The sequence below is a fragment of the Cryptomeria japonica genome, chromosome 1, assembly GCF_030272615.1.
Source record: "Cryptomeria japonica chromosome 1, Sugi_1.0, whole genome shotgun sequence".
NCBI lineage: Eukaryota > Viridiplantae > Streptophyta > Pinopsida > Cupressales > Cupressaceae > Cryptomeria > Cryptomeria japonica.
Genome location: NC_081405.1, coordinates 679,512,923 through 679,585,011, shown reverse-complemented (window position 1 = coordinate 679,585,011; position 72,089 = coordinate 679,512,923).

The window sequence follows — 72,089 nt, the reverse complement described above, 5'->3', positions numbered from 1 at the left end:
AATCAAGGACCCTTGCCAGATTGCCTAATCACATAGCCACAACAACAACAATTATAAAATATTTCAAGACTAAAATAATTGTAAGTCTTTATCAATTTGTAACATTCAAAAGTAAAATCAATTTTCATGAACATACATGCCGTTTGACCTTTGTTGTCTATAAAAATATTTTATCTCTCTTATCTGCCAACCCCCAATACTTTCAAATTGATCCCTTTTATACATTGACATGTGTTAGTTCACTTTTCCATGAGGGGTTTAACAAATTTCTAAAATGAACTAATGACATTTGGCTATGTTTCATTGTATAACAAATAACCTATTGTCTTGTTCATTTTTTCATAAAAAAATTAACTTGTTTTCATTGTTACCGGGAACTTAAAGATGAGCAAATAAACCATTGTTAGGGGTTCCTTTATCACTAGGAACTCCAACTTCCTCATATTAGAGTTCAAACCTTCATCTCTCTTCCTTTAAGTCTATCATTATAGCTTTGACGAGGTTCCAAAGGTCATTAGGAACTCAAGCCTTCTGTCCATTGTCATTGGAGGTAAGAATATCTTTCTTGTTGGGGTATCAGGGGTCATTAGGAACCCATACCTTTTCCCTCAATCAATGAGGTTATGAACTTCATTGAGAATCTATACTCTTTCTATTCTTGTCGGTAAGCATACTCCTAATTGTAAATTTTCTTGGAAAACTATCATCCTTTGAATTGAAAGTTTCTTTAAGTCTTCATTGACTCTTCATCAATGATCAATGTTTCAAAGAAACTTGGAACTCATCAAGAGTTATGACTATGCTACAAAATTACTTATGCTATGGCTTGAAAATTTTGGAGAAGAAATAACCAATTATTTTAGTGATTCCTTGTGGAAAGGGAACCCAATGTTAGGGGTTCTCATTCAAATAATAACTAAAATCTCTTCACCATACCAGATGTTCTTGGTATATTAAGAACACTAGTAAAGTGTGAAGTCATAGTTGAGGCTTGAACTAGGAGTAAGAAACATTGGGGATTCCTATTTTTTTTGAACTGATTAGGCTTTTGACAAAATAGTTATCAGAGCATAAGTAGCAAATATGAACTCTTCAAAATGTGCTAAAAGATGAAAAATTTGCTTGCCTTTACATTATTATTGGTGATTCTACTTCAATTTGGATCTTGAGCTTTTTGGTGAGAAGCCAAACCTATTGATGATTATTAGGGTTCCTAGACCCATTTGTTCCTTTGACTTGTTGTAGATAGGGGAAAACTTTAAATTCATCATAATAGTAAAATTTGCACCATTTTTTTTCCAAACTCAAACCATAATTCCCCTTCAAGCCCCTCTTCAAGATGAAATCCTTACTTTGTAAAAAAATCATGGATTGAGTTTATCAATTATTTCAATAAAAATCAAAATTTATTAGAGTGAAAACCTCAGTGTAGTTGTTGTTAGATCCCTCTGTGTTGTTAGGACATATTCCCTGATATTGAGAGAGTTACTAAGGAGACCCAAAGCATCAAATGAAAAAACTTGAGTCCCTAGAGTATCCGACCAAGGTTGGTTGAACATTAGGTCCACCGTCCTCATCGATATCACTACCAACCAACTAACACTTTATGAGTGTAAGCCTGTGGCTCTAGGGATTCTTGGAAGCTCCAATTAGTTCTCGATGAGGCCAAAACCTTCGATCATCTATAACCTGGCCTATTTTGTTAATATCACCAAATTTTAATAGTGGCCATCCGTTTAGCTCCTTAACTAGATGAAATCCATACTTCCCAAATTTCCATCAAAATTTCTCTTATAAAAGCTCACCAAAAACCAACAACAAGAGAAAGGCAAACAAGAACTGAAAATAGGAAATATTTTTGGGTGATGCATGATTTATTGTCAACTCAAATGCTATTGCATTATATATTTTGAGTAAGTGAAATGTTTCACAATTTTATAACTCATGAACATTTTGGCAAGTTCAAAAGTAGAATTCCATACTTAGCCAATTCTAGATAGCTTTTAACTAATATGTGTTGTCTGCAAATCTAACCTTCCAATGAACTAGGTATTCCATGCATTCTTTTCCTCTAGTTCTTTTTTCTATGTGAGAACTAATCACTTTCTCACTTTATTTTGATTTATTTTTAGGTAATTAATGTATCTATCCTAGCACATCCTGCAAATATGCACTTCTATCCCCTTGTGTGATTGTCTCCTCTTAACGATATTTATAAAGGTCAACAATATTTGTATAGATAAATAATATTTGTGAATATCAACAATATTTCATAAGAATTGGCTAAAAAATTCCTTAATATCCTATATGGTCTGGCTTCTTCCATTTGAGTTTATTATATATGCCTTATGAGAACCTCTCCTTCCCAAAATGTGTCACATCCGTGTCATCTACCTGAAATTCTAATGAGTACATATGCTACCCTATTTGATTGTCCACTTTTATTATTTAAATAAAATGAATTATCTATAAAAATTCAATAAATTTCATATTATTTTATTTAATTTACCTTGGTTGTTAATGTACTATAGAGCATGATGATATGTGTATAATACAAACTTCTTGGTAAATAGGCAGTGTCTTCACTTCTCGGGTAATACTTGTTCTATTGCATACAAATATTGATCATATACTGATACTTCCCTTTGGATTATGTTAACTTCCTACTGAAATAAGAAATAGGTCTCCCTTCTTGACCTATAAACTTTCCAATTAGACATCCACATGCATCACAATAAACTTGGAACACTTATTAAAATTAGGCAAATAAAATATTGGTTGTTTTGTCACCTTTTTCGTCAACAACTCAAATTTTTTTTCTATTGTATTTATCCATTCAAATTCTTTTCTACTACCTTTCATTGTCTCTACGAATGAAACACAAGCTCGACAAAAAAATCTAATGAGCCTATAGAAGCTCAAGAATCCATGAAAAAATATGGCTTCCAACTTACTCTTAGGTGAAGGGAAACCCACAATTTATTTGACCTTATTTGGGCCCATCTTCAACCCTTCTTTAAAAATATCAAAACCAAAACAATTTAACTCCATGAAACTAAATTTCTTCAATTTAACCATTAAATATTCTTCTTTAAAACTTTGCAATACTACCCCAATATACAACAAATGCTCTTCCTTTGTGTTACTAAAAATCAAAATATCATATAAATATATAGTTACAAACTTTCTAAGGAAAGTTTTTAGTACCTCATTCATCAACCACATGAAATTACTCAAGGTATTTGTTAACCCAAATGGAAACACCAACCACTCATAGAAATCATCCTTCATTTTAATTGTATACTTTTTGATTCATTTCCTTCTTAGATTATATTCTGATGGTACCCACTTTTCATGTCTATTTTGGTGAAGTCTATTCAACTCAAATAGTCTATCGTATCATCTATCCAAGGAAATTGAAATATCTTTATAGTTATCTTATCAAAGCCCTATAATTAGTAAACATTCGCCATTCTCCATCCCTATTTGGTGCGAGTACTGTTGGTACAACACATATAATCAAAATATATTTGTTCAACCCCTTATACAACAACTCTTGCACTTGTATTTTTATCTCCTAATTCTCCATTGCAATCATGATATAGGATGCTTTATTTGGAAAACTAGCCTTAGTTCAAATTTGGATACAATGACCAATTCTTCTCATTGGTGGCAATCCATCAAGCAAATCATTCATCAATTTTTTTTAAAACTCATCCAAAATCTCTTGTATTTACATTGGCCCTTCTTCTTTCTTCTCTACTAACCTAACCTCTACATGCTTAGGAATGAAATCATAATAGGCTTTCTCCATCTTCAAATCCTTCAATAATTTTTTCCCAATTACTAAACAAATTTTGGGACTCTTCTCTAGCTCCTCATCCCTATCCTTCATAGGATTCAAAGTGTACTCCTTTTCATTCTTCTTTATTGTATAACAATTTATTTTTTCATCATGAATGACTTGTCTATCATATTTCCAAGTTTTGATGTAGTTTGTAGTCATGCAATAAAATTTTCCACAAACAATCCTATCACGCTTGAAAGACTTCAAATTCTTGAAAAAATTGTAATACTAAATCTTTGATTTTTAGGTTTTGAGACACTAGGCTCACTAAAGGTTCTTGACGTGTTTACTATTTTCACAAATGGAATTACACTTTTACAATATTTACTTTTAGACCTTGAGTTGGAAAGTATTCACAAAATACTCTACTAGATTCATAGGTTATGACTCTCTTATTTAATTAGATCAACAATTGTTCAAATGAATTTATAAAATATTTGATCAATTCCTCTAAAACTATTTATAAAATATTTGATCAATTCCTCTAAAACAAATTTGGTAGATCTATAAAAAAAATATGAAGTTGGTAATAATTGGACTTAACTTTAGTGAATTATTCAAAGGCTACCCTAAAATATTCACAATTTCTCCGAATTCTTCAAAGACTTTATGTTGACTCAAATATAATAGGAGATATTGATAGCAGGAGGAGCATAATGGGATATAGGTGCAACAACAATTAGTTGGATTTCACGAAATTGCAAAAGGTTGTTGCATTTTCCATAACAAAAGAAAACTATTTTGCTGCTACCAAGGCTAGTAAGGAGATGATTTGGTAAATCTTTATGGAGGACTTGGTCAAGCAATAGGAGAATAGTAGGTTTTATAGTGATAGTCAGAGTGCCATTCATCTTACAAAGAACTCAATCCTTCACTCTAAAATGAAACATATATAGTTCAGGTACCATTTCATACACTCAGTATTATAGGATGGGCAATTAAAGCTAGAGAAGATACACACTAGCAAGAATCTTGCAGATATGTTTACCAAGTTAGTGACTTAAGAGAAAATAATTTCATGATCAATTTTTTTTGGCCTTCAAGCATGATAATAGTGGAAATGAGAAACAAGCCAAGTCTAGGTGCATCAATCTAGTGGGAGCTATAGGTTTAGCGAGAGTTTTGGGGGTAGTGCCCCCCAAGCAAAAATTGCCCATTATTTAATAAAGGTGTCAACTATTATTTTGGCATGCAAACTAAATTTTGTAAACTGCCAAAAATCTTGATACATAAATGGTTGTGTAATGTGAAATATCATTATATTGTAATTTTCTCTTTGCTGGATAATAGAAAAGAAGTGGATGATTGTTTCTCTAGTGCATGTAGCCCACATTGGGTGAACCACATTAAATCTTTGTGTTATTTCTTGCCTCTTATAGTGACATTATATTTAATATTGTTAATTGCTCTTTGGGGGAAACACCCCTAGCGGAGGCTGTTGGGGTTTAAGGGGCAATTCCCTTGAAGCAAAAAAATGTGCTTTATTTAATAAATTAGTCAACTATTATTTTGGCATGTAGACCAAATTTTGTAAACTGCCAAAATGTTTGATAAATAAGTGGCTATGTAATGTGAAATATCATCATATTGTAATTTTCTCTTCATTGGACAATAGAAAAGAAACAGATGACTATTTCCTAGTGGATGCAACCCACATTAGGTGAATCTTTGTGTTATTGTGGTTTATTGTTTTTTGTCTCTCTTATTCCTTTAATATTATTTATTGCTCTAGTCTTCTTTTGGTGGATACATGATTTAGGATGTTCACATCATATGACTTCATAAAAAAATATGTTCTCTTCATTTGGGTCTTGTTCATCACCACACATCTTGATAACTAACAACAAATCTATGAAAGTTCATAGGAATGGATCTATTGACATGGATGACAGGTTGTTCAATAATGTTCTATCTATTCCTTCATTGTCAACCAATATCTTTTGTATCTATCAAATCACACATGGTGGATCAAGAAAGAATGTTTATTTCACACCAAATTCTATCGTCATTTAGGATTTCTAAAGTAGAGATTTTGTTGCAATTGGGAAGGTTGATCACAAATCTCGAGTCCACACCTTCTCATACTTCACTCCTATTGTTGATTCAATTGGTGTACACACTATGACATCTAGTATGAACAAATTTGAGGAGATTCAATATGGTCATTTGAATCTTGGAGTGCTTTCATTTTTTCAGGTTCTATAGACACATGCTGATATTACATCTCACATTTCCTTTGAAGACACTTGTGTTGCTAGAGTTTGGGCTCCTTATGATTCAATGTAAGAAGATACTTTATCCTCTAGACATGACTTTATGGGATGATCACTTCACAAACATTAAAGGTTTGTTTGTGTAGTCCTACATTCTTGATTTAGGAGACCCAATTGACCACATTCATCTTCTCTTTGATGGAGATGATCCTTCTTTAGTTGTTGTGAGGGAACACTCTGACAGTCTTTTTCATTCTTTATATCATCATTTTGTTAAGTTTGAAATGATTGCAGATACTTTTGTACAACATTTGGAGTAGGTCTCTTTGCCTTTAGAGGAGGTATCCTTGTATTTGAACAATGTTATACATCATTTTCTTGGAGCTTTTAGATTTTCATCTTCAGTAGTGTGGCCTAGAACACTTGATTGTAGTGTGGAAACTTTCAACATCGACATGGAGACACTTTAGCATACTTTAGAGACATCACACTTCACCTATCTTCCCTCATATAAGGAATGAGAAGATATCTTACATACGGTCTTGGTTTTGTTTCTTCCTTAGGGGGGAACATTGTTCAATAACATTGGATCATCTTCAACATTCAATATCAAGAATCTACCATCATCACTGGAGAATCTAGATTGGGGGGGGGGGGGTTGCATGGTCTCTCTCCTACTCTCTCATGTGGGTATTTTTCCTAATATGGGGTTTGGTCCATCTCATTGTTCATCAAGAGAATCTTGTATTCATCTCTTTTGGGGTAGAGTTTTGTCCGGCTAGGTTTTATCCTTTTCTCTATTTGTGAGAGATTGAATTGCATTTGTACATGGTTACCTAACATGGCTTATTAGTTAGTACCCATCTTGCATCTTGCATTGTTTGTATTTGTGTACATTCTCCCTAAGTTGCACTAAGGGGGTGTTGGTCTAAAAGGGTTATTGTACCTAGTGTATTAGACACCTAGGTCTTAATTATATATGTTACTTAAGTTCACTTAGGGAACACACATGAAACTTCTCAATTTTAGTGGTAGTTATCACATTATCAGATCACACATGGTGGAGTAGGAAAGAGTGTTGGGTTCATACCAAATTGTGTCATCATTCAAGATTTCCAAAGTAGAGATATTGTTGCAATTGGGGAGCTTGATCAAATCTCAAATCTACACCTTCTTATGTTTTTTTTTCATTATTGATTTAGTTGATGTAAACATTTTGAAATCTAGTATGGACACATTTCGTGGAGATTTAGTATGGTCATTTGAATCTTGGAGTGCTTTCATTTTCTAAGGTTCTAGAGATGGATGTTGATATTACATATCTTGTTGCCTTTGAAGACACTTGTGTTGCTACAATGTGGGCTCCTTGTGATTCAATGCAAAAAGGTACACTTTGTCCTCTAGACATGGCTTCATGGGATGATCACTTGAAAAACATTAAAGGTTTGCTTAAGGAGTCCCACATTTCAGATTTACGAGACACCATTGATAACATTCATCTTCTCTTCGATGGAGATGATCCTTCATTAGTTGTTGTGTGGGAATACTTTGACCATCTTGTTCATTCTTTACATGACCATTATGTCAAGTTTGACATGATTGTGGATGCTTATGCTCCAAGAAACTGATGTAGAACATTGTCTAAATACAAAGATACCTCCTCTCTTTAACACACCTCAGAGGCATCACACTTCATCTATCTTTCCTCATATTTATTTTAGGAATGAGAAGATATCTTACATGCCATTCTGGTTTTCTCCATTTTGGGGAGGAGTTTTGTCCGAGTGGGTTTTCTCCTTTTCTCTATTCATGAGGGATCACATTGTATTTGTACATGGGTACCTAGCATAGCGTACTAATCAAGACCCATCTTGCATATTGCATTGTTTGCATGTGTTTACATTCTCCCTAAGTTGCAATTAAGGGGGTGCTGGTGTAGAAGGGGTATTGTACCTAGTGTAGTTTGACACCGAGGTCTTAATTATGCATGTTACTTAAGTTTACTTAGGGAACAGATAGGAAAGTTCCCACTTTTAGTGGTAGTTATCACATTATCACTTTTCCACCTTAAGTAGATGATAACTTAGCACTTAATGTGTCAAGTCATAAGATTAAGACATGTCATAATCTTATGCCATCCTGCGTTCACCTTGGCCAATACTACCAAGGGGTCCCCTTTCTAACATAATTCATTCCGTTATCATCGTATAATTTGCATCCTTGATAGAATAATATTATTCTCTCATTGTTGATTTCTTTTGTTGTTTCATGGAGTGCCTTGATCTTGGGTGGCTATAATCTTCAACCAATATGTCACAATATTGGGTATTCTATACCCAACTCTAACATTAGGAAACTTATCAAGCATTAACACAAGAAAAAAAGATCAACATAGAGAAAATAAGAAAAATATGCAAAATTTCTATTTCTAGTTCAAATAGTATGGACATGACTCTATTTTTTCTAGTGTTGTAGAAACAACTAGATCTAAGAGGGCATGAACTATTCCTATAACAACTTATTATGTGACCATTGAGGTGAAAGTGGATAAATTATAATCTCTTACAAGAAATTTTTTGAGAATTTACAAATGGACTAAAAATTTATGAATCAATTTTTGAGTCAAGTCATAAATATTTTTAATCAAGTTAGATCAAATGGAAAAAAAATTCTAAATAGAAGATTTGTAGAAAATATTTTTTTAAGCGTACTTAGTAAATTTGATGTTATTATTGTTAATTTAAGAGTTCAAAGATTTTAAACAACTATCTATATATGAGTTAGTGAGATCTCTCTTATTCCATGAATCTAGAATGAATAGGAACAATAATTCCTCTTTAGAGAATGCATTTAAATCATAAAATTTATGTAACAAACATAGAAGAAGAGGAAGGCTGAGCTCTAAAAGTAGAGACAAAAATAATCAAATAGATGGGAAGAGTGATTTAGATGAAGGTGGAAAGACAAATTAAAATTTAAATACACAATTCATGAAGGCACAATAAATTTCTCTGACCACTACGATTAAATAATTAAAACATGTATTAAATTAGATATATGAAAAAACCTCTATATATTAAAAGAAAATTTAAAAGATTTCTTTACAAATTGAAGTTTTGTGTTGCCTTTATCCACCATTTCCCTGAATTTTATTTTTTTAATTTTTTAAATTTTTTTTATGGCTTTCAATTCTATGCATTCTTCTAAAGTAGGTTCAAAGGTGAATAAGACCTCAATGGTTGTCCATTTGATCAACTTTCTTAAAGTTGAACATGATGTTGATCTTCATGATGTTGATCTTTATGAACTATTAAAATAAATGATTGATGGCAAATAGAGCAAGGAAAGTATTTTTATTTTTTTATATTTTTTTACATGAAAACACCAATTCTTATGGTATTGGAAATGATGACTCCCAATTGTTAATGAAAATTGTGATTCATACAAAGACTAATTACTTTTTCTTTAATGAATTACTTAATCTATGCATGGATTCAATTGAATTTATAGCACCGTACTTGCTAGTTTTGCCATTTTGAAAGCCCTTGTGACATATATGTAATGGATATACACCATCAAATATAAAAGTATGACACTCTCAAATATTAATGGCACAAATTCGTTGGTTTTCTATCATAATGGCAATACAAATGGTTTGCCATTTTCATAGAAATAGTTTTGTGGTTCAGATGAATTTGTTTTGTCACCTATTTTTTCTTTTCATTCACTTCGCATGTGTTTTCTAGGTTTTTTTCTCCATTGAATTATTGCAAATGTATATCTTTTTGGGCTATATTAAAAGAAGAATTGTTTTTAAGGAATGTATTTAGCAAGGTAGTAACAAGAAGGTTTTAGGAAAGATTAGTTCATTTAGACAAGAGAATTGTTTTGATAGCTACATATATGAAAGTAATAAATAAATACTATTTTGTGAATTTGTTAATTTATATTATTATAAATGAAAAAAAAAATGGTAATAATAATATAAGGGGTATTGTGAGTGTGGGATTATACTCACGATTATAGGATCATTAGAATAGGTGGTGGATTAATAGCTTTGGTTAGTTGAACGTTAGTGATAGGCAATGCATACTACAATAAATAAGTATAGGAGGTCTTTAGAAAGGGCATGATTTTTTATGGTAGTTTGAGTGTTGTTTATCATATGAATAAATTCCATGAAGAAGGAGAGGATAGATAAGAGGAGGATTCAAAAACCCTGAGAAAAGGGAAAGCGGGAGTAGAGGGTGAACAATGGGAAGGAAAAGTAGAATGAAGAAAAATAAGAATTTATGCATCAAAGAAAAGTGTGGATCTATTGAGTTCAAAGATAGATCATTGAGTCAACTTCTTTTTCATAACCTTCACTTTGAAGTAGTCATCACCATTGCAAGATTTAGACATAGAGAGGGTGTGAAATTAGATTAGAGGTTTTGTAGATCTACACACTTTCAATAGTGATTTCATAAAATTATTTCGCTTATTGGTTTTTTTGTGAAAAAATATTTGACATCCTGATTTAATAATATCAAATTATATATATTTTAGATATATCAAAAATTAAAAAGAAAAAAAAAAGAAAAAACAATTCAATGAAAATTTCATTATAAATTATGAAAGTGAAAAAAAATGTACAATAAAACTTTAAAATATTATTTGAATATAAACCAAAAATATTAAACAATATTTAATTACTATCTAAAATATAAATATTAATAATTTTTTTAATATATATAAACTTAAAAAATATAATCTATTTATTTATCTCAACAAATTGAAGAAAATAACAAGTTAAATTAATTAATGCTAGTAAGATTATGATTGAAAGTAAAGAGATGTTTGTGTTGATTTATTTTTATAATAAATATTTGAAGAAAAATTGATTAAATAATAATAAGAGTTTAGGATTTTAGAATCTAGAGTGAAATGATAAAAACTAAATTAAATAATATATTTTAAGTGGAGACATATATTGTTGAAGATGTTAGGAATTGATTTGTAAATGTGAAAAAAAAAGATATTACTAGATGAATGTTTCAAAATTTGCACAATTGAATTGTATTTCATTCTAGTTTAAATTTTTGCATATAGGGATGATCTCAATTTCTACAGAATTGAATCTTTATGCAAAATGAACTTAGTTCTTGAAAATTAATAGGAAAAAAATGACAATGGATGCAAATGTTCCTCGACTTCTTATACATGTGCTTGAAGTAGGGTAGTTTTGATAGATATCCTCGCCTCCAGTCAAATCCCTACTAGGCAAGGTGATTTAACAATGATGAACAAATATCAAAGATAACAAGAGATAATATAGTATGTTTAAGATGATTTATAATGCTACTATGATGCTTTCATTTAAATATTTTTTCATGATTATGTGCAAATGAATTAGGGATTATCTTTAAATACAAATTTATAGTACACAAATCTACACAAACATGTGGTAAATTTTAATTTTTTTGCTCGGTAATAATTTATGTTTTATTGATATTCAAAAATAAAGTTCACTTAATAAGTCTAAACAAGTATGCGAGACCAAAAAAGACAAAACAACCAACCCGATAGCAACCCTACCAAAAAAGTTGATTCAAAACTACCACCCAATTACAACAAAATTTGGCTAAACTATGTCTAAAATAAGATGCCAATCTAAGAAGGACACGCCACCCCCAAAAAATGGAAAGCACCAATTTACTGGACTTTTTGCCGATGGTTGCGCCTCACCACCCTGACATCTCTATTCTCCAACGCCCTCATCAGTCTAGGTCGCAACACTCGACTTTGCCCATGCTCAGCCTCTGTCTCCATGTGATGACAACCTCCAACTCTTTCATCTCTGCGTACAACTTTAGAGAATCCCATCCACTTCTAGCCTCATGCTTGCGATGAAACTTACACATTCCCTTATCCCATCAAAGAAAGGGGAATAAACCAACATTGCCACCATTCGCTTCGGCCTCTATTTCCTCATGAGCATCGAACCCCACACCTAGTTCAGCTCATTCCGAAAATGAGTCCATTCCTATTAGAAAATCTTCATGGACGATTGTCTGCATCGCCTTCTTCATTGTGGTCATGTCTTCGCCCAGTTCCAAACCCCAAGCCATGATGAGGGCGAAAACATCCATTTTGGTTTTAAACCTGAATTTAAGTTGACTAAAAGCCCCCCCAACCACAATAGCCGCACATTGGGAAGAGATATTCATCTGAGAAATTGAACATCTTTTGCAGCTGAACTATGGTAATTTCACCAAAGAAAGCAAAAAATCATCTCCTGCTTCGAAGAGTGAAGTTGGCCTCCATGCGTGCTTCACTTCCCTCTTCACCACCTCTCAAAATAAAGTCTACAACCTTCTCAGAGCTCTACTACAACAACAATTATCATCTCAATGAATCCTTAATAAAGAAAGAAGGATGAAATAAATGCCATCTCATAGCACGTTTGTAAACATCATTAACAAAGCACTTCGCTAAACTCAAACCCCACCTTTCTCTCCCATTATTTTGACACCGCACACTTCGTCCGCTATGAGATTAAAGATAGCCATCCACTTTCTCCTCAAAGCATTTCAAAAATCCTCCCATCTAAACTCACCCACTTCAATAAATGTGAGCGCCCACTTGGATAGAATATCAACCTCAACATTGGCAGTGCGTTTGACATGGCTTAATAGGAAATCCTCAAAATACTTCAACTCTTCGAGGATGTTGTGGATCCAGCCTTGTAAGTGCCATGCATCAATTCCTTTCTTAATTAAGGCTAGGATGATAATTAGAGAATCTCCCTCTAAGTGCACTTTTCTAGTGCCTAACATCCTACACATCCTAACAACTAGCAGAGTTGTTGTCACTTCAGCCAAATTATTTGATCCGTCCATCAGTCTCTGAGCACCTATAGCCAAAGTTTCACCCTTCCAATCCCTTACAGTAACCTTTGCCCATGAAGGTCCCAGGTTGCCTCTAGAGGCCCCATCAAAATTCACTTTCCACCATCCCTCCAAAAGTCTCTCCCATTTTACAGTCGAATCATGTAATGCCCCACTAGGAACCCCAAAGGAAAACAACACAACTAGGCAACTAAAGGGTGAAACATTTTTTTTTTAAAAGATTAAGTGCATTAATTATAACAACTACACGTGTAATAACACAACAAAAGTCCAACACATGATTTCCTAAGGGTTACCAACGAAGATTAATTCACAGATTATATTAACACCATGGTTAATCCAACTATCCATTTAATTAGATAAATTAAATGCTTAAGTTAAACCTACACATACATCTAAATTCCATAATGAAAGAATCAAAGTATTCCAATGCATTTATTTATCCATAAACCATTTATACATAAGATCAAAGCAACTGAATTAACATACATTCCACTGACATAATATTACAATATTCATAAATACATGGCTTCCAAAAATGCCACAGAATCCAAAAGTTACAATATCAAGGTTACATAAAAGTCTGCTATAATGACCACAAGGTCTCAACTGAACAATGATCACGAACAAGAGTTGGTACATGAACCACAAACCAAGAAACACCAGCGAAGCCTTTCCTCGCCTGAAGATACAATCTAGAACATTCGATGGGAAGTGGCACTACCACCCGACCATGTGATCCCAAAATGGAACCACCCCACCGTGCTAGGAGATAGTAGAAAACCCTGAAGCAAGCAAAATAAGACAAGTACGAAAGAACTACATGACTCTGCAAACATCCATGTGACTCAACTCACAAACACTAGTGACTCTAAGGAGAGAGTGTCATCGCATGGCTTACGGTGGTTACCCTGGTAGGCCTCCATAGGTCCCGGCCCCCATCTTGGGTTATCCTGGTAACCTCTCTCAAACCTTTGGCTCCATCTAAGCCTCATGCGAACCCTACCAATCCTTTCGTGAAGACAAGGTGGTAAGTTTGCCATTCCAGACCTTCTCACCACATCCTAAGCCTATACAAGCACTCAACCATGTGCGAGGCACATTATCTTAATTAATATTATAAACTACCACCCCCTAATCAATTATTAGGTTATCACTTCTTAACTGACTTTCGACGGGTTATCCTACCATCCACTTCGGGCACGTCCCCTGCTCGAAAGCCACTCTCTCTCATAGGACACTAATAGGAAAGGTTTCTCTACAAGAACTCTATGGTGAAATAGACAACCATAACTAATCAAGACAAACCATAGGTGAAGGATACATAATCACTAACCCAAGATTGACCATTTGGAACAAAACACACAATGGCTCACATCAACGAGGTTATACAACAACACATCACCAAGGAGATATAACAACATATGACATAACGACAACTCAACCAAAATTGCAACAAAATTAACCTTGATTGCAAACACCATTTACACAAGATCCTAATACAGACAATCTTTTCTTTAAACAACCAAAAACATAAATAACTTGCAATTAAAGATTTTCCAGAAAATAAGAAAATACAACTATATTAATACAAGGAAATAAATGTTGTCATTTGTCCAATAAGGTTAAATAAAATGACATAAAAATTAATCTCCTAATGTATTTCCAAGCATAAATACAAAATCTAAAATTATAAGCTTTTCTGGAAATAACCAAACTCTGAAATATATATATATATATATATATATATATATATATATATATATATATATATATATATATATATATATATATATATGTAGACACCTAAAATTGTCCAGTCTAATTAAATAAATATTTTATTTATTTAATTATCTAAGCCTAATTCTTCTATTAATTAAATAAATTTTTTATTTATTTAATTAATTCATTTATCCTCTTCTAGCCTTATTTCTCATTTAAATAAATACATTTATTTATTTAAATTATCCCTTTCCTAAATTAAATAAATATTTTTTATTTAATTGTTCCACTTCTTCTATTATTTAAATAAATCTTTATTTATTTATTTAATTCATTATCTTTTTCCACCCATGACACATGTCATTCATCTCTTATTTTCTACACTACCTACCTCTTTCATTATTTTGGTATTTCTTATACCTACCCTCTAATCCTAGCCGACCTCTCTTTTTACACCTCTCAATCTTAACCCTCCATTTCATATTGTGTCTTCTATTTAAGGAGATGCTTTCTTCATTGTCAAACCCTAATCACTGATGCTAATAATCTTTCATGCAACTTGCTACACTACGATCCTACTTGCAACCACATTCCGTTCTTTATTGAGCTCTTGTGCATACAAAAATCTGAGAGCAAATATATCAAGCAAGATCAATGGAGATAGGAAGAATGGAGATCAAAACCCTATTGGACATGTGATGGTATAATCTTTGTGATTTTTGAGTTATTTTGCATTGTCTTAGGTTATCTTCATATGTTATGGTGGATCTTTGTTCATTGTTAGGCTAGGGTTTTGTAGTTGAATTCATTTAGCCTTTCAATATTGTTATTATTGTTATCCATTTTCACCATATACATTTTGGCACGCCCGGTGGGACTCTTGTCCCTTTGCATTTAACATTTTTGTTGCAGATTTTGCATTTTTGAAGTTGCAGATCGGACGATTTCGACGACATTTTAGGTTTTTTCCGCGTTTGCGAGTGTTCGGATCGCGTTTTTGTGTTTCAGAAGCGTCTGTGATATCGTGAATCGCGCCTGTGTTTTTGCCAGATTTTTATTTTTTGCAGGTTTCTGGAATCGCGTCTGAGAATTTTAATCGCGTCTGTGACTGATATTATCGCGTCTGTGTTCGGAAGTCGCTTCTGTGACCTTTGATCGCGTCTGTGAACTACAAAACCGCGTCTGTGTAGCTCAGACACGTCTGTGTCTGGTATAAAGGCGTTTGTGCTTTCTGTTTTGCAAATTTTTCAAGTTTCTTTGATTCGGGTTTTCGGATTTTGTACTTAGGGTTTCAGATCTGGTTTATTTTCGGCTAACCTTTGCAGATCTAGCTAACCTGGTTTGTGCAGCTTGCTTTGGAAGCAAATACGTTTTTGTTGAAGGCCCCTTTTCACAAAGTCTTTTTGGGTTTTCTAAAAATTTACCTAACTTGTGTGCTTGCAGGAAGGGGTTATCATTTGAAACAATCCAAACTACTAACAATTTTGTTGCAGGGCCTTAGCTAGGGTTTTGTAATTTTTATTGTGTGCCTTGTTTTCATAGCTTAGCAAACACTTCAATTGGTGCACTAAAATTGAATCATTGTCTTTTGTGTCTTGAGCAATAGGCTCTTTTTGTTTAATCTTTAGAGGGCCTATCTTCCCGTGTGGTCATTAGGACTACTAGTGAGAAGAGAACGACCCAAGTTGTAGCGAGGAAAACCCACCTCATCCAAACCACTATAATCAAATGTATTCATGGTGAAAACTATGGATAACGTGTGCTGATTAGTTCATACCGACACTATGTCTCCCCATAAACCCGTTTGATCAAATTTATTTGATCATTTGTAGGGCGTAACCCCTACCGGCTGGGAGCCTTCTGTATTTACAGAGCTGAAAGTGCCGCATGTATGGCCACACGAGCGGATGCCCTTACTAGCACCATTTTGTTTTAGAGGCCCAAATCCTTCTAGTTGTTGGGGCAGGAGGTCGGACCTCTGGTAGCGGCCCACACACATACGGTTCTTAGTAGAGATACAAAGTTCGCCATGGGGAGTTTTCATGGGGACTGATGCTTGGCTGACCCGAGAAGTGAGTGCCGAGGGTGGAGCCAGTGAGGTCAAGCATCTAAGTATCCGCTCTGAATAGCGTAGCCTCGGGGGTAAAACCCCATGTGGGATCAACAACTATTGTCTTGGCCAGCCATAAGAATTGTGCTTGACTTATGATAAACATTCAAACACTCAAAAACAAAACAGCCAAACATTGTGTCTTTTGTGTCTTCAAGTGTATGCAAAAACTTTTTACATCAAACAACACACTTTCTTGGAGTCATTTTGGAGTCTAAACACTAGCAAACATTGAGTCATCAACACTATGTCCTCTTGTCACGAAAAACAGTCGAACAATCAGATTTGGTCACAACAAAACAACTTCACAGATAGGAAAGATTGCACTAAGGTTACAAAAACGCGTCTGTGTCTGTTCAAACTGCGTCTGTGTCGGATAAACGCGTCTGTGAAGTACATAATAGCATCTGTGTTTTTATCAGCGTCTGTGTCGAACAGAGACACGTCTGTGTCTGGGAATCGCGTCTGTGAAGTATACAGGCGCGTCTGTGTCCACAATTGCAAAAAACTGTTACAGTCCCAGCAAACATCAACAGGAAAATCTCAGAATCACGTCTGCGTTAAACAGAGTAGCGTCTGTGTCTTAAAACCGCGTCTGTGAAGTATACAGAGGCGTCTGTGTCAGGATTTGAAAATTTTAACAGTCAAACAAACAAAGAAAATCAGTTTCGGCATACTTGAGCTTCCTAGGTTGTCTCTTCAGGTTTCATCTAGCATTCAGCCTGTCCTAAGGTCTCACACAGTCCATCATTGCTTCATACCTCATTTTACATTCATACTTGTCTAAAACTTGAGTCAAAAGGTCACTTGCTTGTCCTCATCATACTTTGTCAACACACTACATACAACAACACTTTGCTAAGTGGTCCCTCATCAAGGTTTCTTACCTTTGGGTCTCATTTGGTCTTACTTAGAGTCAAGGTCAGCTTACCTCATCAAGAGAAACTATCCTCTCTTTGGAAGTCACACCTACTCTACTACTTACATACTTGGTCTTACACTTTGGACATTGCAAGTACACCTCAAGATTCATTTACACTCCATACAACTCTTGGTCTTCCATACTCTTTTCATATTTTCCATCTAGTCTCTCACATCTTGGTCTAACACCTAGTTCATGGTTGAAACCCGCCTTCAAAAATCTAGGAGAATAGCTAAAGAAGCTCAAGAATCCGCAAACATGAGTTCTTATGAGTATGACAATGATCTATTCTACAATCCTGAGCACACTACATTACCAGACATGAATGTTTATAGAAACAATCCAAATGTGGAAAGCGCAAATGCTATAAACAACAATACTACACACAATGACAATGTTGACAATTCTTCAATACTATCAGCAGACATACAAGAATCTATAATGGATCCTCAATTCAATAGATTGGTTGAAGAGATAATGAGGAGAGATTGTCAATACTTTCTAAACATGATGGCACAAAGTGGAGCCAAAATACCGCATGATTTTGACTTATCTCAACTTATGGAAAGTAGACCTTCACAACAAACTCAACATAACATGGATCAAAGGAGACCAAATAGTGGAGGACCAAATAATATGATGCCGGAGTCACCATCAGTTTTGCTTCAAAAACCAGCAATCCCACATACACAAGCTCAAACATATGATACTTACATTCAAAGACCATCATGGAGGCCTTATGCTCAAACACATGCTCAAGATATGGGTCAATTAAGACAAGTGGATACACAAGGACATCCTCAAAATTTTGACACAAGGAGACCTCATGCCAAAATTGGGGGCAACACAATGGAAAATGAAAGGCCTATTGAATATGGTTTATATACACAAAACAGATATGGGGTCCCTCAGCAAGAAATTATGCCAAGTGCTCCATACATGCCGCAACAATATAGACCTCCATATGGACATGTCTACGATCAGTATCATCCATATATGCAACAAGTTTCTCCTCAAATGGGTGTTTCAAACATGGGATATGCTACAAGAAATCCATCTCCTCCCAAAAATAATTTAGAGCAACAAATTAGAGATCTACAAAAGAAAGTGGAAGACATGGGCACATCAAAACCCACATATACTATGAGAGATATATGCCCTTATCCCTTCGATAAGAGCATTCCAATGCCTCCGTTTCCTCCGCACTTTGTAACACTAAAATTTGACAAATATAGAGGGAGAGGAGACCCCAAGGCACATATAAGACAATTCTTCACAGCTTGCATTGAGGTAGCCGCAGAAGAAACATACTTAATGAGGTTGTTCCCACAGAGCTTAGGAGATCAAGCGATGGAATGGTTTTCTCAATTACCTCCTAGTATTAAGTCATGGGGTGACTTGGCAGAGGCATTCATTCAACATTTCTCTTACAACATTGAAACAGATGTCTCAGTTACTACCTTGTGCAATACGAAACAAAAGGAAGGAGAATCTTTTGCGTCATTTTTACAGAGATGGAGAAACTTAGCTAGCAGATGCTCTTGCGAAATTCCGCAAAAACAAATGGTGGAGATGTTCACACAAAATGTTAATAAAGCTATTGGCTATGATCTCAGAAAAGCTTGTTTGTCTACATTCAAGGATGTCATTGAAAAGGGCCTAGCAACAGAAAAGGTCTTAATTGAACAAGGAGTTATCAAGCTATTCAAAGAAAACAAAGAGGACTTCAAAGGAAAGGACAAACCAAAATTTTGGAACAAGAACAAGAACACGGTTAATGATGGTGTTGTTGATGCCAATACAGTGAGACCAAAGTTCATCTTTTCTGGATCAAGTTCTACCAACAATCAAGTGAACAATCAAACGGCTGCTAAACCACGAAGGAAGTACACTCCATTGGGAGAACCACTTGAATCAGTATTCAAAAAGCTTGTAGCAAACAAAGTGATTACAGTCCTAGATTTTCCTCCATATGAACCAAAGGTCAAACCGAATTGGTGGAATGATGATGAATTTTGCGAATTTCATAAGAGAAAGGGTCATAAGACAAGTAATTGCCATCGATTGAAAAACATTGTACAAGATCTCATTGACAGAGGAGATATTGAGATTGAGGGACATTCATCTAACCAAGAGCATGAGGTGTTTAAGGAACCATTCCCAAAACATGACAAGGGAAAAGGCAAAGTCACAGATGATCAAGCCAATTACACTAGAGCATCTTACAATTATGATTCCACTATTAATCACATCTCAATGGACAATCATATTTCTACCATTACTATCAAAAATAAAAATCCTGAGAATTCTTCTCAAAGACCCAAAATTGTCCTAAAAGGTGTGGGATCTTCGTCCGCATCTACCTCTGAATGTCATGTTACAACCCATTGAGGTAAGATCACATTGCCTGGTGCCTCTACTAAGAATACCAATCTTTCATCTACCAAGCCTGAGTACGACCTTGTAGAGCAATTAGGGAAAACACCCGCACTCATCTCTATTCTTGAGCTCTTACGTATATCTCCTGCACATAAAGCTGTCCTTGACAAAACCTTGAGAGATACTGCTGTCCCTACTGATCTAAACGTGGACCAGTTTCAAGCCATGGTGGGATATTTATCCGTTCCACACTCCCTCACATTCACAGAAGCCGATGACGCCTCCATAAGTCAGCCTCATAATGCACCTCTACATATTGAAGCCTTCATACATAAACACCGAATAAAACGAGTCCTGATAGATGGAGGAGCAGGTCTTAATATTTGTACATTGAGCACCATCAGACAATTGGGATATTCTGACAAAGCTGTAAATTCTACAAACCAAATCACTATTAAGGCTTATGATGATGAAGAGCGCTCGTCCAAGGGTACAGTCACCTTACCACTAAGAATAGGGCCAGTCACAAAGGATGTGGTTTGTCAAGTCCTGGATCTAGACCTCACGTATAACATATTGCTAGGACGTCCGTGGATTCATGACATGAGGGCAGTCCCATCAACATACCACCAATGCATTAAGTTTCCTCATAATGGAGTCGAGGTAACGGTCAATGGTGATCCAAATCCATTCATATATTGCAATAACTTGAGATCACATACTGAGACTATCATTCCCAGCAATCGTGAGGCTACTCCTTCTTCAGCATATATTGATCCTGAGTCATTAAAGCCCTCAACATCCAAACAAGGTGAACTTAGAGCCAAGTTTCAAGACAAAGGCATGGGAGAATACACTTTGAATCAAACAATGTTCTTACGTCAAGTCATGAACTCCCCCAAGGAATATGGGAGGCCACATCCTAATAAGCAAATCTCCATCATGCTACTCAAATGGGATCCTACCGTCTTTCAAAAATGGGGCGAACTAGAGGAAGAAAATTTATATAAAATGCTATATAAGGACGCTGAAGAGGATACACATGATCAAATTATAATACCCTGTGAGAACTATGGCAAAGGTTTCAAAATTCTGCAAAGATTTGGGTATGATGGAAAAAGCCCTCTCGGACTACGCAAAGAAGGTGTCATGGAGCCTTTACAACCTGAGCTAACTACAAGAAGGGAACGCTCCAAGGGGCTTGGTTTTCTAAATCCCAAGATTCACAATAAAAGAACAAAATAGATATGGTGAGTCAAAGTGGCTGAAGTTCAACAAGAAGATGACTATTCTACAGATTCCAACGAATGGGAATGGGGTTCAGACAAATCCTCCAGCAACTATGAGCTCAACGAGACATTTAGAGAGCCAGAGAAACCTACAGAGGAGGAGGAGTTTTACAAGAAATTCAGAGTTGGTCAAGAACCGACCCATAAGGATCCCGCACAAGCTTCGTTTCAAGGCCCTAGGTCAAGATCACATAGGATGAGGACACCTGTCCCTGAGGGTGCTACTAGTGATGATAATTTGGACTCACTCACGATCGAAACTGATGAAGAGAGTGCCATTGACGACCTCGATGACTATCTTGACATACCTGAATATAACCACATCTTCACTATTAGCCTTGCGAACTTTGAAAACACTAAAGACCTTCCCCTCGTTCACCCCCAACTCATTGACTGGGATCAGGATGGACCAGCACAGCTTGATACATTTCAAAATGACGAAGCTATTGTCGATTATCTTGGCATTCGCGATGATCTTCCTCTTGGAGACCATAAAGCAGGATACGCCATAGAGCTTAATAACATGGCATACTTTGGTGAGGGTGTCGGGCCTTCTAGTCGCAAAAATGTGAAAATAAAAACAAAACAGGGGTCTTATGGCGAAAACCACACTGTGGCGCTATCTGACTCTAAAAAAGTAAAAAGAAAGGACGTATCTGAGGGTGAAAACCTCTCTGAGGCGCCCGAAGATGGAAGGCTTGACATTCTCCCAGCATCATACGAGGAAAAATCATCCATGTTGGTAGAGGAGACTATAAAGACAAACATTGGTACAACAGAGGTTCCACATAACATATTTTTGGCTCAATCATTGACAGAGGCCGAGAAAGCAAGGTTCATAAGCTTCTTTAAGGAACGACAAATCAACTTCGCATGGTCTTATGCTGATATGCCTGGACTAGACCCCGATTTAGTAATGCATCATTTAACAGTCAAACCGGGGGCAAAACCAGTAAAACAGAAATTGAGAAAAATGCATCCACAAGTGGCATTATTAGTCAAGGCAGAGCTGGAGAAATTACTGGATGTCGGATTCATACGCCCAATTGATTATCCTGAATGGATTTCCAACTTAGTACCTGTTAGCAAACCAGATCGCAGCATCCGAATATGTACAGACTTCAGGGATATCAACAAGGCTTGTCCGAAGGACGATTTCCCATTACCAAACATTGATTTAATTGTTGATCTCACAGCAGGCCATGAGATGTTATCTCTAATGGACGGATTCTCTGGATATAATCAGATCAGGATTGCACCTGAAGATCAACATAAAACATCATTTACTTGTCCATGGGGAACCTTCTGCTGGAATTTCATGCCCTTTGGGCTGAAAAACGTAGGTGCCACGTATCAACGAGCTATGACTACTATCTTCCATGATCTCATGCATGTAACGGTGGAAGATTATGTTGACGACCTTTTGGTTAAATCAATAGACAGAAATACACACTTGGACATACTTTCAGTTGCTTTTGATAGGCTGGAAAAATACAAGGTAAGATTAAACCCAAAGAAATGTGTCTTTGGAGTAACCTCCGGGAAGCTCTTAGGATTCATTGTGTCTAAAAGAGGAATAGAAGCTGATCCAGCAAAGGTCAAGGCTATCTTGGACATGCCGCCACCCAAGAATATCAGTCAACTTCGGTCTTTACAAGGGAGACTCCAGTCCATACGAAGATTCATAGCACAACTTGCAGATAAGTGTAACCCTTTCCAGCACCTGCTACACAAAAACATCAAGTTCAAATGGGATGAGAACTGTCAACAGGCTTTTCAGGCGCTCAAAGACTATCTTTTGAACCCGCCAGTTTTGATGCCACCAATTCAAGATCAACCATTGCTACTTTACATATCAGCTACTCCAACAGCACTGGGGGCACTCCTAGCACAGCAAATACCTGACGGCAAGGAAAAAGCAGTTTACTATATCAGTCGCACATTGGTGGGATATGAGCTGAACTACACACCAATTGAGCGTGCATGTCTCGCTGTGGTCTTTGCTTCACAAAAATTACGACATTATATGCTCACTCACAAGACTAAGTTGATTGCCAGAATTGATCCACTAAAGTATCTTCTCAACAAAGCTACACTTACTGGGCGGCTGGCCAAGTGGGTAATGATTTTGAGTGAATTCGACATTGAATACGTGGACAGAAAAGCCATAAAAGGACAAGCCATCGCAGATCAACTGGCAGATGCTCCCATGATAGATGATGTTCCTCTACAGTCAGAATTTCCAGATGAGTCCATTCTAACAATATCACCTGCAAAGCCATGGCAACTATACTTTGACAGCTCATACACACAGCATGGGACAGGAGCGGGTATACTCTTTATAACTCCCCAAGGCGATTCTATACCAAAGTCATACCGCTTATCATTTCCTTGCACCAACAATATAGCGGAATATGAGGCATTAACAACTGGGCTAAGAATTGCAGTTCAGTGGAAGATCCAAGAACTTCGTGTTTTTGGGGATTCTCAACTGGTCATCCGTCAAGCAACTGATGATTATCAAACAAAAGATGAAAAGCTAATGCCTTATAAACAACTGGTAGATGATCTGAAACAACACTTTGCAAAGATAGAGTTTGAGCAGATACCAAGAGAATAGAATCGCGCTGCTGATGCCATGGCTACAATTGCTTCGCTCATTGATCTACCGCAAAATGAGACTCGCTATGAGTTCCTGGTTGACAACCTGCTGATTCCGTCATATGAGATCACTCCTATGGAAATGATATGTGTTGTTGGTCCTGAATCCCAGTTATATGGTTCCATATTCACATACCTCTGCGACAATATCTTACCTCCCGATCTATCGAACAACCAACGCCATACTTTCATTCGCCAATCCTCCCGATACGTTATCCTAGCTGATATCCTATACCGACGAGGTCTAGATGGCACCCTCCTTAGATGTTTAGAGAGTGACGAAGCTCAAATTGCATTACGAGAAGTGCACGAAGGGATATGTGGTCCACATACTAGTGGTCCTACCTTGGCCAAGAAACTCATCAGGACTGGATACTACTGGCCTACTATGGAAAAAGATGCATATCAGTTTGTCAAGAAGTGTAAGCAGTGTCAAATTCATGGAGACCTTATACATGCACCAGCACAAGAACTACAACCACTTGCATCTCCTTGGCCCTTTTGTCAGTGGGGACTCGATCTCATAGGCAAGATTCACCCTCCTTCTTCCAATGGACATAAATTCATTATCACAGCCACAGAGTATTTCACAAAGTGGATTGAAGCCATGCCTCTCACACAAGTTACTGGGAAACAAATCGCTACTTTCATCCTGAACTACATCATTTGCCGATACGGGATTCCTACTTCCATTATCACCGATAACGGGCGTCCTTTCAAGAACCAGGATGTTCGTGAACTCTGTGAGCGCTTCCATATCTCTCACCGTTTCTCCACACCATACTACCCCCAAGGTAATGGCCAAGCTGAGGCGTCTAACAAAACAATTCTCAAAATCCTTAAAAAGACAGTCGACGACGCTGGTCGTAACTGGCATGTCCAACTCAATCCCGCACTTTGGGCCTATCGTACCAGTGTCCGCACACCTACAGGAGCTACACCCTACTCACTTGTCTACGGTGCTGAAGCCATCTTGCCTATTGAGGTCGAGCTACCTTCTTTACGGGTCTCCTTGAGAAACATAATCAACGATGAAGACTACAGGGTCTCTCGCTTACAAGAACTAGAACTGCTGGAGGAACGACGACACACTGCTTTTAATCATCTCAAGGCTTACCAACAACGAATGAGTCACAGTTACAATCACAAGGTCAAACCTCGCACATTTGAGGTAGGTGACTTAGTCCTCAGAGAGAACCCCAAAAATCAGCAAGATAGAGATAAGAAGGGCAAATTTGAACCCAACTGGCTTGGTCCTTACATCATCACAGCAGTATATGGATCTGGGGCATATCAGCTCTCAACTATAGAAGGTGAACCCTTAGAGGATCCTATCAACAGCATGCACCTTCGCAGGTTCTACACATAAGCTCTTTTGGAATATCCTAATTCAAAAATACAAAAAAAATCAAAAATTTCAAAAATACAAAAAAAATTATAAAACAAAAAAATCAAAAAAATTGAAAAAAGCCAAAAAAAAAAAAAGAAAAAAAAGTAAAGAGAAATAATTTCGTCCAACGGTGAAAACCACTTCGGTGGCGCCCTGGGCAAGTACCATGGTGAAAATTGGGTCACCAGCGCCATGCGTAGGGACTTTGCTCCTCCCTCCTTCAGGATTCACTTTCATCCTTTCACTTTGCACACACTCACAACTTATTCGCTCATAATAAACTTACCCATTCCCATCATGGCTTGTTATTGATCTACCTAAGATTGGTTAGCCATCCATAAATCTCCCTTTTCACTCCCTTTCCATCCATAATAAATCAGATCCTATCTGTGACTACGGCCAATTCCTACGTCTAGTGATGGGTGTGGAACTGAGAACATCACATGTTTTGAGGAGTACAGTTTCTTCCAGCTTCCTTCAAGTCTATTCGAGCACAATCCGCAATAAAGCAACATCTGCATCACAGATCCGCAATAAAGTTTCATCTTCTCCACAATAAAGTATCAGTTTCATGGATTCAGTCAGTTTCAGATGAGACACATCAGCAACAATGGGCTTCAACAAATCAAATCCTTCAACAGACTCAGACAACATATGGTTCAGTGCCATCTATCCTTTTTGTGAAAGTAAACATTGTGACCACAATCAAAATAAGACTTATACCGGTGACAAGAGACACTAAACTTGAGGACTACAGTGGATGTTGGTGTCGAGTCTTGGTTTTCTTTTGATTTTATCTTTTTGGTGACATGTCTTTTAGCTTTTCCAGGATGTCTCTGACTAGAGATTCTATCTCCAGGATGTCTTTGACTAGAAAGGCGAGGATGGGGTATCGTCACCTATTTGTATTTGCTGTCTGTGGATTGTCTTTTTAGTAATGCTATGACTTGTCCAAGGATATGAGGACACTGTGAGTCTAGTGTGAACGGGGGCATTCCTTGTTTGTGACTGTCTTATCTCCATGCAAACGGGTACAATGACTTTCTGGGTCGAACATATGCCTCGATTGTCATAACCTATTTTGCCATAATAAAGCTCAATGATGATAACGCACAAGAAGCGCTTTCACATTCATATTTTCTGTCTTTCATCCCCCTTTCTTGATTGACTTCCATCGTCCTTCTCGAGTCCGCGTAGCCCGCTATCACATGACTGAGTATAATGACACACCAAAAACATTTGCATTTCATATAGCTACACCTACATCACCACATATAAGCATTTCACACATACATATAGATATCACAATTGCATCACATCCTGCATACAACACATGTTAGCACATTTCACATTTTCATTATGTAAATAATCATTTGCATTATCATATTCATTTGCATTACATACATTCACATTTGCATCATGCATCTCATATAAAACATAAAAGAACAAAGATATATTGCATTGCATCATATAAGCATCCATATCATAAAACATGTATCACATAAGAACATCTCATCACATAAGGTACACATGCATATAGCTGCCGCAAAAATGGTGACTCATCTCATATATAATCAAAAGTGTCATGATACAATGATGTCAAAAGAATTATATGGCTACAAAAGAATCACCCGTAGGTGTCTACAATACAACAATGATACATATACTGATACAATGGGAGCCCACTATAGCTATGAGGAACTCCCCCCCTCGGAGCCGCCTCACCTCGACGGAGTCTGAGCTATAGATGGCCCCGCCCCAGGATCCCCCTGTCTCTCTGGTGGTGGTGGAGGCCCCATGACCCCACCGCTGGATGCCTGTCTCCTGCGACTCCCTCCCGTAGCCGTCGCTGTGCGCGACGATCTATGGAAGCTCCTAGCCCGCTGATCTGCTGGCACAGCTGCATAGTATAGATCCCTCCAGTAGGCGATCTCCTCTCCGGCTCGCAAAACATATGCGTAGCCTGCCCTTGCATCCTCTGCTGCCCGCCTACCTGCCCTTAGAGCTGTCTCGGCCTCTGTGTATCTCTGGATGGCCTGATCCCTCTCCCGCTCTGTGTCTCGGACCCTGATCCTGAGGTGGTCCCTCTCCCGCACCAAATCCTCAATCTCATCTGCCTGGCCCTGGCAGATCTCCCGCAGCCTCAACACCTCATCCTCCTCAGAGTCTCCGCTCTCCGCCTCCGCCTGTGGCTCCTCCCCTACAGGTGCCTGTCCCTCAACCTCTGCCTGCACCTGTCCCTGTGCCTGTATAGGTACCTGTGGCTGCACCTGTCTCTGTCCCTCTGCCTGTACCTGTCTCGGTCCCTGTCTAGGACCCTGTGCTGCTGGCACCTATAGGGGCAGTCCACCCCGTCCTCTCACCACCGGAGCTGCTCTCTCCTGTCCTCCCTCCCTCCGAGGTGCCACCCGCCTCTCTCCCACCACTCCCCTCCGCCTCCGCCGGCCCCTACCTCCATCCCCTCCTCCATCATCATCATCTCCTCCACCCTCTCCATCCAGTGGCTCTGCCGGATCTGTCAATCTGGGAAATGGATGCTCTGCCCAATACGCAGAGTACTCTGCGTCCATCCCTGCATCATCTACCTCTGGCCACATGTCCCATGGCATCGGCATCATCTCCGCTAGCTGCGTCACCACCTGATCATATGATAGCAGTGGGCCAAACTGCACCTGATCTCTGACCGTACGGGCATACATGCCCGAGCCCCGTGGCATCCGCTGGATCCGCCCAAACTGCCTGCACACCCTATCAACAAGCTGCCTCTCCAGAATATAGGGCGTCCGCCCAATCAGATACCTACTCTTGAACACATAGGGTAGCTCCAACGCGTCGTCCTCCCACTCCTCGCACCCCAGGTACGGCCTCCAGATGACCATGTCTATATCATCAATGACTCGCCTCCAATGCTCCAATCTCCCAATCCGAGGCTGGGATGTGATCATGTCATACAGGTGCACGAAACTCCGTCCCTGTCCTCTGCCTCTGAAATGAATGGGCCGTGTGATGGGAAGGTGCTCATAGGCCCACACCTGCAAGAGAGTCATGCCGCAGCCCAAACCCACTGATCCGTGGTACACAAACTGATGCAGCTCATAATACAAATGTGCCAGGACACATGGCCCCCATGCATACCTAGTGTGCTCTGCCATCAGCGTCTCCAAGGCCCCTCCCCAGCCCACTGCCAATCCTCGTGTGGCCCTGTCTGGACACAAATACCCACTGATGACTCCCCCAATAACTGCGGGCAATGCTAAACCTGTGGCAGTCATGGTATCCCAGGCTACATGACCTGCTCGCATCTCCAAACCGGGATCCTGAAAAACCCGTCTCAATGCCTCCCTGTCACCGTCACGGTCATAGGGAATCAGCTCTCCATCAATAGGGACATGTAGTATCCTGTACACATCCTCCAATGTCACTGTCATCTCACCCATCGGCAGGTGAAACGTGCACGTCTCCGAGTGCCATCTCTCGGCCAACGCAGTCAGCAACCCCATGTTTGCCCGAAACTCGGGCACATAGAGCATATGTGTGAGACCCATCTCCTCAATGGAAATCATGTCCTGAATCGACAACTCTGGTCGCAGTCTCTGAGTCGACGGGAATCTCTCCCGTGACTCTAACATCGGCAAATACTCCTGCAATCACACAATCAATCTTGTCAGTTATCGTGGCATTCACTGTTTATCACAAAATGCTACTTGCTACCTAAATGCATCTGGTTATCTATCCTAGTGACACTCACTGTTCATCACAAAGTGTTGCTATCTATCCTAGTAGTGCTCCCTGTTCATCACAAAGTACTACGTGTATGACATTCCCTGTTCATCACAAAGTGTCACTCACATTCACACTCCCTGTTCATCATAAAGTGCTGCCTATCCTGGTGCTCCCTGTTCATCACAAAGTGCCTTGATCTATCCTAGTCTTCCTAGAGGACCTGCTTGAGTGTATCCTCTCAGCAGCTTATCCAATCGACAGCGTATGTTCATCACAGAACTGCCGATATGACCTAAAAGAATAAAACCATGCATTTAAACACACAAACGCACTTTTACAACACAAACGCGCTTTTAACTCCTAAACGCGCTTATAGACTGCATAAACGCGCTTCTGAAACACAGACGCGTTTTCTGAACACAAACGTGCCTATGCCAGACACAAACGCGACCAGGGAACACAGACGTCCCTACATTACATAAACACTTTTATAAAGCACAGACGCTACTACATTTCACAAACGCGTCCGCATTCAACACAAACGCGGTTCCAGGCACAGACGCGCCTGGACCCGACACAGACGCGCCTGGCGCTGACACAGACGCGGTTGCGCGTTTTTGCACTTTTTAAATATCCTATTCCTAGCGCATTTATTGCTCCTAAACATGCATTTATGACAAAACTCAAAATGCGTGAAAGTACGAGGAGGTTTTCGGGTACTTACCGGCTCTCCTGCATCGGCTGGTCGCTGGAATCGGCGGACACGGTCGAATCTATGAATGAATGCCATCGCTGCTGACTGCTGCTGCTCTTTTCTCGCTCTGCACTGTGATCTTCTAAGGGTGTGGATGACAATGAGGATGTCTTTTGCCCGTGGTCTATCTTATAGCCTACCCTAGCCCTGGCCTTCATTTCCCGAGTCAGTCTTTCTCATCCCGTGACTTTGTCACTTTATCCTACCATTCCATTCTAGCCTTTCTTTCTTATCGAGAGATTGTCTGCACTCTTTCCAGACTTTTTCATCCAATCTCTCGAGGGGGCATCTTATTCCCATACTGGGGCAACTCTGTATCAGTTCATCTTATCTTCTTTGAAACAATGCGACAAGCCGCATTGTCTCAAAGAGGGGCAAAATGTAGACACCTAAAATTGTCCAGTCTAATTAAATAAATATTTTATTTATTTAATTATCTAAGCCTAATTCTTCTATTAATTAAATAAATTTTTATTTATTTAATTAATTCATTTATCCTCTTCTAGCCTTATTTCTCATTTAAATAAATACATTTATTTATTTAAATTATCCCTTTCCTAAATTAAATAAATATTTTTTATTTAATTGTTCCACTTCTTCTATTATTTAAATAAATCTTTATTTATTTATTTAATTCATTATCTTTTTCCACCCATGACACATGTCATTCATCTCTTATTTTCTACACTACCTACCTCTTTTATTATTTTGGTATTTCTTATACCTACCCTCTAATCCTAGCCGACCTCTCTTTTTACACCTCTCAATCTTAACCCTCCATTTCATATTGTGTCTTCTATTTAAGGAGATGCTTTCTTCATTGTCAAACCCTAATCACTGATGCTAATAATCTTTCATGCAACTTGCTACACTACGATCCTACTTGCAACCACATTCCGTTCTTTATTGAGCTCTTGTGCATACAAAAATCTGAGAGCAAATATATCAAGCAAGATCAATGGAGATAGGAAGAATGGAGATCAAAACCCTATTGGACATGTGATGGTATAATCTTTGTGATTTTTGAGTTATTTTGCATTGTCTTAGGTTATCTTCATATGTTATGGTGGATCTTTGTTCATTGTTAGGCTAGGGTTTTGTAGTTGAATTCATTTAGCCTTTCAATATTGTTATTATTGTTATCCATTTTCACCATATACAATATATATATATATATATATATATATATATATATATATATATATATATATATATATATATATATATATATATATATATAATATACCTATAATCATATTATAAAATATATATATAAACATATGAATTAATTTTCATAGTATTAAAATAATATTAAATAACATAATGCCCATAATGCCCATAATAATAAATTAAATTAAAAATCAAATTTAATAAACCTGCACAGAAATCCAAAATACCATATTTCGGATTGCACGAAATAACTAGGAAGTAGCGAAATCAATTTAAAAACCCCAGCTCCCTGCATGGTAACACGTGCTACCTTATGGTAGCAGATGCTACCACCGGTAGCATACTATCGTCAGTAGTACTGCTACCGTACGGTAGCCGTACTATCGTCGATAGTGGCTACCGATTATTATTATTTTTTTTTTAATTTTTATTTTTAAAATACAATAACCTAAAAAAACTAGTAAATTGATTTTCTACCAAAATTTATTTCCAATCCAATTTATTTACAAGGAAATTAATTAATACATAATTTCTCCAAAATAATATAATAAAATAATTTCTTTTAACTTTTAATAACACAATAAATTTAATTAATGATTAAATTTATTTCTATAATAACTAATAATATCACAGAGATACACAAATATTATAAAGGGCTGCCAAAGCCAAATATCGAAACAAAAATCAAACAAGAGGAAATATTTTCTCTCGTAAATCCCATTCCTCCCAAATCTTGCAATTTTCATGCACAATAAAAATCTTGGCAAAATTTGGCATAATAACTTTTTCCAATTTTCTCAAAATTTAATCTACAAACACCTAGGAAATAACTTCTTTCCATACACTAGAAATTAACTTTAGGAATGGACTTTAGCCAAGAACAAGAAATAATCAGACAAGACTTTAGATTTGACAAACACCTTAACACACACATCATTCAGAAAGATAGAAGAAATATAAATATTTTCTTTAAAACAAACAATCAAAAGATGCCACCCAACCTAGTATAGCTTTCCTGGAAGAAATTTGTAGAAGAGAACCAATCCTTCAACAAGCTTCCAAATAAATTTCTCTTCACCTAAATCCCTGACCTATTTCCTGTGTCCCCCAAAAATAAAGACCTATTCCCCTTTTTAAACTAAAATTCTAGATTGCATATATTTTTTCCAAAAAAACCCTAATATTTAATTTTAGTAATAAAAGCAATTTTATTTTATTTTCTAATTTTCTAACAAAAGATAAGTTAACATGCAATAATCAAAAAGCATTTTTCTTTCTTTTCTTTCCTCATGCAAATTAATTAATTTTCTAAATAAAGAAATTAAAGCAATACTTTAATTCTAATTAATTATTTTATTCATTCATTTATTTATTTATTTATTTAATATTCTAGGAAACAATAAATGAAATTAATCTAATTTATTTTTCACTAAAATTTAAATAAAAATATATTTCTAATATCATGCAGCTTGCAACTTAATTTAATAATTTCTTTTAATTAATTAAATTTATAATCTCAATGCATAAAATACATAATTCCCAAGAATAGCATGCTATGAGATAAATCCATAAATTTAATTAATTAATTAAATCTACTAAAACACACAAACTAAACAAACCCCAAGCAAAGACTCAAAAAAAGTCAAATGACAATACACGAAGGCCGAACAAACTGACAGGACGACCAACTAACGACACTCACAAGAGTGTAACTGGGTAAAATAGGGTCAACTACTACCTCCTCCACTTCCATCGAAAAATATAAGGCACACTCAGACCTGTGAAGCCAGGTGGAGACGATACCCTGTACCTACCTGGTACGTGTACTTGCAAAATCCCGCATCACCAAACCACACATGCATATATACAATATAGAAAACACGACATACACATCGATGAAGGAGAATCATGACGTTCCCTGTCTCACCAGAGTGAGTGAAGGAAAATCGTCTGCTTGCATCCAATACATTCACAGACACACAACATATAATTCCACATTGCATAGATAAAGTTAAGTGTTAGTACATAGCAATAATCCATAAAATGTCATAAATCACAAGTATTGAAATACTGCAAATAAATTATGCATCTCATATCCAGATAAAGCGTGAAATAATGTCATATAAGTCTGAATAACACATCATGGTAATGTATCCACTGAAAGTAAACAATAATAAAATATGAGTCTAATAAGTTCAAACGAGTAGGGGTACTACATTCTCCCCCCAAAACCAGGCTTACTCCTAGAAGCCTAAAACAAATAAGAATACAACTCTCTCATCTTCACTGCATCCTCCCAATTCGTCGAGGTCTCATCATTTGGGTCCCATAGGACCCTTACCTGGTCGATGGTGCAACACTTGAGGATCAAATCTCGACGCTGAAGAATGCGCACGGGCTCCATGGAAAGTTGCCCATCCTCGACCTGCAAGGAGTTCCAATCAAGAACATGTGTCACATCAAGATGATAAGGTCGAAGAACTGAAACATGAAAGACATCATGGATGCGGGATAGACTCGATGGCAAGGCAAGACGGTAGGCAATAGGTCCTATCCTCTCAAGGATCTCAAAAGGCCCAGCAAACTGAGGCACTAACTTAGAACCCTTTCCATAACGGATCAGACTCTTCCGCGGACGCACTCTCAAGAACACACGGTTGCGAACAGAAAACTGACGATCTATCTTATGAGTATCTGCATACTTCTTCTGCCTATCCTGTGCAGCTACCAAATGCTCACGAATCCACTCAACCTGCTGCTCCATCTCTCAAAGAATATCCGGTCCTATAAGCACCCTGTCCTCTAGCTGATCCCAACGCAAAGGAGTAGGGCAAGGATGGTCATATAATTCCTGAAAGGGGGACATGCCTATGGAGCTATGATATCCATTGTTATAAGAAAACTCCAGTAGATAGATATAATCCTCCCAGCATGACTGCTGGTCCATCAAATACATGCGAAGAATGTCCTTTAACACCTGATTCACCCGCTCGGTTTGACCATCTGTCTCTCGGTGAAAAGCTGAAATAAAGTTCAACTGAGTCCCCAAAGCATGCTGAAGTGAGGTCCACAATGTTGAGGTAAAGATAGGATCTCTATCAGAGATGATCCGCCTCAAAATCCCATGTAATATCACTACATCTTCTAAGAAGACTCGTGCCACCACTGCTGCCATATAGGAAGCTCGAATAGGAACAAAGTAAGCAACCTTAGTCAATCTGTCAACAATGACCATGATGGTATCATGATGACGTGAAGAGACAGGCAACCCAACAATGAAATCCATGGAAACGATATCCCATTCCCAATTTGGTACCAAATTAGGCTGTAAAAGCTCTGCCGGGTGCTGATGCTCTGCCTTCACCCGCTGATACTCTAAACACTTCGACACAAAATCAAAAATGTCGCATTTCATACTAGCCCAATGATAAATCTGTCTAAGATCTGCATGCATCTTCTTGACACTTGGATGTGCTAAATAAGGTGCACGATGGGCCTCAGTCATGATCAAAATACGAAGACCCTCCAAAGGAGGTACATAAATCCATCCAAGGTGATGAAGAAGTCCATCTGCCTCAAGGTTATATCTAGAAAATCTACCCTCTAAAGGCCTTCCGGACTCTATCATAGCCCTAACATCCTGATACCAAGTATCTTGAGGAAGAACTCCAAGAATTATCTCTCTCAAGTCTACTCCAAGGGACAATGCTGAAACTTCATGCTGCCTACGACTCAAAGCATCTGCCACCACGTTCTCTTTCCCCTAAATATAATGAACCTCAAAATCATACTCGCAGAAGAATTTCATCCATCTCCACTGTTGAGAATTCAAGTTCGACTGCGTGAATATATACTGCAGATTGCTGTGATCACTATGCAGCTCAAACCGACGCCCTAATAGGAAATGCCACCATCTAACCAAAGCATGAACTACAGCTACCAACTCTAAATCATGAACTGGATAGTTCAACTCGTGGTTCTTGAGTTTGCGAGACTCATAAGCAACCACACGTCCATCCTGAATAAGCACTGCACCTATACCTTCCAAAGAGGTATCTGTGCATACCATAAAATCTCTAAATGGATCAGGAATTGCCAAAATCGGAGCACTGACAAGGAGTTCTTTCAAGGTTTGAAAAGCTGCCTCACACTGTTCTGACCAAACAAACTTCTTCCCTTTTCTCTGAAGAGAAGTAATCGGGTGTCCTATCTAGGAAAAGCCTTCAACAAAGCGACGGTAATATCCAGCCAAACCCATAAAGCTCCAAACTTCTGAGACATTGGTTGACACTGGCCAATCAACAATGGCTTGGATCTTTGAAGTATCCACGGATATACCTTCTCTTGAAACCACATGACCATGATAGTTCACCTCAGACTGGAAGAAGTCACACTTTGCCAAATTGGCATAAAGCTGATTCTCCCTCAAGCACTGCAATACCTGACGTAAGTGACCCTCATGCTCTTCCATAGATCTAGAATAAATCAGAATGTCATACAAGAATACAATGATGAAACGATCAAGGTAGGTGTGAAAAACCCCATTCATGAGGCTCATGAAAACTGAAGGCGCATTCGTCAACCCAAATGGCACCATTGTGAACTTGTGGTGACCATAACAAGTATGAAATGTTGTTTTATGAATGTTTGCATCCTGAATGCGCAACTAATGGTATCCAGATTTCAGGTCAATCTTAGAGAACACCTTGGCTCCCTTAACCTGATAAAAAAGATCATCTATACGAGACAATGGATATCTATTCCCGATGGTTACCTTATTCAGCTATCGGTAATCAATGCATAACTGAAGAGAACCATCTTTCTTCTTAACGAAGATAATAGGTACACCCCAAGGGGAAACACTAGGATGAAAGAATCCCTTGGCCAACAATTCCTCTATCTGCAGCTTCAACTCACTCAACTCCTGAGTAGTCATCCGATATGGAGCTCTCAAAATAAGTTTTGCACCAGGAACTGAATCAATGCGAAAGTCTATGTCTTGCTTCAGAGGCATACCAGGAATATCTAATGGAAACACATCAGCATACTCTCAAAGAATAGGGTGACTATCAAGAGTGATTTCTCGACTCTCTGACTCATCCAAATCCTCAAGAGTAACTGCAAAAAGATGACACCCTCTACGCATGCACCACTTAAGTTGCATAGCGGAAATCATACGTAGGGATATTGGTCTCTGAAATCCAACAATCTCCACTTCCTTTCCAAGGTCATCTAAACACTCCACTGTCTTCTTGCGACAATCTACGCGAGCACTGTGAGATGAAAGCCAATCCATTCCCAACACAACTCCATAAGAACCCAAAGGAATGACTCGAAGGTCAATTGAGGTAACTATGATTCCTAGGTCCAACTCACAACTGGGAATAAAGATATCTACAGAGACACAGACACCTATAGCCAACTCTATTGGCCACCTCCCCTAGCTTTCCTAGCCATGACCTAGCACTGTAAAAGAGAAAATGGTTCAGATCTATGACAAGGATAAGACAAGAGAAACACAAACATTAAGACCTAAGCAAGATGGTCAACTGAAAGGCTCACTACAAACCCAGAGTACCCAGTGTTTGAAACATGGGATCTGATTCCAAATGTAATGCCCCGCCAGGAACCCTAAAGGAAAACAACACAACTAGGCAACTAAAGGGTGAAACATTTTTAAAAAAAAAGATTAAGTGCATTAATTATAACAATTGCACATGTAATAACACAACAGAAGTCCAACACATGATTTCCTAAGGGTTACCAATGAAGATTAATTCGTAGATTATATTAACACCATGGTTAATCCAATTGTCCATTTAATTAGATAAATTAAATGCTTAAGTTTAAACCTACACATACATCTAAATTCCATAATGAAAGAATCAAAGTATTCCAATGCATTTATTTATCCATAAATTATTTATACATAAGATCAAAGCAACTGAATTAACATACATTCCACTGACATAATATTATAATATTCATAAATACATGGCTTCCAAAAATGCCATGGAATCCAAAAGTTACAATATCAAGGTTACATAAAATTTTGATACAATGACCACAAGGTCTCAACTGAACAATGATCACGAACAAAAGCTGGTACATGAACCACGAACTAAGAAACACCGGCGAAGCCTTTCCTCGCCTGAAGATACAATCCAGAACATCCGATGGGAAGTGGCACTACCACCCGACCATGTGATCCCAAAATGGAACCACCCCACCGTGCTAAGAGATAGTAGAAAACCCTCAAGCAAGCAAAATAAGACAAGTACGAAAGAACTACATGACTCCGCAAACATCCATGTGACTCAACTCACAAACACTAGTGACTCTAAGGAGAGAGTGTCATTGCATGGCTTATGGTGGTTACCCTGGTAGGCCTCCATAGGTCCCGACCCCCATCTTGGGTTATCCTGGTAACCTCTCTTGAACCTCCGGCTCCATCTAAGCCTCATGCGAACCCTACCAATCCTTTCATGAAGACAAGGTGGTAAGTTTTCCATTCCAGGCCTTCTCACCACATCCTGAGCCTATACAAGCACTCAACCATGTGCGAGGCACATTATCTTAATTAATATTATAAACTACCCACCCCCTAATCAATTATTAGGTTATCACTTCTTAACTGACTTTTGACGGGTTATCCTGCCATCCACTTCGGGCGCGACCTTCGCTTGAAAGCCACTCTCTCTCATAGGACACTAACAAAAAAGGTCTCTCTACAAGAACTCTATGGTGAAATAGACAACCATAACTAATTCTGACAAACACTAGGTGAAGGATACACAATCACTAACCCAAGATTGACCATTTGGAACAAAACACACAATGACTCACATCAACGAGGTTATACAACAATACCTGACCAAGGAGATATAACAACGTATGACATAATGACAACTCAACGAGAATTGCAATGAAATTAAGCTTGACTGCAAACACCACTTACACAAGATCTTAATATAGACAATCTTTTCTTTAAACAACCAAAAGCATAAATAACTTGCAATTAAAGATTTTCCAGAAAATAAGAAAATACAACTATATTAATACAAGGAAATCAATGTTGTCCTTTGTCCAATAAGGTTAAATAAAATCACATAAAAATTAATCTCCTAATGTATTTCCAAGCATAAATATAGAATCTAGAATAATAAGCTTTTCTGGAAATAACCAAACTCTGAAATAATTATATATATATATATATATATATATATATATACACATCATATATATTATATACCTATAATCATATTACAAAATATATATAAACATATGAATTAATTTCCATGGTATTAAAATAATATTAAATAACATAATGCCCATAATAAAAAAAACCTATGTATGAATACACACACACACACACACACACATACATATATCATATATATAATAAATTAATTTAAAAATCAAATTTAATAAACCTACATAGAAATCCAAAATACCATATTTTGGACTACACGAAATAACTAGGAAGTAGTGAAATCAATTTAAAAACCCCAGCTCCCTGCACGGTAATGTTGGCATATGTGCAGAGTATGTTGACATGATGATATTTTGTTGTCATTGATGTCAATATGCTGGAGAGAATCGACAATATGCTAAAGAGTGAACCTGTAATATGTTGAAGAGTGAACTGGTTTATTGAAGTTAAGCAACTGGCAAAGTGAACCGGTATAATGTTGTGAACCGGTATATGTGCAAAAGGTGAAGCGGTACATTTGTCCAAATAAATCAGTATATGGAATGTTTTCTATCAAGGTTTAATATGGTATTGTATACAGTGAAAATGGATAACAACAATGATGAAAGACTAAATGAATTCAACCACAAAACCCTAGCCTAACAACAACAAAGATCCACCATAACATATGAAGATTACCTAAGACAATGCAAATCAAATGAAATCACAAAGATTATACCATCACATGTCCAATAGGGTTTGGATCTCCATTCTTCCTATCTCCATTGATCTTGCTTGATATATTTGCTCTCAGATTTTATGTGCACAAGAGCTCAACAAAGAACGAAAATGTGGTTGCAAGTGGGATCACATATGAAAGTGCAAAGTGTAGTGAAGTTGAGCGCGTAATTGAGTTAGCCAGGATGCATAGATTGATTAGGGTCTGAAAATAAAGGAAGCATCTCCTTATATAGAAGACACTATATGAAATGGAGGGATAAGATTGAGAGGTGTAAAAAGAGAGGTGTAAAAAGAGGTCGGCTATGATCAGAGGGTAGGTAAAAGAAATAATAAAATAATGAAAGGGTAGGTAGTGTATGAATTAAGAGATGAATGACACGTGTCATAGGTAGAAAAGGTTAATGAATTAATTAAATAAATAAAGATTTATTTAATTAATAGAGGAAGTGGGATCAATTAAATAAATAAAATATTTATTTAATTCAGGAAAAGGGGAATTTAAATAAATAAATGTATTTATTTAAATGAGAAATAAGGCTAGAAGAGGATAAATGAATTAATTAAATAAATAAAGTTTTATTTAATTAATAGAAGAATTAGGCTTAGATAATTAAATAAATAAAATATTTATTTAATTAGACATGACAATTTTAGGTGTTTACAGGTATGACTACCTGTTGGTAGTTCCAGCCTCAGGGTTTTCGGTTGAAGTGTTTCGAGCCTGTGTGATTCAACTGATGGCATTGTGTGATGAGTTAGCATTGTAATGGAGATCAGATCATGTTGCCACGTCAGCCTTGTGCGCGTGAAGGATCTTGCATGAAGGGGATTGATCCTATCTACCTCGAGAATGTGTGAAGTCCCTGCAAACGGTGAAGAATGTGTGATGGGTTATCGCCTCCAAGAAGCAGTGAAGAACAAACGATGGAGAATGTCTTGAGATTTGTTCAAGACCGTTGTATTCAAATGCAAAGTGTTCAATGGTCAGGATTGAACCAACTGAATTGCTCAACCTAAATGTTTAGGGTTTAGGGTTTATGCTACCGACCTATCTGTTTCCTATAAGGTCGATGTTGTGTTTTATGTTGAGGTTGTTGGCAAATGTTGTGTGTGTATCTAAGTGCAGAGACACATGATTCTTGCCAGACCAAATAAGAGAATTGATACCTGCAAATTGTGTGTGTAGAAGGAAGGAACTAAAACGGATTTGCATTGGCATTGAGTGCTATTACCAGATCATTGTAATACCTGTTGATCTCTAATCACTTCAACAGTTGGAAAATCCCTTAACAGGGTAGCTTTAAACAAATTGCTGTAAATCCTTTAACAGTGTGACTCAAAGCCATTGAGTTCATAAAATCCTCTAACAAGGTAACCTTTAACAGGGTTTAACCCTTAACTGGGTATTCTAGCCATCCCCTAACCGGGTGATCCCTAACAGGATTGGTTCCTAACAGAACCTGTTGTAACAGTCTTTAACTGGACTAGGCTCCTAATAGAGCGGACTTCTAAAGAGTTCAAAAATAGCTTGTGGGTATTCATCCCCATCGTGGTTTTTTCCAGTTGGGTTTCCACGTGAAAATTATGTGTGTCATGCATGATGCCTCTTTCATGTGATGTTTTGTTATTTCCTATTTAGTGGTGAATCATCTTGATCTAGCAAATTATTGTATCTCAGAATGATAGAATATTTGTTTATGCATAAGGATAAAGTGGAAATGAGGAAGTAGGTTGTATGGAAAGCTAAGTGTTGCCGGTTTATGTCTTTCATGGTCTCATTATGTTTAATCGGTAGTAATCTGGTTTAGACCGGTATTAGTGATTGTTTGTCAAGTGCACTGTTTGCAGTCAAACCGGTTCAGGAAAAGTTTTTGTGTCTGTACTGATTCACCCCCCCCCCCCCCCTCTTAGTACCGGTTTGGTACTCACTGTTCATCATTAAGCTATCAGGTAACACGTGCTACCTCAGGTAGTAGATGCTACCACCGGTAGCATACTACCGTCGATAGAACTGCTACCGTATGGTAGCCGTACTATTGTCGGTAGTGGCTACCGATTATTATTATTTAAAAAAAATAATAATTTAATATATTTTTTTTAATATTTATTTTTAAAATACAATAACCTAAAAAAACTAGTAAATTGATTTTCAACCAAAATTTATTTACAAGGAAATTAATTAATACATAATTTCTTCAAAATAATATAATAAAATAATTTCCCTTAACTTTTAATAACATAATAAATTTAATTAATGATTAAATTTATTTCTATAATAACTAATAATATCACAAAGATACACAAATATTAAAAATGGCTGCCATAGCCAAATATCGAAACAAAAATCAAACAAGAGGAAATATTTTCTCTGGTAAATCCCATTCATCCCAAATCTTGCAATTTTCATTCACAATAAAAATCTTGGCAAAATTTGCCATAATAACTTTTCCTAATTTTCTCAAAATTTAATCTACAAACACCTAGGAAATAACTTCTTTCTGTATACACATAAAAATGGTCTGAAGATAGTTGATTAAATACGCAGTTATTTGATTAATTCCCCTTCCCAATTAATTGAATTCACAAGCAATGTAATTAATTTCTCTATTCATCTACTAGTAAATAAATCTAAATGATTTATTTATATAGTTCATCTCATATCCCTCTTTGATTAATTGATTCTAAATTAATTAATGTCTTCCCATATTAATCAATTCTAATCCCTAATTAAGATTAACAAACTCAAGTTTGTTGAGATTAATTGCCATTTTCTCATTATTTGAATTTCTAAATTCAAATGAGCACATGGCTCCTAACTTAACCCATTCAATCTAATCTTGGGTCTAACTAACCCTATCCTATCTTGCACATTCTAACCTCCTTATCCTAACCTCCCATGGTGTGGATATTCTCTCCTTGAGACACATGGCACTTTTGCCACATGTCTCCTCCCTTGGACACTTGCCCTCTCATGAGAAAGGCTCCTTGACACTTGTCACCATAGAGATGACAAGTATCCCTTCCTCCAACCTCTTCTCCAACTTCCTCAATCTTGGCCCTTGATATCTTCAGATCAAATCTGGATCGTCGATTCCTACCACCTCAGCTTTGACCTTGGAATTCCTATAAATATCCCTCATTTTGGAGCAATATGGATCCCATCTCATATCAATTTAGGCATCATTACTATAGACAATTTGCATTTCAATTATCTAGTAATTAGAATTTGGATTAATCATAGCATGTTAATCTAGTTTCTTAAATCATGCATTTCATATCATCTCCATAGTCAATCATGATCAAATAGCTACTCAACTCTTGAGTTGTCATTTTGGAGGTCATTGCTCCGCTGAGAGCCCATCAATCCAACACCTTCAAGGTGTTCAAGAATAGAGGAAAATGAGACATTTCAAGGAAGGCTTATGGTTTGCATTTCTAATCTAGTTTTCAATTAAGTTTTTCAATTACATTTTATTGTCTCATTATATGTGTATGCCTCTTATATACCACATTTTTAACATCACATTAAATGGCACCCACTGTGGGGCCTAGCTCCTTTGATCTTTAACAAGTTTGCTTGTAGGAATTTCATTGACAAGTTGATTAGCTCTTTCGGAGTGCAGATTAGCTCTCTTGGGCTCCTGAGTAGCGTTCTTAGTCTCTATTGTGGCGTTCCGACACCTCAAATGGCATTTATGGGAGATTCCTCAACTTTGTTTTTATGTTTTTCTGTACTTTAGCATTTTCAGTCAGTACTTTAGCATTTTTGGTATGTATGTTGGCGTGTTTGGCACATTTGTCAGCATTTTCAGTCTGTTTGATAGCATTTTTGGTGTGCAGAACAACGTTTCTGGTGTGCAGAGCAACGTTTCTGGTGTGTAGAGTAGCGTTCTTGGCACATATGATGGTTTTCTTGGTCAATTTGATGGCGTTTTCAGTTTTTTATTGATTTTGCAAATATTGTATGTTGCATTCCTCATTTCTGCTTCTGGAGTGTCACTTTCCCGAACCTAATTTGTAGATTGTTGGTTTTGCAGGTACTTATATCGCTGTGAAAGACCAGAGTCACAAACTATTTCACCGTCAAAGAATGCAATATAAACTACTAACTTTGTTTGCAGCTGCGGGATTTTGCACTTATATTTGTTAAATTAGGCACATAGACTAATTACAATGGAAATGAACAAACATGTCTTATGTGTTTTGATGATAGATGAGTATGCTGCCACCTTTCTTAGGTGATCAGAAATCTAGACTCATCCTTTGCTTTCAATAGTACATATCGAGCTTGCCCTCCTGAGGAGTAATAACTCTTAGCCATTAAGGCTGGTGAGAGGGGAACAACCCAAGTGGGAACGGCTAACACCAAGTACTCCAACCCACTATAAAATAAATATGATTTGATGAAAATCAAGTCAACGACAGTGCTCGGGAATGGCTCTCCTCCATACCTTCGGGTATATCAAACCTTGGTTTTCAAGGCTGGGAAACCTCTTAATTGAGTTTATACCCCGACGCACCGAACAGATCCCTTACTAGTTCCAAGTAAATTAGAAGCTACCCAGTTTACCTCCGAACATTATTAAATTCTTAGTGCATGGAGGGGGAAGAATCTCTCCTTAAGATACTCACCATATGTCCCTCTTGAGCGTATGTGTGAACTCCCCTTTTGAGACCTTATTGCTAGGCTCATAACGAGACTCCACTATCTCTCGCAAAGGCAAAAACACGGGCACCCTTTAGGGGGTGACAAGGCTGTGTGAGCTGACAGGGTACCAAGTTGTGGACTAAGAACTAATAATGAAGCCAATCCCCCTAGGATAGACTGATTGATGTGTTTTCAAATTGTTCAAAACCCATGAAAACTTGGGCTTTCTTTAAATCTTCTTGAACATACACTTTATGTGTCCTTTGGGACAAAAATACAATCTGAATTCTGTGTTTGTAAGTCAAGTTAAGATATCATCCATTGAAATACAACAAACATTGAAAAATCAAACTTCAAATGGTCAAATTCACAAGATTCATAGCAGATTAGCCCTGTCAATCAAAACAGTCGCACCTATGGTCCAAACAGTCACATTCACAGTTCAAACCTTAGCTCTTTTGGTCCAAACATTAGCTTTATCAGTCCAAAAAATTGTATTCACAGCCCAAACATTAGGTCTTTTGGTCCAAACATTAGCACTTCCAGTTCAAACAGTCGCATCTACAATTCAAACAGTCGCACCTACGGTCCAAACAGTCGCATTTTCAGTCCAAACGTCAGCTCTCTTCGTGTGAATGTCAAATTTCTCATATTTCAACATTAACACTCCAAGGTTGAGCACATTAGAGTTTCTGGTCTAAACATTAGAGTTTCTGGTCAGTTTAGCAGCATTTCTGGTCAGTATAGTAGAGTTCCTAGTCTAAACAGTAGCTCTCTTGGTCTAAAGGTTAGATCCCTTGGTCTAATCAACAACTCTTATGAGTTGCATGTCAAATTGCTCATGTTGCAGCATCAAATCTCCTAGTTTGTACTTGCTAGGTCTACATATCCGTTTTCTGAGTCTGAAAATCACAAATTTGGGTCAAAATTGAAACCTCCCAAGTTCAAAAACTTAATTTGCTAAGTCTACACATTATCATTTGAACTTTAGTCACTGTATTACATAACAACATTTCTGGTTTGTCTGTCAGCATTTCTGATCTATTTGTCAGCGTTCCTGGTCTGTTTTCCAATGTTTCTGGTTAGTTTGTTAGAATTTCTAGTCTATTTGTTAGCATTTCTGGTGTACAGAACAACATTCCTGATCCATTTGTCAGCGTTCCTGGCCTGTCAGTCAGTGTTTCTGGTTTGTCTGTCAGTGTTTCTGGTCAGTCTCTTAGCATTTATAGTCAGTTTGCCAGTGTTCTTGGTCAGTATAGTAGAGTTCCTGGTCATTTTAGCAGCGTTTTTGGTAAACTGCATCAAAATCAAAAAACAAAAACAACCCATTTCTCAAACAATCAAACATAGAGAGTAGGTCATCTTGTTGGGTCATTCAATTAGGTTATCTTATGTCAAAACAGATTCAAGGACAAGACACACAAAAGTCTCAAGTATTCACCTCAAACAAGTTAAAGATCAAACACCTTAAAGTGCAACATCACATTGTCTTTGATAAACTGATCGTTCAAACATAGTTTCTCATCAGGATCTATCATCCTTTAATCACGAAACTACAATGCTTGATCAGAATAACCTCATTCTTTATCATAGGATATATCATTCCTATTGAACTTGGTCATATCAAAAAATCACAAAATTTGCACTCCAAAACTAAGATCGAAAAAACTTGCAAACAAGCAAATACTTGAAAAGATCATTTCGTGTCTATCCATCCACAACTTTCACCTCAACAATTGATCACTTATCGCAACATATTAAACAAGATTTAAACCTCGAAAAACATTCAAAACACATGTATGCATGTTCTAACCAGGGCTCAAAGACGAAAGATTGTAGAAACGGAAACAGAAATGTTTGAAATAACTGAAGACTATAGAAACATGGAACACGAAGATGAAATACAAGTTGAAGAAGTTCAACAAAAGGTCAACAATGTCAAAATGCCTACAGAAAAATATGGAAAAGGATTCAACATTCTTCAAAAGATGGGATACACTGGAACAGGCCCTATAAGAAAAAGAAAAGAAGGTATCTCATAACCTATCCAACCTCATACTCAACAAGCTATAGACAAAGCAGGCTTAGGGCATGGACAAGTTCCTCTACCAAAAGACACATTTTCTAAACAACAAATAGAAGAATATGAAAACAAACAAGAACAACTTGCAATTGAAAGGGAGGAAGCATCTGCTAAGAAACAAGCACAAACAAACATGAAATGGCAAAAGAAATAATCCTCCAACCAACAAGAGAAACAAACCAATAGTACCTCCCAAGTAGCATTAACTCTCAATCAAAACAAGCATGAAACTAGTACTAATCAAGGAGAGCTGATAGTAAAGTTGACATAACTCAATCTCAGTCCAGAAGAAGTTGAATATGAAAGAAGGAAAGATATAGCAAGACAAATAGAAGAAACACATCAAAAGCTATATGGACAAATTTGTAGATTGCAAGCTACAAGTGAGACGGATTCTAACGAATGGGAATGGGATTCCTATCATTCTCAAGAATCAGCTGAAGAAAATTGCTTTAAAGAAGATGTAGGAGTCGATGTAGTTCACACGTATGTAGGGAAAACATTAGGAACTAGTTCACTTGAATTAGAATCACATTCGGTTGACTTGGACTTAATTGAGGATGATCAAGAACTTCTTGGGCGAGGTCATTCTGATGAGGGTATCGTTCTAGACATTGACATACATATCGAAAACTTTGATAACTCAATCATGACCCTAAACACTCTCGAAACATCTCAACCTGATGATCCCTTACCTCTAATCCACCCTAAACTTATTGAATGGGAAAATGAAGGACATACTACCATTGATACCTTTCTGAATGACCATGCCATATCCATATATCTTAATGCAATTGAACCTGCAATAACTTCCTCTAGGAATTTCAGCAACGCATCTTCCAGTCAAGTGGGTGCCAAATCTCCTAGTCGTAAAAGCGAAAATAAAGAAAACAATATCAGGTCTAATATTGAAAACCATTTCTTGGCAACATTAGATCAGGAAAAAGTAAAAAGAAAGGACGCATCTAATGGTGAAAACCTCATCAAGGCACTAGAAGATGGGAGATTTGACACTTTACCTAAGTACTATCAAGAAAGGTCATCAATTTTGATTGAACCAACAAAAGTAGTTAATATTGGGACAACAGAGCAACCAAAGATCCTACATCCAACAACCTCTTAGTCAGAAGAAGAAAGGAAAGAATATATGGAATTATTTAAACGACGGCAAATCAATTTCACCTGGTCATATGTAGACATGCCAGGATTGGATCCAGAGCTTATTATGCATCACTTAAATGTCAATCCAGGAGCCAAACCAGTCAAACATAAATTAAGAAAGATGCATCCACATATTGCTCTCTTGGTCAAAGCAGAACTAAAAAAATTACTGGATGTAGGATTCATCAAACCTATAGCATATCCTCAATGGGTATCAAACATCATTCTTGTTTCAAAGCCAGACAAAAGTATTAGAGTATGCATAGACTTCAGAGATCTTAATAATGCATGTCCAAAGGATGACTTTCCTTTGCCTAACATTGACATCATTGTAGATTTAACAACTGGACACTCCATGTTCTCTCTAATGGATGGTTTCTCTGGATACAATCAGATTAAAATAACACCTGAAGATCAAGAAAATACAACTTTCATATGTCCGTGGGGTACTTTCTGTTGGAACGTCATGCCTTTTGGACTAAAAAATGCAGGTGCCACATATCAGAGAGCTATGACAACAATATTCCATGACATGATGCATACTTTCATGGAAGACTATGTGGATGACATCTTGACAAAATCATACAACAAAGAAGAACATATAGAGATACTGGAAAAGATCTTTGACCGGTTAGAATAGTACAAGCTACGACTAAATCCTAAGAAATGTGCCTTTGGTGTCACTTCAAGAAAGCTATTGGGATACATTGTTTCAGATAGAGGTATCGAGGTAGATCCAGCTAAGGTCAAAGCAATCATGGAAATGGCATCTCCAAAGAATATAAGTCAACTCAGATCACTCCAAGGAAGACTCCAGTCAATTAGAAGATTTGTTGCTCAACTAGCAGATAAATGTCAACCATTTACTCATCTATTGCATAAAAATGTTCATTTCAAGTGGGACCATCAATGTGAGGATGAATTCAACAAGATCAAGGCATATCTCATGCAACCACCTATTCTAATGTCACCAATTCTAGACAAGCCGTTATTGCTCTATGTATCGACCACTGAAGTATCATTAGGAGTTTTTCTCGCACAACAGGATAATGAAGGAAAAGAGTGAGCCATCTACTACATCAGCAGAACACTATTGGGATATGAGCTCAACTATTCCCCAACAGAAAAAAGCATGCTTGGCGGTAGTTTTTGCTTCTCAAAAATTAAGACACTATCTATTATCTCACTCCATTAAGTTGATAGCTAAAATCGATCCATTGAAGTATTTGGTTAGCAAGGCAACATTGACAGGACGACTAGCAAAATGGATCATGATCCTAAGTGAGTTTGATATTGAGTATATAGACAGAAAAGCTATCAAGGGAAAAGTCATTGTAGACCAACTAGCTGAGGCACCACTTCAAGATGATCATCCTTTGCAAATTGAATTTCCCGATGCTGATATCCTAACAGTCACCACAAAAACATGGCAATTATACTTTGATGGTTCATATACACAGCATGGATTAGGAGCAGGTATTCTATTCATCACACCACAAGGTCATACAATTCCGAAAGCATACAAATTAAGCTTCCCATGCACCAACAACACTGCAGAGTGTGAGGCTTTGGTTACAGGTATCAAAATGGCTGTAGAATGAAACATTACACAACTTCAGGTCTTTGGAGGCTCTCAACTCGTCATCAATCAAATCAATGATGACTATCAAACAAAAGATGACAAACTCATGTCTTACAAAAATATGGTGGATGAATTCAAGAAATATTTTGTTGAAATCACTTTTGAACAAATTCCAAGAAATGATAACAAAGCAGCAGATGCCATGGCAACACTTGCTTCTCTATTAAAAACATAGGAAAATCAAGAGCGTTATGAATTCCTGGTTGAAGAGTTGTTTTACCCTTCTCATAATTGTCTTGATTCCCAAATCATCTGTCAACTTATTGGACATGATTCCTCCCACTATGGCCACACTTACACATACTTGAAAGATAACATCTTACCTCCCGACTTATCAAAAAATCAAAAGAGAAGCTTTATTCACCAATCCTCCCATTATACTCTTGTCGCGGATACCCTATTTAAACGAGGTCTAGACGGTACTCTCTTAAGATGTCTTGAACAATAAGAATCGGAGAAGGCCTTAAAGGAAGTCCATAGCGACATCTGTGGCACTTATTCAAGTGGTCTTACCCTTTCAAAAAAGCTCATACGCTTGGGCTATTATTGGCTGACCATGGAACGAGATTCTTTTTAGAGAGCTAGAACGTGCAAACAATGTCAAATCTAAGGGAATTTGATTCATGCAACAACACAAGAACTTCATGCTTTGGCAACATCTTGGGCTTTCTACCAATGGGGTCTTGACCTAGTAGGAAAGATAAATCCTTCTTCATCTAATGGTCACAAATTCATCCTTGTAGCTACAAAATATTTTACAAAATGGATTGAGGCAGTACCTCTCACAAATATCACATGAAAACAAATTGCCGCATTCTTCTTGAATTACATCATCTGTCGCTATGGAATACCAATGACCATTATCACTGATAATGAGCGACCATTCAAGAATCAGGATGTACAAGAGCTAAGTGAGAAGTTCAAAATCCAACACAGATTCTCCATGCCATATCATCCACAAGGAAATGGGCAGGTAGAAGCATCTAACAAAACTATTCTGAAAATCCTTAAAAAGACAGTGAACGATGTTGGGAAAGATTGGCATATTCAACTAAACCCTGCTCTCTGGGCCTACTGCACTAGTATCCGCACACCATCGGGTGCCACACCTTTCTGTCTGGTATATGGATCAGAAGCCATATTGCCAATCGAAGTAGAGATACCCTCTCTATGTGTATCACTAAAAGGACTTATCCCAGATGAAGAACAATGAGTATCTAGACTGCAAGGGTTAGAACTGATCCATGAACGAAGACAAAATGCCTTTGATCATCTAAAGGTATATCAGAAAAGAATGTGTCGAAGTTATAATCACAAAGTCAAACCATGAATCTTTCAAGTGGGAGAACTAGTACTAAAGGAAAATCCATGAAATCAGTCAGATCGAGAAAAGAAAAGAAAATTTGAACCAAACTGGTTAGGTCCACTTGTGGTCACAATAGTATTTGGGTCAGGGGCATATCACCTATCAACACAAGATGAAGATCAGCTTGAGGAACCCATCAATAGCATGCATCTGAAGAAGTTTTATGTCTGAAAAATCCAAAAATAGTGAAAAAGCAGAAAATCCCAAAACAGTGAAAGAAGCAGAAAATCCAAAAACAGTGAAAAAGCAGAAAATCCAAAAATAATGAAAAAATAGAAAATAATAAAAAATTAAATATGAGAAAAAGTGCAATAAAAATAGATGGTTAAAACTTGGCAAACAGGCGCTATCTGTCGGCTAGCTTTGCCATCTATTGGTTCACACATTCTTCCACTTGCATTCTTTTCCGTCAGCGCTGTTCATATCCATCATAAAGCCTTTGTACATACGCAGGCATCCTAGATGATTTCTTGTCATGGTTTGGATCATTGACTATATCATAATAAGGTTTGTTTCTAGGCTGGGGGCAAAATCCTGAACCTGGTTGGGGGCAAAAAGTTGCGATCGTTTTGAACTTAATCAAAGCAGATAGAACAATAGTCAGACAACGCTTGTCAAGCGAAAAACTGAGATACATCCAACATTGAACATAAGATCACATTGTCAACCATTAACTATCACATATCAATATAAACATGACAAAACACATATCAATGGATGATATATCTTGACTCGTGATTTTAACACTGTGACAATAATGGTTCAACTATGTTATTTTGATTTTTGCTATCATGATTTCTGAGTAACTCCAGGAGGTCTTTGACTAGAGAAGCGAGGAAGGAACGTGATATTTTTCTTGTCTACTGTCTGTAAATTAATCATTAATATGTGCAAAGTTTTCTAAGGACATGATCATCAGAGCATCATGGAAGACATTTCGGACTTGCATATAGAAATGGTTAATATTGCCTGTTTTACGCAAGCAACACTTTGGTCATCTTGGTTCAATTATACCTCGATGCTTGTGCTAACTTGCAATATCAAAACCCAAGAAAGTAGTGCTCAGGTCATCATGGTTCAATTTTACCATTGATGTTTGCATTCCCTTCCCACATTTTAAAGGGTCAATGATGAAACAAAGCAATGACTCCATGATCGGTCCAATCACCGCATTGCATTTCATGTTTTGCATTTGCATTTTAAGATAGTTTTGCATTTCATTTTGCATTGGATCACAATGCTCATCTTTTCCAAGGCCGAAACTAATATGGTGTTATCTCTCTTATTACGTGATTAAGTACATTAGACAATAACAAAAATAATCAATTCATTCATCCTGCATGATAAGTTAGTTCATCTCATGTAACCATTGCATACTAAGGCATCATTCATATAAAGCATCAACTCATTCATTCATTTAGTAAGATCATTGCATGACATTCTTCAAAACTTAAATCATATAAAATAACACCATTGCATCCATCTCATACTAACATGCATGAGAAAATCATAAAAATATCATAAACACAGAAAGCATTGCATTGCACAAGTATCACATAACAATTATAAACATCCCCATTTGCATACATCATGTAAATACTACATCATCATATATCCATCATCTAGAGTTCATAAGCATAAAGAAATTAACGCATACATCAAGCATACGTCATGAAAGTTACTGCACATCATAATCATATGTCAAATAGAATGCATCCATCATTTCATAGGTCATGTAGAGCGAATAGAATCAACTGCATATCATATCATCAAAACAAAATCAATGTCCAAGGTACAATGATATCACAAAATATATGAGATACATCACAAATAAACATCGCAGGAATCATCAATATCACATCACAAAAAAAATGTGTACATAAATAGATCAATGTCCCATATCAGTGTGACCACTAGGACGCAACGCAGAACTCTATCCTGATGCGACAGGTAGAGTAGCACCAGTTGGTACCCCTGTACCTAAGTCCCCACCTGGGCGAGCTCTCTTAAGAGGCCTTGTCACTCCTCGACTCTCAGTCTGACTCTGTCCTGATCTCCCACTCAGCTGTAAAAATCTTGGAGCCCTCCGATCAGTAGGAACAATAGTAAAGTATAAAGTCCTGTAATACTTAGCCTCTCGGATCCCCTGGCGCATCATCTTCAGGGAAGTCTTCCCAAAAGTAGACCCTCTTGACAACTGTACCTGTGTCTCGGCCTGTCGACACCTATCCATAGCTGCATCTCTCTCAACTATGAGAGAAGCCATCTGAGCCTCTAGCTGGGCCATCTGAGAGTCTCTCTCTGCTAATCGAGTCTCTAGCTGCTGAACCTGAGCCTGTAAGTCTGTAATATGAGCCTGCTGCTGATGAGACGACATCCTAATGAGGATCCATCGAGGTGCCTCTTCTTGTGGCTGCTCAGATTGTGATACTGTCATAGGTACCTGCTCAACCGGGGGAACCTCCTGCTCTGGGACCTGATGCCTCTGATCCCCGGGAACTGATCTCCCGCGTTTGACCACTCAGACCATCCAATCTGTATATACATCTCTAGCAGATCTAGAATTTCTAGCTCCTAATGTGCCTACCGCTGTCGCTGCCACTGCTCGACCATCTCCCCCATCATCATCTCCTCCATCACCATGATCTCCTGCACCTCCTACATATCCATCCCCATCTCCGCTATCATCTCTCCCCTCACCATCTCTCCGTCATCTAGGAGCTCTGTGTCGTAGCTTCTCAACATCCTCATAAAAAACTGGCTCTGGCTCATCCAGACGTGTCAGCCTTGGAAACCTGTGTACAGTATGGTGCATGGCATACTCATGTGTCATCCCGCTATCCATCACGCTTGGAAGATGATCCCAATCAACTAGCTCCAATGATCGATACTCTGCGTAGGTCTGGTCATATGAAATAGAAGGCTCCCAAGTAGCCACATCCAATCTCTGATGAGCATAATGAGATGTACCCTGTGGCATCCCTTGTATCCTGCCATACTATCTCAGCACCTGCGTACAAAGAAATCGCTCGATGACATAAGGTGTCGATCCAATCAGATATCACGTCATGAATACATACAGTATCTCCAATGCATCCTCGGGCCAAATCTCATAATCCCTGTATGGCCTCCATATCACAGTATCTAGATCATCCAAGGTCCGTCGCCAGTACTCCAATTTACCCAGCTTTCGCTGGACAATGATACTAGGATACCCATCAGCATAAGGCCTACCTGCATGTCTCTCTCTGTCAGCCAATGATCGTGTGATAGGTAAATGCTCCCAAGCCCATATCTCAAGCACAGTCACCCCTGCTGATAATGCAGCTGATCCCTGGTACACAACTCGGTGTAGGTCATGATACAAATGTGCCAACATGCATAACCCCCATGCAAATCAGGTCCCCTCTATCACCATCTGCTTAAGCAGATGACCCCATCCAACAGATAATCCCTTTGACTTGTGATCAGGACAAAGGAAGCCTCCAATAAATCCGGCAAGCACAGTTGGTAATGTGGCATAGCCTAGCTCTAGCATCTCCTGCCACCCAATATCGTACTCGCCTATCTCATCATCCTCAAACACTTGGCAAAGTGCATCTGTCCCACCTCGCTCGCTAAGATCATAATATACTAGATCGCCCATCACAGGGATGTGCAGAATCCGATAGACATCCTCGGGTGTCACCATAATCTCTCCCGTCGGCAAATGAAACGTGTTATGCTCACTATGCCAACGCTCTGCTAAAGCTGTCAGTAATATCCAGTTTATCAAAGGTCGAGGCATGTCAAGAAGGGAAGATAAACCACACCTGCCAATGTGGTCTTGCTCCGCCTGGCTAAGGCGGGGTATCAACATCCATGTCTTTGAGAAACGCTCCCGAGACTGAAGAACGGTAAAGTGCTCCTGCAATCAAATCATCTCATCATATCAGTTTCTTGATTTATCTATCTATCAAATCAACCTATGTATCGGTCTATTTTGCTCAATTGAGATTTTTATCAAATCTCGTTGGGCCCCTATCAATGATGCTCATCTATAATGAGGTCATTATCAAACTTATCTCATCTCGCGCAAGCATCGAGATAATTGGAATTGATCATCAAATTTATCAATTAGGAGCATCTAATTTTATCAATTAGATAGCTAATCAAATCTTACCCATCAAAAATCAAATCAAATTGACAACAAATTCAACCAATCGACAAATCAAATCATTTTCTCAAAATCACCCAAATCGAATAATCAAAAAATCAGAAAAATCAAAAAATTTCAAAAATCGTCAAAAAATTGGAAAAAAAAAAAAATTCCAAAAATCGTCAAAAAGCGGAAAAATAAAAAAATTCCAATTTTTTTTTTCAAAAATCGTCGAAAATCGAAAAATTGCCAAAAATTGAAAAATAAAAAAATTTTTTGAAAAATCGAAAATCGAACAAATAAATAAATAAATAAATAAAATTTCATTCTCTCTGGCCCAAAGCGCCCTCGATGGCGCCGACAGTGGCACCCAAAGCGCCGCCCACGGTGCCGACGGTGCCCGCGATGGCGCCGGTGGTGGCCGCCGCCAGGGCACCACCCCCTTTTCCCCCCCAAAATGCCAAAATAAAATTTCAATTTTTTTTTTTTAAAGTATTTTTTTTTAAAGAAAAAAATGCATACATAAATAGAATTTCAAAAAAAAATTTTTTTTGATGTTTTTAAAAAAAAAAAAAATGCATGTATAATTAATTTTTTTTGGAGATGCAAATTGGAAAAATTTTTAATATCCGAAAATACCCATTTTATGAATTGAAAAACCCATCTCAAAAGTATAATTTTTTCTCCAACCCATCTAGCAAAAATGCTAAAAAATGATTTTTTTATATAAACAGTTAAATTTTTCAAAAATCAACTAAAAATTAACAAAGCCTGGTTTTCTCGAAGTACGTACTGGTGGACCGTATGCCGGAGGACGCTCATATCACCAAACTCGCTCGAACCTATGTTGGTGGTACGAGATCGCCATTTCCTTCCTCCAGAGCAAATTTTCTCCAAAAACTGTAGTGCACAAATGAGGAGTGGTAAAATGAATTCACCTTTTTAAACTCATAATGGGGCATTTAAGTGGGATTTTTATTCCACTTATTTTTAATCATCTAATCAACTAATCAGCATGGCAGGGTAACGTTTTCAAATTTCTTATTGGGAAATAAATCGGATTGACTCTAAAAATCTCTAAAAATAAAAAAATCATTAACAATCTAAAAATCGAAAATTTTTCAAAATTTTCAAAAAAATCAAAAAAATCGCGAAAAATTCAAAAAGATTCAAAAATTATCTGATTCATCTCCCGAGGGGGCATCCTAGCTCGCATCAATATTTATCAATTAGCGTCTAGGGCATCATATCGAGATTTATCATCTCCAAAATCGAAACTGCATCATATCGAGATTTATCATCTCCAAGATCAAAACCGCATTATATCAAGATTTATCATCTCCAAATCAAATCAGTATCATATCAAAACCAAATCAGCATCAAATCAAGATCCAATATACATCCTATCAAAATCAATATCAGCAACATCATCAATCGAGTTTTCTTTGAACCAATGCGTCGTCACACATCGCTTCAAAGAGGGGCAAAATGTATATACCTAAAAATGGTCTGAAGATAGTTGATTAAATACACAATTATTTGATTAATTCCCCTTCCCAATTAATTGAATTCACAAGCAATTTAATTAATTTATCTATTCATCTATTAGTAAATAAATCTAAATGATTAATTTATATAGTTCATCTCATATCCCCCTTTGCTTAATTGATTCTAAATTAATTAATGTCTCCCCATATTAATCAATTCTTCTAATCCCTAATTAAGATTAACAAACTCAAGTTTGTTGAGATTAATTGCCATTTTTCCATTATTTGAATTTCTAAATTCAAATGAGCACATGGCTCCTAACTTTAACCACCTAACCTAATCGTCCCCTAACTTAACCCATTCAATCTAATCTTGGGTCTAACTAACCCTATCCTATCTTGCACATTCTAACCTCCTTATCCTAACCTCCCATGGTGTGGATATTCTCTCCTTGAGACACATGGCACTTTTGCCACATGTCTCCTCCCTTGGACACTTGCCCTCTCATGAGCAAGGCTCCTTGACACTTGTCACCACATAGATGACAAGTGTCCCTTCCTCCAACCTCTTCTCCAACTTCCTCAATCTTGGCCCTTGATATCTTCAGATCAAATCTGGACCGTCGATTCTTGCCACCTTAGCTTTGGCCTTGGAATTCCTATAAATATCCCTCATTTTGGAGCAATATGGATCCCATCTCATATCAATTTAGGCATCATTACTATAGGCAATTTGCATTTCAATTATCTAGTAATTAGAATTTGGATTAATCATAGCATGTTAATCTAGTTTCTTAAATCATGCATTTCATATCATCTCCATAGTCAATCATGATCAAATAGCTACTCAACTCTTGAGTTGTCATTTTGGAGGTCATTGCTCCGCTGAGAGCCCGTCAATCCAACACCTTCAAGTTCCTCAAGAATAGAGGAAAATGAGACATTTCAAGGAAGGCTTATGGTTTGCATTTCTAATCTAGTTTTCAATTAAGCTTTTCAATTACATTTTATTGTCTCATTATATGTGTATGCCTCTTAAATATCACATTTTTAGCATCACACTTTCCATAAACTAGAAATTAACTTCAGGAATGGACTTTAGCCAAGAACAAGAAATAATTAGAAAAGACTTTAGATTTGACAAACACCTTAACTCACACATCATTTAGAAAGATAGAAGAAATAGAAATATTTTCTTTAAAACAAACAATAAAAAGAAGCCGCCCAACCTGGTATATTTTTCCTGGAAGAAATTTGTAGAAGAAAACCAATCCTTCAACAAGCTTCCAAATAAATTTCTCTTCACCTAAATCCCTGACCTGTTTCTTGTGTCCCCCAAAAATAAAGACCTATTCCCCTTTTTAAAATAAAATTCTAGGTTGCATATATTTTTCCCCAAAAAACCCTAATATTTAATTTTAGTAATAAAAGCAATTTTATTTTCTTTTCTAATTTTCTAACAAAGGATAAGTTAACATGCAATAATTAAAAATCATTTTTCTTTCTTTTCTTTCCTATGCAAATTAATTAATTTTCTAAATAAATAAGTTAAAGCAATACTTTAATTCTAATTAATTATTTTATTCATTTATTTATTCTTTTATTCTTTTATTTATTTAACATTCTAGGAAATAATAAATGAAATTAATCTAATTTATTTTTCACTAAGATTTAAATAAAATATATTTCTAATATCATGCAGCTTGCAACTTAATTTAATAATTTTTGTTAATTAATTAAATTTATAATCTCAATGCATAAAATACATAATTCCCAAGAATAGCATGCTATGAGATAAATCCATAAATTTAATCAATTAATTAAATCTACTAAAACACACAAACTGAACAAACCACAAGCAAAGACTCAAAAAAAGTCAAACAACAATACACGAAGGTCGAACAAACTGACAGGACGACCAACTGACGACACTCACAAGAGTGTAACTGGGTAAAATAGAGTCATCTACTACCTCCTCCACTTCCATCAAAAAATATAAGGAATGCTCAGACCTGTGAAGCCAGGTGGAGACAATACCCCGTACCTACTCGATACTTGTACCTGCAAAATCCTGCATCACCGAACCGCACATGCATATATACAATATAGAAAACACGACATATACACCGATGAAGGAGAATCGCGACGTTCCCTGTCTCACCAGAGTGAGTGAAGGAAAATCGTCCCCTTGCATCCAATACACTCATAGACACACAACATATAATTCCACATTGCATAGATAAAGTTAAGTGTTAGTACATAGCAATAATCCATAAAATGCCATAAATCACAAAAACTGAAATAATGCAAATAAATTATGCATCTCATATCTAGATAAAGCATGAAATAATGTCATATAAGTCCGAATAACACATCATGGTAATGTATCCACTGAAAGTAAACAATAATAAAATATGAGTCTAATAAGTTCAAATGAGTAGGGGTACTACAAATCATCTTGGTTGGATTGAACCCAACTAAGCCCCTTAACGGGCCTGAATCGAATCTCTAGCCAAGTGCTTTGCACTTTGCAATCCTCAGCATTAAATGGGACCCTCAAATTAAAATAGTATGAGGCGGCAACACCCATAGTTTTAGATATGACATTGTTAATTCTTCTTTTAAGCCTCTCCAAAGATTCAAAATTATCTGCAAAAATATGTTTGTTCCTCTCCTTCCAGACCTCCCAAATAAGAAGAGATGGGAATACCTTCCAAATACAGAAAAAATGAGATTTTTGCCATTTACACAGCCAACTGTCAAAAACCTATTTCAAAGAGTATGGCACTAAACACTGTCATCCCAGTACTCCCCTCAACATGTCCCAACAAGAAGAAGCATAGGAACAATTCACTAGAAGATGGTCCAAAGTATCCTCCACTTCCCCACATAAAACATACTTCAAAGGTCCACAAAAATACAAGCAATTTCTTCTATCCCCTATGAGAATGCGACCCCTTGTAGGCTAACCAAGCAAAAGCACTAGCTTTGGGTAGAACCTCTTTACTCCAAAAAAGATCAACATGCCAATTTTCTTGCACCGCACTTGAATCCAAAAAATGGTAGCCCAACTTCACTGAACAAATTCCATTCCCAACACCACACCAAACAACCCTGCCATCCCTGTTAACTCTTAGAACACTTCTGGACCTAAAAAATTCTCCTCCATTAGTGCTTTCCATCCATCAGGAATTGCCAAAGTCTGGATCGATTTTCATTGCCATCTCTCCCCCAGAGTATGCCTATCCAAAGATATATAATCACTCACCTTATTACCCCAATTGTTAAGGAACTAATTTCTAACTTCTGCAAAATCAAGATTATCCGTTAAAATAGGGTATCCGTTCGAAGAGTCATCCCAAAAATTGGCTTTAAAGCCAGTCCCAACCTGCCAAGAAATGTGATCAACAATAACTTTCCTACATGAAATTATGAAGTTCCAAATAAAAGAGCCTTTGGGGGGATCACGAATGGTGAAAATCCTACAACCATCCATAGAGTCCAAATATTTAGCTTTAAGAATTTTAACCCATAATTGGGAGGGTTGTGAATAAATACTCCACACCAACTTAGCCCCAAGTGCTTCATTCATAATGTTACAGTCCCTTAGGCTCGTTCCCCCCTTATCCTTTGCCTGACATATTTTGTCCCATGCCAACAAAGGAATATTATCTTGCACATTGGCCCCATTCCAAAAAAATTTCTCATTCTTTGTCCAATCACGTTAATCAATTTCTTAGGGATTTGCAAACACATCATAGAAAAAATCGGAATAGCGGACACAACCGATTTCAACATCAGAATCCGACTTGCTAAGGTAAGCCATTTTCTCTTCCACCCATCCATCCTATGGATGTAGCTTTAAAATAATTCCTTCCACACCTCTGATCTGCTAGCTCCCCCAAACAGAGGAATACTTTAGTATTTTCCTGGAAGGAAGCCATGCTTCATCTCCATAATAAGGCATATTTCTCTCTGCTTTTAAAGACTGGTATTGAAGAAAAAAACCTCAGATTTCCTCCAATTCACACATTGGCTAGAAGCTTTGTTGTATATGTTTGACACACTTTTGATAATCTGAGCTTCTCTAAAAGAAGCCTCCCCTAATAATAAAGTATCATCAGCAAACTAAAGATGCGATGCGTTATCTATCTTATTTCCCACCTTCACCCCATGCCATCTCCCTTCCAACCTCATTTTTAAAATCAACCTTCCCAAAACTTTAGCCATTATGATGAACATAAAGGGGGATAGGGGATCACCTTTCCTTAACCCTTTCTTGGTTTCAAAAAACCCTTGGGGACTGCCATTGATAATGACTGAAAAATGGGGGGTCTTAATATAGCTTTCTACCCAATTAACCCAGCTCACACAGAAGCCAAATTTTCTTAAAACATCCAACAAAAAATATCTACTGACTTCATCATATGCCTTACGGATATCAATTTTAACTGGCATTCTATCAGCTTTTGTACTACGAATTGAGTGAATCATTTCATGTGCAATAATCACTCCATAAATTGAGTGGTTAGGCAAGAAACCACTCCGCTCCATAGAGATGATCGGGTTTAAAGTCAACTTTAGTCTATTAGCCATCACTTTGGATATAATCTTGTAAATAGTATTACACAAAGAAATAGGTCTAAAGTCACTGAACTTTAGAACCTCTTCCTTCTTTGAAATGAGGGCAATGAAAGTATTATTGAAATCTTTCAGTACAAAACCACCTAGTTGTGACTCCTCCACCACTTCCCAAATATCATTAGCAAGGAAGTCCCACATCTTCTAAAAGAAAAGAGCTGGGAAACCATCTAGACCTGGGGCCTTCTCAGCCCCCATACTAAATAGAGCCACTCTAACTTCATCCAAAGAAATCTTGCTCGTGAGAGAAGCATTTTGTGCCTCCGAAATGATGGGTGGAATAACATCTAGAATTCCCTCACTACGATAGTCCTGATCTTGATAGTTATCATTACCCAAGAAAAAATGGATTGCTTCTACGCAAATAGATTCCTTCTCCCTAAGAACACTACCATTATCATCCTGGATGGAAAAAAAAATGTTACTCTCTCTTCGAACCTTGACTGAATAGTGAAAGAACTTCGTGTTTCGATCACCTTCCTTCAACCACATATCTTTTGATTTATGTCTCTAGAAGATTTCTTCCCTATCCAGAGTCTCAACATATTCTTTATTTAGATATTTCTCTAGCCAGAATTCTTCCTCTCCTAAACCACCATCAATCACCTTTTGATGAATCTCTGCAAGTTCCTTCTCAAGTCTGAGCTTTTTTGTAAAAATATTCTTGAAAACCTCCTTGTTCCACTGCTTAAGTTTCTCCTTAATGAACTATAATTAAAAAAAAAAAAATGAAATCTTTGTTGCCTGACCTTTGAGGGGCATCCATCCACCAACCAACCATCATCTCCAAGAAGCCTTCTTCTCTCAGCCACATCTTCTCAAATTTGAAGGGGCGTATCTCTGGCACCGCATCTTCATGAATGCTAGCACAAATTGGATAGTGATTAGATCTCGTAATAGGAAGTATTTATGCCTACAAAATCCATTGGTCTCTATCCTAGTCACCCCCTAACAAGAATCTGTCCAATTTCTCCGCAATATAAGAAAACCCACTACGTCTGTTATTCCAAGTAAATTCTCCACTCTTGAAGGGAACATCCACCAGGCCATCGATACAAACAAAATAACTAAATTCCTTATGTTTCAGGTTATTCCTTCCAATCCCCCAACTTTTATCAGAGGATCTTAGAATTGAATTAAAATCGCCTCCCAAAAGGAAAATTTTATCCCCATTACTATCCAAAGTAGTCGATAGGGACTCCCAAACCAATTTCAATTCCCTGGGGTTATTCTGACCATAGACATTAATCATATTAAAGCTGAAATGTAACGACTTAGACCACACCTCAACCCACTACCAATATCTCTTTAATCTGATTATACTAATGTTCACAAAAGACTCCTTCCACAAAACCCTGAGACCTCCAGAAGCACCAACCGAATCAACAAAAAACCACTTCCAATCCTTGAAACATCTAACAAATTTAGTGACACTTTCACCTTCTAGTTTTAACTCTTGCAAAAGAACTATTTCAATTCTCGTTTGGTCAAAACATCTTTTGACCAAAAACACTTTGTCAGGGGCATTGCAACCCCTGACATTCCACGAAAGGATTCTCATTACTCTCGGGAAGAGGCATAGCCTCTTCTTGATCTCAATTTTTTCTGACCAGTTGCACTGCCAACCATTTCTAGTTGTACTTAAACAAATTTCCTACCCCTCCCTTTCTTTTCTCTAATTCTTGGCTTTGAAATAAGCACCGAGGACTGATCCAAGTATCTTTTGTCCGTTATGCCCATGTTCACTGATAAGCAAAATTCATCCCCATCTTTTGTTTCCTCCTCGGATTAAGACTCTTGATCTAAATCCCCTAAAAAATTATCCTCGTCATTTTCTTCCTCAAAGGAACTGTCCAGATTCCTTATGGAAGATATCTGAATATCTTTAAAGATGATATCCAAATCATCTCTTGTATCACCAAAGGGGAGTTTCTGGGTAACCTCCAAGGGTTCAACAAACATCTGAGCATTGAAAACAGTTTCTCCTGGCTTATCCACTATGGGGGGTAGCATAAATGTATTTTGAGTGTGAACTAGTTCAACATCTTCCCCTTTGAGTTCACTATCACTAGAAAAAGCTACTGGGAGATCATTCTCACCTTGTGAGTGCTCACTAACACTTGGATTAACCGTGTTTAGAATCTCAGTCTCCATAGCCTAGAGTCTCCTCAAAGGTCTAAATTCCTCATTTCTTGGATAGGGCCAAAAATTTAAACCGAGAACAGGGTCACCAAGAGTTTGATCACTCCCATCCAAATGATCTCTCCTCTGTACCATAACATTCAAAAAGTCTGAGTCTTAAACACCTCTTTTCAATATTGTTTAGCAAGGAAAAAGGCACAAAAGATATCACTTTTTCTAAGATGAGGACAAATTTTATTTTGAGATAAGAAAATGGCAGAAAAATAAGAGAACACCTCATATTGCCTTGCAAAAGATAACGTTTCATACCCAATGATTGTAGATAATTATATGAATCTTCGAATTATATTAAAAAAAATAAAAAAAATAATCCTTTTAATTTGCAAGTGTAGGGATTTATTAATATTTTTAATATAATAAGATAATTATAAATTATTTATGTAGGAAGGAGAATGATTTAATAATTTACTGTTTAATAATTTTAAATTTTTTGGTATGATTAACGAATTGTTTAACAACTACTAAATGTTTGCTACTTAGAGGATGACAATACGAATAATGTGATTATGAGGATCTTGTTGTGCTTGCAACTCACACCCCATCTTTCTTTTTGAAAGATGTGGCCCCCCCTTTTTTGTCCCTTTTGTTTTGTTTGTCTCCCCTTTGTTTCTTTCTCTCTTTTGTTTTTGTTTTCTTTGGGGGTCAACGTTTGGCTCTCCCCCATTCCTTTGTTGTTCGAGCTTCGAGGTTGTCAAAATACCCGACCTCTGATTTCATTTCTTTTTCTTTTTCTGTCGATCTTTTGAGGATTGGGGATGTTCACATCCCTAACCCTCGATTGTGTGTCTTGGAGATCCTTGATCCTCGATGTTCACCTAGGGACCCCACCATGACTTGCAATAAATGACCTTGGTGGGGGTATATATCAAGGTTTCCACTATATTTTGGCTCACTTGCAACTGCAAATTTGGGGTCTTAGAGCAAGAATTGTGTATTCCTTCTTGATCGGTTTGCAAAGCGCCTTTGTCTTGTTTGTGAAGTTGTTGTTGAGGTAGACCTTTACTTTTGTTCTTTGTGCTTTTCATTTGTTTATATTTTGCTATGTTTCTTTTCTCTGTTGGTTCGTCATTTTGCTTGCCTCATTTTGCCTTGGGTTTTGGCCTAGGCTTCGACTTTTGGTCTGTTTTATTTTGTCTCTCCTCACTTCTTGGCTTGGTTGTGGTTTTGTCCCTTTTTTTCTCCTCTTTTGGCCCTGGGATTTGTTCCTTGTTTTTGTCTTGGGGATTAGGGATGCGTAATCCCTGACCCCCTCCTTTTGTCTCTTTGCTTGTGTCTTTCTTTTTTGTTTTGTTTTCTTTCCTTGTGCTTTTTCTTTTTCTTTTTTCATTTCTTTTTGGGGATCGGAGATGGAATGATCCTTGACCCCCACTCCCTTTTATGTTTGGTCCTTCTCGTGGACCAGGGATTGTCTATCCCTGATTCCCATGTTTAGGGATTGGGGATGGTCCAATCCTGGACCCTCGCCTTTCGCCCGTTCCTTCAAGGATCGAGGGTGTTCACATCCTCAACCCCCAATGTTTCTTTTTGTGTGTGTGTCCATTAGGGATCAGGGACATGAACTTTCGTGACCCTTGATGAGTTTCTAGGCTTGAAATAAAACTTGGGATCAAGGATCTTCCCATCCCCGACCCCTGACTTATTCTAGTTAGTTTTCTTAGTATAGTTAGTTTTACTTTGTAATAAGGTGTAAATCATGAGTTAGTATAGTTGTTTCTATGTTTTAAAAGGATTTTATAATTAACATGAATCTTTTGGGTGTAGAATTACCGATGTCTAGATCATGAGTAGTAGCTATGAAGTACAAGTTTGATTCTTACCTCCTACCCACCAAATTGCACTAATCAGACACATAGATATTATAGAAACTGACATTGGTCAAGTGGATTTGAGTGAGTTATTACAGAGGATGGCCAAGCCGGATGGGAGGACTACATGGGCTACCTTGTTGGTTTGTTCGAGGCTTGAACCTGCAACAGGATTTCTAGTTGCCTTGCAGTCTTCGGAATTGATCATGGCTTGTGCATACAATTATAATCCCAATGAAAGGAGAGTTTATGGCCCTCTCGAGTATGTAATTCTTGACATATTTTCAGATGTTATAGAAAATGTCTTCTACATTTTTAAATGACTCTTATGCTCATGTAAGGATAACCCGAGGGGAGCATCACTTTCAAGAGGAAGGGGACCCTATGACATATATTAATGAAAATTTGATGGAGAAGACCAAGAAGCCTAGGCAGATGGAATAGACTAAGATCTTTCACCGAGCCTATTTCTACATGGATGCTAAAGATTACGTTACTCTCCTATGTAGAGTGGCAAGATTGCATGATGCTAAGGCTCGTTTAGGTATTTAATTATTAGTTTAATAAAATCTAAAGTCCTTTCTCAACAATTCACATAATAGTTATCTACCGACTACTAGCTGAATGGTAGGGGCTCGATGAACCATCCCAACTTGAATCCTCTTAAGTTCCCACCTTGCTTCAAAAGATAGTTGAGGAAGAAAGAACCATAAAAGAAACTCTATTTACTATAGTAACAATTGTGAGTGATGGCTTTTCCTACACCTATCTATGCTTCTTCCTCGATGACTATCTCTTCCCCAACCTCTGCAACCTATGCCTCTACCATTGGCTTTGAATCTATTGCGGATGAAGACGTCGATTAATTCTATTTGGATCTCCAATTGGCACTAGATATGGGGATGAAATTGTAAATGGAACTAATGACTTTTCTTATCCTCCTACAGGATCAATTAGTGAAACCACTTTGACTCAATCACCTGAAACTTGATCTGCTACCCCTATTCCTAGTACGATATAAGCTCGGTCAAATGTGCGACTAAATATCATAAAATTGGGCCCTTAACCCTAAGTGCAACTCTTTTTTATTTTATTTTAATTAATTATAATAATGTTCTAATTTCAATTTTCAAGGCACATTTTTGCATATCTACACACCCTGGATTGACATACCATGTTGGATTTGACTTTATAATCACAATATCTTGCATCCCTAGAAAATTGGAAAAAAGTCGATCAGACCATTCTGGTTTCAATCTTTTCTCCCTAAATTTTGAGAGCTTAATTTGGCAATATTATAATGTTGAAATCCTACTTTGTGTCAATTTTTATTAATTCTAAGTTGGCCTATTATCAAAATTAAAGTTAGGGTTTCATATCCGAAATCTAGCAATTGAAGAAAATCCTTGTGAAGTGAAAGTACAAGTTTTATTGAAGTCTACAATCATAAAGTTCATCATTAAACAAGTCTTCATCAACATTTTTATCATTCATGGAAGCTTTAGGAGATATTGAATAATCATAAGGAGATCATTGCTTGTTGATTGACTTGTACCTTTCCTTAGGGTTTAGTATGGTTTCATGTTATTTTCATATCTCTATTTGAGTTTTAGATCTACACATTGTCACATTTTTAGATTCACGTTATTGCTTTAGATCTACATTGCATTTGTGATTTGAAGCATTTACATTACAACCATTTTAGAGTTTTTTTACTCAAAACATAGGGTAGAACTTTGGTTTGCATTTTAGGTCACATGAATCTTACAAACACATGAGATTCTAGCGCACACACATTTGTAATACAATATTGGCTATTTGTGGGGGTGGAAATCACCAAAACAAGGGGTTTGCCTAAGGTAAAACCCTATATAGCCACAAACACACCTTTTTCTAGCTTGCAGGTGCAATTACAAGTTTTCATTGGAGTGGGCAATTTTTGGAAGATCTCAGCAAATTGTCATATACCCAATACTAGAATCAGGACCTAGATCTCAAGGACTAGAGGGCCCAACACATTGGTCCTCCCTAGTTAGCTTTAGATTTCACAAACGGGATTCAAACAAACTCAATTTCCAGATTAGTTCAGCTACTAGGACTAGAGCACCCAATAGTCCAGTCTAGTCAAATCAAGCTCAGTTTTCAGTATCAAGTGCACATCAGATTCCCATTTCTAGATTTGTACCTTTTGTTCCAGTTTTTTCTTCTGTATCAGATTGTTGTTATTGCTATTCTAATTATTTTCATTCATCCTTCTAGCTTAGTTTGGCATCCTCCTACATTTGGCACATTCCTTTTCATATTAGCGAAGAAATACAAACCCTAAAAGTATTCCTCGACTCTCTTTCACAAGAGTAGGTCAAACTGAATCACTTCCTTAGGCTCTTTTGTATTCCAATGTTTGGATGAAAGTGGGATTACATCCTAAACTACTCGATTCCATTTTCACCCTACACACAACCTATTATATTCTATGACATATTAGACAAGTGGCAAGATATACCTTTTGCATGGAGAAGGTGAGTGCCCAAGTTGGGTTATGACAAGTTGTAAGGGAATCAAATAATAATAGTCAATTATGATGGATTATCTTACATCTTAAGTGTTGCGAGTTATGACAACTATAAGATGTGCAAGAGCATCTGTCATACCTCAAAATAATAAATTTTGGCTGCCCAATTTACGAGGTTTGCGTGGGGAGTCATTTGGAGATGTACATGTGTCATTTGCATGCTTTTTGGTGGCTGAAAAATAGGGCCAAATATTTTGCATGAGCCCATCTTCTTCATCTAGAAGCTTCCTTATTTGTTGTATTTTTCTATATAAGGTAGCCTTGAAGAGTATTAGTCATGTTGTGTTTTGTCGATGAAGTGTTATGTTGTTGGAATTAATCTAGATTATGGGTTGTTAGGTATAGACTCTTATTGAAGAAGCTAAGTGTTGATATTGTATTGTAACCATTTCTTTATTGAAATAAAAAGTACTATGTTTTGGAGCGTGGCATTTTTCTCCTGAAATGGTTTTTCCCACACTATATCTTGTGTTCATTATTGTATATCTTTATGCAGGTTCATTATATCCTTGTGAATGTGTTTCTTATTATGTAATAGTTAAAAATTGTAAAAAAGAATTGCATTATCTTCGCTGCTAGATTAGTGCTAGGAAGTGTTTTCCACAACTTAGCTTCCTTTAAAAGAATGCATTTGAATCATAAGATTTATTTAATAGAAATAGACTAAGAGAAAGGTTGACATTTAAAGATAGGAACAAAAATAATAATAAAATAGATGGAAAGAGTGGTTTAGATGAAGGTAGAAAGACAAATTAGAATTTATATATTCATAATTCAAGAGGGCACAATAAATTTCTTCGACCACCACAATTAAATAATTTATACATATATTAAATATGCATTAATAAATTAGATATATGAAAAAACCTCTTTATATTGAAAAAACATTTAAAAATTTTCTTTAGAAATTGAAGTTTTGTGTTGCCTTTATCCACCATTTCACTAATTTTTTTTTCTTTATTTCAATTCCAAGCATTTTTCCACAGTCGATGCAAGCTCACACATTCTTTATTGTCCCATTATTGGTTCAAAGATGAATAATTTGAATAAGACCTCAATGGTTGTCCATTTGATCAAGTTGTACATGATGTTGATTTTTAAAATAAAACAAGGAAAATATTATTATTTTGTGGCTTACATGAAAATACACGAATTCTTATGGTGTTGGAAATGATTACTTCCAATTGTTAATGAAGTTGTGATTCATACAAAGGCTAACTCCTTGAGAAAATGATGTTGATAGCATATATATTAATAGGTATAATCACTTTTTCTTTAATGGATTACTTAATCTATGCAAGGATTCAATTAAATTTGTAGCATTGTACTTACTAGTTTTGCCATTTTGAAAGCCCATTTGACATATATGTAATGGACATACAACATCAAATATAAAAGTATGGCACTCAAATATTAAAGGCACAAATTCGTTGGTTTTCTATCATAATGGCAATACAAAAGATTTGTCATTTTCATGGAAATAGTTTTGTGGTTCAAATGAATTTATTTTGTCACCTCTTTTTTCTTTTTATTCACTTCACATGTGTTTTCTAGGTTTTTTTATCCTTTGAATTATTGTAGAATGTATATTTTCTTGGGCTATATCAAAACAAGAATTATTTTTAAAAGATTGTATTTAGCAAGGCAGTGATTAAATCATTTAGACAAAGATAATTATTTTGATAGCTACATATATGAAAGTAAGAAATAAATATTATTTTGTGGATTTGTTGATTACAAATGAAAAATATAAAATATGACAATAATATAAGGGGTGTTGTCGGTATGGGATTGTACTAGGATCATTAGAATAAGTAGTAGATTAATGGTTTTGACATTATAGTTAAAAGTTAGTAATATGAAATGTATACTTATAATAAATAAGTATAGGAGTTCTTTAGAAAGGGGCATGATTTTTTATGGTAGTTTGAGTGTTGTTTATTGTATCAATGAATTTCATGAAGAAGGAGAGGAGAGATAGGAGGATTAAAAAACCTCGAGAAAAGGGAAAGGGGGAGTAGACGGTGAACAATGGGAAGGGAAAGTAGAATGAAGAAAAATAAGAATTTATGTGTCAAAGAAAAGAGCGGATCTATTGAGTTCAAAGATAGAATTGAGTCAACTCCTCTGTCATAACCTCCACATTAGCGTATCCATCACCATTGCAAGATTTAGAGGTAGAGAGAGAGTGAAATTAGATTAGAGGTTTTGTGGATCTATAGACTAAGAGAAAGGTTGACATTTAAAGATAGGAACAAAAATAATAATCAAATAGATGGAAAGAGTGGTTTAGATAGATGGAAAGAGTGGTTTAGATGAAGGTAGAAAGACAATTAGAATTTATATACTCATAATTCAAGAGGGCACAATAAATTTCTTTGACCACCACAATTAAATAATTTATACATATATTAAATATGCGTTAATAAATTAGATATATGAAAAAACCTCTTTATATTGAAAAAACATTTAAAAAATTTCTTTAGAAATTGAAGTTTTGTGTTGCCTTTATCCACCATTTGACTAATTTTTTTTCTTTCTTTCAATTCCATGCATTTTTCTACAGTCGATGCAAGCTCACACATTCTTTATTATCCCATTACTGGTTCAAAGATGAATAATTTGAATAAGACCTCAATGGTTGTCCATTTGATCAAGTTGAACATGATGTTGATTTCTAAAATATATGATTAGTGGCCAATAGAGCAAGGAAAGTATTATTATTTTGTGGCTTACATGAAAACACACCAATTCTTATGGTGTTGGAAATGATTACTTCCAATTGTTAATTGCTAACTACTTGAGAAAATGGGTATAATCACTTTTTCTTTAGTGAATTACTTAATCTATGCAAGGATTCAATTAAATTTGTAGCACTGTACTTACTAGTTTTGCCATTTTGAAAGCCCATTTGACATATGTGTAATGGATATACAACATCAAATATAAAAGTATGACACTCAAATATTAAAGGCACATATTTGTTGGTTTGCTATCATAATGGCAATACAAAAGATTTGTCATTTTCATAGAAATAGTTTTGTGGTTCAGATTAATTTATTTTGTCACCTCTTTTTTTCTTTTTATTCACTTTACATGTGTTTTCTAGGTTTTTTTCTCCTTTGAATTATTGTAGAATGTATATTTTCTTGGGCTATATCAAAACAAGAATTATTTTTAAAGGATTGTATTTAGCAAGGCAATGATTAGATCATTTAGACAAAGATAATTATTTTGATAGCTACATATATGAAAGTAAGAAATAAATATTATTTTGTGGATTTGTTGATTACAAATGAAAAATATAAAATATGACAATAATAATATAAGGGGTGTTGTAAGTATGGGATTGTACTAGTCCATCATTAGAATAAACAGTGGATTAATGGTTTTGGCATTATAGTTAAAAGTTAGTAATAGGAAATGTATATTTATAATAAATAAGTATATGAGTTCTTTAGAAAGGGGCATGATTTTTTATGGTAGTTTGAGTGTTGTTTATTGTATCAATTAATCTCATGAAGAAGGAGAGGAGAGATAGGAGGATTCAAAAACCTTGAGAAAAGGTAAAGGGGGAGTAGACGGTGAACAATGGGAAGGGAAAGTAGAATGAAGAAAAATAAGAATTTATGTGTCTAAGAAAAGAGTGGATCTATTGAGTTCAAAGATAGAATTGAGTCATAACCTCCACACTAGAGTATCCATCACCATTGCAAGATTTAGAGGTAGAGAGGGAGTGGAATTAGATTAGAGATTTTGTGGATCTACATACTTTCAAGGATGACATCATAAAATTATTTCACTCATAAATTTTTAATGAATAATTATTTGACATATTTAATAATATATTTATGTTTTAAATATTAGAAAATGAAAAAAAAAGATTAAAAAAGAAACAAAAATTCTCAATGAAAAGTTTATTCTAAATTATTAACATAAAAAATAATAATTGTACAATAAAACTAAAAATTATTATTTTAATATAAACCAAAAATATTATATAAATATCTAATTATTATTTAAAAATTTAAATATTAATAAAATTTTTATTATATATAAAACATAAGTCAAATATAAAATAATATAATTTATTTAATTATTAGAACAAATTGAAGAAATGAAAAGTTAAATTAATTAATGATAGGATAAGGTGATTGAAAGTAAATAGATTTTAGTGTTGATTTCTCTTTATACAAATTATTTGAAGAAAAATATTAAATAATAATAACATTATAGGATTTTAGAATTTGGATTGAAATGATAAACATAAAATTAAATTAAATAATAACATTTAAATGGAGATGTATGTTGTTGAAGATGTTAGGAATTGATTTGTCTATGTAAAGAAAATAAGATATTATTAGATGTATGTTTCAAAATTTGTAATTTGATTGTATCTCACTTTATTTTAAAGTTATGCATATAATCTCAATGTCTATAGAATTGAATGTCTATGTCAAATAAATTTGGTTCATGGAAATGAATAGGAAAAACTAACAATTGGTGCAAATGTGCTTGAAATAGGGTGGTGTCGATAGATATCATTGCTTCTAGTTAAACACTTGTTAGACAAAGTGATTTAACAATGATAATTTATGATGCCACTATGATGCTTTCATTTAAACAATTTTAAATGATTTTAGATTATGTGCAAGTAAATTAGGCTTTGTCTTTAAATACAACAATATAGTACATAGTCCAAGGGGTTGAGCTTAACTGGTTAAAACATTGGGTTCTCACTGTGGAGACCCAAGTTCAACTCCCAATAGGGACATCTGAAGTGGAATTCTAAGTTGTGACTCTTGGCCTTCCATAGGATGGGGAAGGTCTTGGGGTCAATCTCCTTCCATAGGATGGGGAAAGTCTTGGGGTTAATCTAATCAAACATAATAATAATAATAATAATAATAATAATTCAAAGATATGTAATGGGGATAGTGCCCCCTATTGTGTCCCCACTGGTTCATAGCTCCAGTCAAAAGCTATTCAGATTTTGGCCAATTACCGATAAAAAAAAAAACAATATAGTACATAAATCTACACAAAAATGTGATAAATTAACTCAAAAAAATCAATGAAAAAATCACAAAAATTCAATTTAAATTTAGAAATTCAAAACTCAGATAAAAAAGTGATCTTAATCAATTTCATATTCTCAGATTTAAATTAAAATAAGAAAAAAAATATAAAGATTAAAATTAATTTCTAAAAATAAATGAAAACAAAATAAACAAAAACATGTTACTTATAAATTTATTATTATATAGAAGAGAATTCAACTAATAGATTAAAAGATAAGAGAAAAACAAGCTAATACAGTTTTAACCTTGAGAAAAGTATA